General features: G+C 46.3%; 4 protein-coding genes, 1 long non-coding RNA gene, 1 other non-coding gene, 1 pseudogene and 1 gene segment (V, D, J or C); 3 read left to right on the top strand and 5 right to left on the bottom strand.

Moving 5' to 3' along the window:
- Nucleotides 1-857: 857 nt before the first annotated feature.
- On the bottom strand, nucleotides 858-7,036 carry LOC144483757 (uncharacterized). The gene is made up of 3 exons (XM_078202301.1): nucleotides 6,917-7,036; nucleotides 4,276-4,364; nucleotides 858-2,873 (listed from the first exon to the last, which is right to left on the bottom strand). The coding sequence occupies exon 3, from the start codon at nucleotides 2,767-2,769 to the stop codon at nucleotides 1,900-1,902; it is 870 nt and encodes a 289-aa protein (XP_078058427.1). The 5' UTR covers nucleotides 2,770-2,873; nucleotides 4,276-4,364; nucleotides 6,917-7,036; the 3' UTR covers nucleotides 858-1,899.
- A 2,044-nt stretch (nucleotides 7,037-9,080) lies between these two features.
- Nucleotides 9,081-9,152, bottom strand: trnac-gca (transfer RNA cysteine (anticodon GCA)). The gene has a single exon. It is a non-coding gene; the product is annotated as a tRNA-Cys (tRNA).
- A 2,130-nt stretch (nucleotides 9,153-11,282) lies between these two features.
- LOC144483751 (uncharacterized) lies at nucleotides 11,283-17,065 on the top strand. Its single transcript, XM_078202295.1, has 2 exons — nucleotides 11,283-12,855; nucleotides 15,639-17,065. The coding sequence occupies exon 1, from the start codon at nucleotides 11,753-11,755 to the stop codon at nucleotides 12,845-12,847; it is 1,095 nt and encodes a 364-aa protein (XP_078058421.1). The 5' UTR covers nucleotides 11,283-11,752; the 3' UTR covers nucleotides 12,848-12,855; nucleotides 15,639-17,065.
- Nucleotides 17,066-23,943: 6,878 nt separating this feature from the next.
- Nucleotides 23,944-35,813, bottom strand: LOC144483781 (uncharacterized). The gene is given in 2 exon segments (XM_078202328.1): nucleotides 23,944-26,458; nucleotides 34,810-35,813. Coding segments are annotated over 2 exon segments (1,785 nt in total). The 5' UTR covers nucleotides 35,745-35,813; the 3' UTR covers nucleotides 23,944-25,608.
- Nucleotides 35,814-41,228: 5,415 nt separating this feature from the next.
- LOC144483782 (uncharacterized) lies at nucleotides 41,229-55,509 on the bottom strand. The gene is made up of 3 exons (XR_013496041.1): nucleotides 55,283-55,509; nucleotides 54,194-54,305; nucleotides 41,229-42,163 (listed from the first exon to the last, which is right to left on the bottom strand). It is a non-coding gene; the product is annotated as an uncharacterized LOC144483782 (long non-coding RNA).
- Nucleotides 45,440-53,544, top strand: LOC144483760 (uncharacterized). The gene is made up of 3 exons (XM_078202305.1): nucleotides 45,440-45,520; nucleotides 46,823-46,927; nucleotides 51,141-53,544. The coding sequence occupies exon 3, from the start codon at nucleotides 51,485-51,487 to the stop codon at nucleotides 52,331-52,333; it is 849 nt and encodes a 282-aa protein (XP_078058431.1). The 5' UTR covers nucleotides 45,440-45,520; nucleotides 46,823-46,927; nucleotides 51,141-51,484; the 3' UTR covers nucleotides 52,334-53,544.
- A 6,693-nt stretch (nucleotides 55,510-62,202) lies between the features above and the next one.
- Nucleotides 62,203-62,851, bottom strand: LOC144483773 (large ribosomal subunit protein uL13 pseudogene; annotated as a pseudogene).
- On the top strand, nucleotides 62,846-63,238 carry LOC144483741 (T cell receptor alpha variable 9-1-like). The segment is given in 1 exon segment: nucleotides 62,846-63,238. A coding segment is annotated over 1 exon segment (393 nt).
- The last annotated feature ends 8,182 nt before the right edge of the window (nucleotides 63,239-71,420 follow it).

The raw sequence follows: 71,420 nt of genomic DNA, 5'->3' as shown, positions 1-71,420 counted from the left end.
AACTTAGTAAATTCTGTAAAGCTTGTAACAATATTTGCACCCAGTATGGTCCTGTAGCTAGTTGTAAATGAAAGTCCCTTTTAGATCAGCTCTCCCAACTAAATCCAACAATTGTAATTGACTTTAAGTCTTACATTTAAGTTGAGGTGAACCCACGTCTTTCAGAAAATCTCTGCCAACTTTGGCACAAGCCCCCAGCTGTTAGCCAGGAATTCTTTGCAGGATTAACTTGGGAACAGTGTGCGTTTATCATTTCTGGAACCTAGGTCAATGCGGGGGGGTCTGTCTGGTTTTATCATTGACTCTTCTGTAGCAATTTGACACAACTGAATAGCTTGCTCAGGATAGCGAGCTCTGAATCTAGGGTATTACCTCTGTTCTGCAGACAAGTAACTATACTCTGTCTATTATTGCAGTGCTGTAATAAAGTCAGTTAAAGACAATCTGGTGTTGGGAGTTTGATTATCTGATGTATGAAACCACAAGATTCAATATTTAGAGTCAACAAGATGAACAAGGAAACACATCAGGGCCCAAAACCCAAGCTGGATATTCACAGGAGAAAGTCTGTTACCCAACATCTTGAGTGGACAGAACAGAGAAAGGTCCCAACTGTAAGAAACCCTCCAAACATTTGTAAATATATTTCACATGTTGACAGGTCCCAACTCCCAGTTTCCATTAAATTGAAATCAATGAAAGATCTGAGACAGACGGTTGGGTTGAAAGCAGTGCAGGGCCCACATGTAGAGAAACCAAATCCAGGGACCACTTACACCAAGACACCAAATCCAGGCAGCATTTGCACTTTGGAGTTGATTTATCAGGTAGAAGTTGTTTGCAATAAATCCCCAATTTTAAATTAAATCTACAAGATTTAACTATCTGGCCAGAATGAACATTCTAATTGGTAAATTCAGATGATTTATTAACCATTAAGAAGGTAAAAAGGTAACAAGTTAGAAAGATAAAAAGCAAAGTTTGAATCAGTGATTGACAGGAGGAGGAGAAAGCTCATCTTTAACAATGAAACAGACTTCTCACAACTTTCCTCGGTTGATCAGGCCAAAGACATGAAATGATCATCAGACAAGGACATGTTAACAGATTGGCGACTCAAAACCTTTATTTTAACCCCTTCAACTCACATTTGCTTAACTCAAATTAGCCACAGTATTGAACTATATTTGATTAACTTAATTGTCTGATTGGCCCCTGACACCTACTGGCATCTCCTGATGTCTGAGTACAAAGGTCTACTGAATAAATGAGACATCTTGAGTCAGGTCCCATTCATTCCCCAACTTAACGTAACTTGTCAAAGCCATAAATGTTTTGTGAGCTCTACCTTATCTTTCTAGATTGGCTGGAAAACATAATTTGACAGTTCTCATGACTTATGACCAGTGTACGTAAAATCATATTACTTATTATAAAAAAACATTACAAACTTTGTGTTACAGGTTATATTACCAGTCTGACAAGTACATCTATTGATTAAGTGCTGATTCTTCAATTGTCTCAGAATGAAGGTTCTTTACTTCACTGATATGAGGATGTCAACCCGAGGGTCCCGTCTGCTCTCTCAGGCAGAGGTGAAAGATCACACGGCTTCTATTTGGAAGGAGAGGAGGGAGCTCACCCTGGTGAGACCAATGTTACCCCTCACCCAATCTCACTGAAAACAGGTCACTGCCCCTCATCACATTGCTGCTTGTGGAGGCTGACTGCGCACAGAGATGTCCTGACGTTGTGAAAGGTGCTATATGAATGCAAATTCTGTCGACTCCAGCCCAGTTACTGTACTTTGCAGCAACATCATCAACACTTTCCCAATGTCATGATGAATAGGGTTCAGTCCTGAATCTGATGAACAACAGCAGAATCAGAGCAGAGCAGTCATCTGTGAACTCGCTGGTGTTTCACCAGATTGGATGATTCGGTAAATCTCTTCCCGCACTCGGAGCAGGTGAATGGCCTCTCCCCAGTGTGAATGCGCTGGTGTGTCAGCAGGTGGGATGATCGTGCAAATCCCTTTCCACACTCGGAGCAGGTGAACGGCCTCATCTCAGTGTGAATTTGTTGGTGTGTCAGCAGGTTGGAGGACTGACTGAATCCCTTCCCACACTTGGAGCAGATGAATGGCTTCTCCCCAGTGTGAACTCGCTGATGTGCAGTGAGATGAGATGATCGCCTGAACCCAGTCCCACAGTGAGAGCACTGGAACGGTCTCTCCTCAGTGTGAACAAGCTGATGGGACATCAGTTCACCAGAACTTTTAAAGCACTTCCCACACTCTGGACATTGAAAAGGTCTCTTGTCAGTGTGAACTCGTTGGTGTGTCTGAAGGTGGGTTGCTGTCCTGAAACTCTTCCCACACTGTGAGCAGCTGAACAGTGTGTACTCGGTGTGAATGCGCTGGTGCTCCCTCAGTCCGTGTGGGCTTTTAAAGCTCTTCTCACACTTGGAGCATTGAAACTCTCTCTTGTCAGTGTGAACTTGCTGGTGTTTCAGCAGGTGGGATGAGCGAGTGAATCCGTTTCCACACACCGAGCAGGTGAACGGCCTCTCCCCGGTGTGGAGTCGCTCATGCAGCTGAAGGCAGATGAACTGAGCGAATCTCTTCCCACATACGGAACAAATGAACGGCCTCTCCCCGGTGTGTCTGCGTCGATGAATTTCCAGCTCAGATGGGGATCTGAATCCCTTCCCACAATCCACACATTTCCACCGCTTCTCCCTGGTGTGAACAGTGCTTTTTGCTTCCATGTTCAAAGGCCGATGATATTCAAGTCCTGATGAATCGAGTGACTCTGTCAGATTTTGATGTGATGTTTGGTTTGACTTTCCTGATCGTGAACCTTTCAAATATTCTGTAAAATGAATTTAAGACAGAATCAAGGAAATATAAAAGAGAACCCAGAAAAACACAAAGGCAGGTTGTGAAATTGAGCAAAATTAATCTTGTAATTTGTGGGGCCAGCGCTAGGAAAAAGTGACCCTGAAAACTGCTGGTTTCTCATAAAAACCCAACTGGTTCACTAATGTTCTTTAGAGAAGGGAACCTGCCACCCAGTCGAGGCTTACACAAGACTCTGGCTTCCATGGGAGGAGAGAGAGATGTGAAGGAGAGGGTAAAAGAGATGAACTTCATAGATCTGCAACTGAATTTGAATTTTGAAAGAATCTCCCAAACCCATAACTCCACCCACTGGAAAGATAAGAGCAGCTGGCGCCTAGGAAAACCATCGCCTCCAAGACACACACCAGTGAGTTCAGACTGGGGAGAGACCACACTCCTGCTCCACATGTGAGAAAGATACAATCGATCATCTAATCGGCTGACACACCGGCAAGTTCAGCAGTGATTACTGGGATTGGATTCTGCTGTTGCTGCTGCTGTTAATCCAAGACTGAACTCTGTTCATTCTGATAGTTTGAACATAAGAAATAGGAGCAGGAGTAGGCCATCTAGCCCCTCGAGCCTGCCCCGCCATTCAATAAGATCATGGCTGATCTGAAGTGGATCAGTTCCACTTACCTGCCTGATACCTGTTGGGTTTGTTTCTGTTGATGTTTACAATCTCTGGATGTTTAATATTCTGGAACTTGGCTTGTTTTACCTTGTGACCCTTACTCTTCCAATAAAGTATCTTTCTTTGGTCTATAGCAAATAGTGATTTACTTGTAATTTTTTTCAACTGAATCAGAGCAGAGGAATAACCTCTCCCCAGTGTGAATTTGCTGGTGCACTGTGAGGTGAGATAATCGCCTGAACTCAGTCCCAAAGTGAGAGCACCTGAACGGTCTCTCGTCAGTGTGGACACGTCGATAGGATATCACTTCCCTGGAACTTTTACAGCTCTTCTCGTAATCTGGGTAATTAACAAAATCACTCAAGTGTGAACAGGTTTGTGTGTCATATGGTGGGATGACTGAATGAATCCCTTTCCATCTCTGGAGCATTTGAACAATCTCCCCCCAGTGTGACTATGTCAGTGAGCCAACAGGTTGGATGATGGAATGAAATCAGTCCAATACTCAGAGCCGGTGAACGGCCTCTCCCCGGTGCCCGATGAGCTTACAGCTCAGACGGGTAACTGAATCCCTCATCACTGTCCTCACTCTTCAATGGTTCCTCCCCAGGATGTTTATATTTGTAGCCCCTGAGGCCAGATGATCAACTGAAGCTGCGTCCACACAGAGAACAGTTTCATCTCCTGTGAACAATGCTTTTTCCTTCAATGTTTAAAATCCGAATGGTAATCAAGTTACCGTTAACTGGGCAGCTCCGTCAGATCCTGATGTGATGTTTGTTCGAAGATTCCTGACTGCAACTCCTCCACTTCTAAAACTCTGTGACACTGAATTTAAAAGAAAAAAAATGTGAGAGAGAACCCACAAAAACACAAAGGCAGGTTGTGAAATTGAGCGGAATGAATCTGGTCATTTGTGGGGCCGGCACCAGGAAAAAGTGACCATGAAAATTCTGGAGTGTCATAAAAACCCAAGTGATTCACGGATGTCCTGCAGGGAAGGGATTGAATGTCACCCATTCAATAGGATCATGGCTGATCTGACATTCCTCATGTCCACTTTCTTGCCCTTTTCCCGTAACCCTTGATTTCCTTATTGATCAAAAATATACACAAGGGCTTTGCCCCCACAGCTCTCTGTGGCAAGGAGTTGCAAAGACTCTCAACCCTCTGGGAGAAGAAATTGCTCCTGATCTCAGTCTTAAATTGGCATCTTTTATTCTGAGACTGTGCCCTCTGGTCCCAGACTCTCCCATGAGAGGAAACATCCGCTCAGCATTTACCTTGTCAACTCCCTTAAGAATCCGATATGCTTCAATGAGATCACCTCTCATTCTTCTCAATTCTAATGAGGAGAGGCCCAACCTGTTTAACCTTTCCTCATAAAACAATCCCTCCATAACAGGGATAATCCAAGTGAATCTACTGTGAACTGCCTCCAATGAAATAATATTTTTCCTTAAATAAGGAGACCAAAACTGCTCACAGTCCTCCAGATATGGTCTCGTCAGTACCTTGTACAGTTGCAGCAAGACTTCCCTACTCATATACTCCAACCACGATGGCACTGTGGTTAGCACTGCTGCTTCACAGCGCCAGAGACCCGGGTTCAATTCCTGGCTTGGGTCACTGTCTGTGCAGAGTTTCTACATTCTCCCTGTGTCTGCGTGGGTTTCCTCCGGGTGCTCCGGTTTCCTCCCACAGTCCAAAGATGTGCGGGTTAGGTTGATTGGCCATGCTAAATTCTCCCAGTGTACCTGAACAGGCGCCGGAGTGTGGCGACTCGGGGATTTTCACAGTAACATCATTGCACTGTTAATGTAAGCCTACTTGTGACAAATAAATAAACTTTACTTTAAATAAGGGCCAACATTCTATTAGGCTTCCTGATTACCAACTGCACCTGTGTGCTAGGTTTCTGTGTTTTGTGCAGAAGTCCCCCAAGTCCTGTTGTGTTGCAGCTTTACAGTTTTTTCCCCATTTAAATAATACTCCCCGATCTCCCTTCCAAAATGAACTGTTTCACATTTTCCCACATTATCATAGAGTCCCTACAGTGCAGAAGGAGGCCATTCAACCCATGAGTCGCACCAATTCTCTCACATAGTATCTTACCCAGAGCCTCTCTCCCACCCTATCCCCATACCCTCACACATTTACCATGGCTAATCCATCTAACCTACATGTCTTGGGACACTAAGGGGAAATGGCCAACCCACTTAATCTGCACATCTCTGGACTGTGGGTGGAAACCAGAGCACCTGGAGGAAACCCACACAGAGGAAAGCTGCTGGATTATCATAAAAACCCAAGTGGTATGCTGATGTCTGTCAAGAAAGGAAATCTGGCGCCTGGTCTAGATAAGAATCTGGGCACTGAGTGGAGACAGAGAGAAGTAGGAGAGGCCAGGGGTGAAGGAGAGGGATTTTATACATCTAGAACTCAATGAGAACGTTGACAGAATCTCCCAAACCCTCAACCTCCACCACCTAGAAGGACCAAGGTAGCAGGTAGATGTGAACACCATCACCTCCGAGTTTCTCCCCCCACAACTCGCACACAATCCTGACTTGTCTGACATCCAGTACTAAAAGAACTGAAACTTCGTTCATATAAACACTGGGAAGACTGAACCCATTGTCTTCAGGCCCCACTACAAACTCCACTCCCTCACCAGCAACTCTATCTTCCTGGTAACTGTCTGAGGCTGAACCAAACTGTTCACAACCAGGGTGAAATATTTCACCCCAAGATGAGCTTCCAACCACATATCCACATCATCATCAAAACCGCCTATTCCCATCTCAGTGATATCGTCCGATTCCACCCCAGTCTCAGTTCATCTGGAACCCTCATCCATTCCAATGTGACGTGGAACTCAAGGGAATGGAACTGACCAAATTGCTCCACAGAGAGTTCAGTAAGTCTCACAACACTAGGTTAAAGTCCAACAGGTTTATTTGGAATCACGAGCTTTTGGAGCACTGCTCCTTCCTCAGGTCACTCACCTGATGGACTTTAACCTGGTGTTGTGAGACTTCTTACTATGTCCAACCCAGTCCAATGCCAGCATCTCCACATCATGGCTACCACGGAGAGTTAGCATGGATTTAAGTTGCCAAATGCATTTCCTTCTATGTTGTAATCTCTGCATCACTGGAAATTGATAAAGCAGCCACACTGCTGTATATTTCAAGACAAAAAATATGGGATCATAAATAACATATCTCTCTCCCATACAAATTTACTGTTGATTTAAATGTTAGCCCTCTTCTGGGAAAACTGAATTGTGAACATTGGGTAAGAGGCTCCCCTATTAGCCAGATAAACTGAGGGAACTAAAAGATGTCAATGTCTTTGAGAGAGAAACAAAAATATACCTGGGCCTAGTCCTGTTCCTGAATCCGGTCTTCATCTGTAACCTTTCCAGAGTCTGCAGCCTCCCTGGATTCACTTCCTTTCCCTTCAGTTGCTGCAAGTCCCCAATTTCCCCCAGAATGAGAAAAGAAATGGAAAGGGGGGGGGGGGGGGGGGGTGGAGGGAAGAAAGCGTTTTCCTCCCAGATGTTGCCCTCTTTTTAGGTCAAACCAAATAAACAAACTCAGATTAAATCAGGACAAAGTAAAAGGGGCAGCTCCCCAAAAAGGAGGGGGAACAGCCCGAACAGAAATCAAAGTCCAAAGGAAACTTAAAAACATCAAATTAAAATGTGATTATTAGGGTCAATAACGCACCAACCCCTGCGGTGCCCAGCGGGCGCGGAAGGCTTCAACCGCGCCCGTGGACACCGCATGCTCCCTCTCCAGGGACACCTGACCGCGAACGTAGCCGCGGTAGAGGGGAAGACAGTCAGGATGGACGGCCCCCTCGATCGCCCGCTGCCTGGACCGGTAAATGGCGCGTTTCGCCAGGCCCAGGAGCAGGTTCACAAGGAGGTCGCCATCCCGACCCTCCCCTCTCCGCACCGGGTGTCCGTAGATCAGGAGCGTGGGACTGAAGTGCAGACAAAACATCAACAAAAGGTTCTTCAGGAAAACATAAAGGGAGTTGCAGCCTAAGACACACAACATAGACATGGTCCACGGACTCCACAAGGCCGCAGAAAGGGCAGTCTTCGGAGCCCGTGAACCAGTGAATCCTACGGTTGTGCGGAACTGCTGCATGCATCACCCTCCACCCCAGGTCCCCGACGTAATTGGGGGAGATCCCTCCATAGAGGGACCTCCAGCGGGGACCTCCGCCGCCCGGCGGCAACAAGGCCCGCCAAGGTGTATCCGGGCGACAGGCGAGGAGGCAGTAGTGGAGGGTGTGCAGCAGCAGCCCGCACAGGAAACGCCTCCGCGCAGTAGAAAAAGGCACGGAGGACATTTCCGCGAGGCGGCTCAGGCTGTGGGGCACCTCACCCAGGGGGGGAGGGGGGCTGAAGCTTTGGGCCAATGTGGAATTCCGCCCGAACAGGGGAACGCTCGGGCGGGATCCCACCGCACGCCTGCGCCGTCTCGAGTTTGCGTGCAGTTTCGGGGCCGAGCACGACCGTCCTAAGGTCTAGGATGGCTTTGGCCGCGTGCCGGACGGACGACCCCGCGTGCTCAGCCAGCACACGGGGACTCATCCAGCCCGCCCCTCCGCCATCGAGCACGTCCCCGATTCTGGTCACCCCGGTGTCCGCAGCCCTCCTCTCCGCCAGCCACCTGAAGTTATACGGCTGGAGGAGTCGTTTCCTGACGGGGGAGAGCTGCGTCGCGAGGCGACCTTGTTCCAGACAGTGAGGAGGTCCTGGTAAAAGACGGGCAACTCCTCCGCCATCGAAGCACGCCCCAGTTCGATATGCAGGAGCTGCACGTCATAATTGAGGCCGTGCCTCTGGCGGAAGAAATACGTCACCATGGCACACCATTGTGGAGGGGGCTCAACGTAAAGGTACCTCTGCAGGGCCTGGAGGCGGAAGGCCGCTATCTGAGTGCGGAGCCACACCAGACCTTGTCCGCCCTCCTCAAGCGGGAGATGCAGAACCGCAGCAGGGACCCAGTGCAGTCGATTGTCCCAGAAGAACCGCAGGAGGGTTCTCTGGATATCGGCGACAAAGCCAGGGGGAGGGGTCAAAGGGACCAGCCGGTACCACAGCATGGAGGCGACCAGCTGGTTTATGACGCGAACTCGCCGTAGGACGGCACTTGGAGCAGTCCTGTCCAGCGACTCAGGCGGGCGGAGACTTTGGCCTCCAGCTCCCGCCAGTTCACCGGCCAGGATTCCTCGGCTGGGCAGAGATGGGCCCCCAAGTAGAGGAGGTTGGTCCTGCTCCAGGTGAAAGGCCTGAGCTCCTCCGGAAGGGGGTCCGTCTCCCAAGGACCGACAAGGAGTCCGGAGCACTTGGCCCAGTTGATCCTGGCAGAGGACGCAGCGGAGTACATCGCCTGGCATTCTCGCACCCTCCGCAGGTCAGCCAGGTCCTATTATTACTCATTGCTGCAATTACAGACACTGTACTGTGTAAGGGTGGGTTTTATGACTTTGATTCTTTCTCGCTAAGATGAAGATTAGATAGGGGAGCGCCCAGATTTGAACTGGGGACCTCTTGATCTGCAATCAAATGCTCTACCACTGAGCTATACCCCCTCATGCCAGAGGAGGAGGTTTTGGTCTGAAGCTCATTGGACAACATCCGTATTTTGACGTCACAATGCAGCCCTGCCTGAATCAGCCAGTAGGAATCAGTCTCTTCCGCGATGACGTACAGGGGTTCCAGTGCTCAGGCCCGGGCGCGCGGACACGGGAGCCCCGCCCCCACCCATTGTTCCCCTCCCCCTCCACCACCTCGAGCCAAGGTTTCCAGGCAACCGACTGATGGCTCCGGCCAGAGCGAGAAGTAACTCGTTGATCGCCCCCTGCCCACGGCCCGGGACTGCGCATGTCCAAGGGAGTGGGGAAGCTGCGCATGTGCGAGGGAGTGCCCACCCCCTGACCCTCATGTTGAGGTATTGACCAATGGGAAGAGTTGGAGGACCGGAAGGACTCTGGTCCTCCAGCCAATCACAGCCCCCCATTGTCTGAATGCGGAAGTGGACAATGAGCTTGTTCAGCTGCTCATTAAGGCCCAGCAAAGCTGCTGCTCTCTCTCTTTGAATGAAGATTGAGCTTCAGACAGACTCAAACTTCCTTCTGTCTTCAACATCTGTCAGTAAAACAGTTTCTTTTCTCCCCCTTTCCATTTATTTTCTCATTCTGGGAGAAATTGTTGACTTGCAGCAACTGATCACGAGAAATAGAAGCATGAGCGGCCACCAGGCCCTTGAAGCCTGTCCCGCCATTCAATCTGATCATAGCTGACTGATGCCGGTTTCATCTCCTTTACTGTGCCATTTCCCCATAGCCCTCTATTCCCCGATCTATCAAATATGTATCCACCTCCACTTTAAATACTTCTAACGATCCAGCCTCCACCACCCTTTGGGGCGGGGAATTCCAGAGCTTCATCATCCTCTGTGAGAAGAAATTTCTGCACACCTCAGTTTTAAATGACTGACCCTTTATTTTGTTTGAAAATATCTCACCATCTACCCTGTCAAGCCCCCTCAGGATCTGAAATGTTTCAATAACTCCTTTGTCTTCAAAACTTCAAGGAACACAGACCTTGACAATTTACTCCCTCGTGACAGGACAAACCTCCTATCCCAGGAAGTAGCCTGGTGAATTTCCTTTGGACTCTGTCCAATATTACTATATCCTTGTTTAGATAAGGGGATCAAAACTGTATGCATTATCCCGGGTGAGGCATCACCAACACACTATACAGTTGCAACAAAACCTCCCTGTTTTTAAACTCCAACCCCTTTGCAATAAAAGCCAAAATGCCATTTTCCTTCTTAACTCGTGTGGGACCTGCCTGCTCGCTTTTTGTGATTCATAGAGAGAAACAGACTCAAACTTCCTCCTGTCTCCAGCATCTGTGAGTAAAACACTTTCTTTTCTCCCTCTTTCCATTTGTTTTCTCATTCTGGACTTCAGTTTTTAACTTCCAGGTCAGTAGTGGCTGCCTAAATAAAAATCCTCCTCACATTCTTCATGTATCTGTAACCAAGTAATACAGTGTATTACACGCATCATCTGCTCATTTATATCCAAATGTAAAACTGTAATGTGGCTGTGAGCTTGAAGATTTTCAGCTCTCTGTGTCCAGGACAGGAAGCAGTGAGCATGGATCTGTCAATCAGCCTCAATCAGCACCCTCAGGGGAATTTTTTAAAATTATTCATTCATGAGACATGGGCATCGCTGGCTGGCCAGCATTTATTGCCCACCCCTAGTTGCCCTTGAGAAAGTGGTGGTGAGCCGCCATCTTGAATCGCTGCAGTCTATATTCTGTGGGTTAACCCACAATGCCATTAGGCAGGGAATTCCAGGATTTTGACCCAGTGACTGAGAAGGAATGGCGATATATTTCCAAGTCAGGATAGTGAGTGGCTTGGAGGGGAACTTGCAGGTGGTGGTGTTCCCATGTATCTGCTGCCCTTGTCCTTCGAGATGGAAATGGTCCTGGGTTTGGAAGATGCTGTCTAAGCATCTTTGGTGAATTGGGAGGGTGAATATTAGATACAACAGAGTGAGAATGGAGGGAGAGTGTGTGAGATGGAGATTCACAGCTTTTGGAGAATGAATGAGGAAAGAATGTTCCATAGAAACTAGAATTGTCTGTTCTGAATTTCTACCCTGGACTGACAGTAATTACTTTTGTAAACTCTTTTACAGGATGTTAGAATGGAAGAATTTTCAACAAGAAACCTCAAACCAAATGTCATATCAAGATCTGACATTTGCAGTTGATTCATTTGCAAAGTGAATATCAATGGCCTCTGAATCTAGAAGGTGAACATCTTTGTTTGTTCTGTTTGCTTCAGAAGGCTTTAAACACCAGTGTGACTGGAAAAGGACCGAGACACACACCCTCGCCGAGTGCGAGTGTTCCAGTGAACTGACTGTGGAAAGAGTTATAACCAGTTCAAGGACAACATCTGGGAGGAAATCAATGTTTCCCCCTTTCCATTTCTTTTCTCATTCTGGGGGAAATTGGGGACTTGCAGCAACTGAAGGGAAAGGAAGTGAATCCAGGGAGGCTGCAGATGAAACAAAAACCACACGGTTACCAGCAGAAGGAAACTGTAACACTCTGAGGCTTCAACTGATTGTCTGACCTGGAGAGACACAAGGACACCCACATCATGGCGAAACAATGGAAATGTGGGGACTGTGGGAAGGGGTTTAAGTACCCATCCAGACTGGAAACTCATCAGCACAGTCACACTGGGTTGAGGCCATTCACCTGCTCTCAGTGTGGGAAGGGATTCAGTGATTCATCCAGCCTGCGGATACACCAGCGAGTTCACACCAAGGAGAGACCGTTCACTTGCACAATGTGTGGGAAGGGATTCACTCAGTTGTCCAATCTGCAGACACACCAGCGTGTTCATTCTGGGGAGAGGCCATTCACCTGCTCTCAGTGTGGGAAGGGATTCACTCAGTTATCCCACTTGCAGAGACACCAGCGAGTTCACACAGGTGAGAAACCGTTCACCTGCTCCAAATGTGGGAAATGTTTCACGCGGTCATCCAGCCTGTGGACACACCAGCAGGTTCACACTGGGGTCAGGCCATTCAACGGCACCAAGTGTGGGAATGAGTACACTCAGTCATCCCACCTGCTGACGCACAAAGTCACTCAAACCAATGAGAGACCCTTTAAATGCTCTGACTGTGGGAGTGGTTTCAAAAGGTCTCAGGAACTGATGTCCCACCAGCGCATTCACACTGAGGAGAGACCGTTCAGCTGCTATCACTGCTCAAAGAGATTCAAAACATCATCAAACCTACGGGTGCACCAGCGAATTCATACTGGGGAGAAACCATTCACCTGTTCTCACTGTGGGAAGGGGTTCAGTGATTCATCCACCTTGCAGACACACCAACGAGTTCACACTGGGCAGAGGCCATTCACCTGCTTTGTGTGTGGACAGCGTTTCGCTCAGTCATCCGCCCTGCTGAGACACAAAGTCACTCACACCAATGAGAGACCCTTTAGATGCGCCGATTGTGGGCGTGGATTCAAAAGCTCCCAGGTACTGATGATTCACCAGCGCATTCATACTGAAGAGAGACCATACAGCTGCTCTCACTGCACAAAGAGGTTTAGAACATCATCCGCCCTGCGGACACACCAGCGAGTTCACACTGGGGAGAGACCATTCACCTGCTCTGACTGTGGGAAGGGATTCACTCAGTCATCTGCCCTGCTGAGACACCAGCGAGTTCACAAGTGATGACAGAGGTTGGATTCTGTTGTTATTGCTGCTGTTAATCATATCCAGGACTGAACCATGTTCATTCTGATAGTTGGTGAAGTGGGAGGGTCGGAAGGTTTCTTTCTGCTGGACTGGCCGGTCTCACTACTTTGCTCTCAGTAGGTTGATGCTCTTTGAGTTAGGGATTGGTGAGAGGGTGAGTGAGATCAAATGACAAAAAATGTCCTGGAACAAAAGGGAGAGGTAATGGTTGTTGTAAAGAAACAAAGCATTGGTCCAGAGTAAGTGTTAGTGGCAGAATAAAGGACATCTCCGTCTGGAAGCAAAAAAACATGAAAACAAGATGCAGGCCGCCGCTTGGCAAAAAAAGAGAGTAGATTGATGCAATGTTTGTAAACTGAGTGAGAGGAGTTCTTTCACAGAAAATGAATCCCTCACAGATTTCTCATGTGTCTCTTTTTCCTCAGTTGATTGTGGTGCAAGGGTCAACACTTGGCGTGCCTGGGTGGACACGGTTAAGTAATAGCCAGACCCCTAAAAGAAACGGCATGTAAGCAAGTTGATAAGAACCATGCAGGTTCAAAATCAAACTCCACAGAGACGGGCAGTGATAGAATGTCACCAGGGAAAGAGGAACAGAGTGCCATGGAGTTTGATTGGGGAGCTCAGGGCTCTATCAAGATGTTGATAGCAGAACAATACCCCAGATTGTAGATAGTAAATCATCGAATCCCTACAGTCCAGAAGGAGGCCATTTGGCCCATCAAGTCTGCACCGACTCTCTCTTACAGAGACCTTCCCCAGGCTCTTTGTCCCATCCTATGCCCATAACCTCACACATTTAACACAGCTCATCCATCCAACCTACACATCCTGGGACATGAAGATGGAATTTAGCATTGCAAATCCACCAAACCTGCACATCTTTGGTCTGTGGTTGGAAACTGGAGCACCCGGAGGAAGCCCATGCGGACAAGGAGAACGTGCAAACTCCGCACAGTGACTCAAGTCCGGAATTGAACCCAGGTCCCTGACGCTGTGAGGCAGCAGTGCTTGCCACTGTGCCACCCTATAGTTGAGGTCAAAACATTGACTGATTTCAAGAAGAAATTAGATATAGCTCTCGGGGTAAGAGGATCAAGGAATATGGGAGGAAGAGGGAATCAGGATATTGAATTCGATGATCAGCCATGATCAAGATGAATGGTGGAGCAGACTGGAAGGGCCGAATGGCCTACTCCTGCTTCTAGTTTCTATGTATCTCTCCACTGGGCCAGCATTCCATCCAGTGGCACAGTGGTTCGCACTGCTGCCTCAAAAAAGCAAATACAACAATGGCTTTGGCATCTGCTACAATGTGACTGACAGTTTGACAACGGAGTCAAGGGCATCAGGAGCAACTGATCCACTGGGAGGTGGAGAAGAATGTGACGATGATTGCGAGCGTGTCCTTGATAGATTTTCTAGAGATTCAGAAAGGAAGCAGCAAGTTGGAAAAAGTCCAGAATAAATTAATTTCCAGTTACATTGGAAACCTGTTGCCTCACAGCTGAGTACAAAATATAAAGAGTTGAGGGAACTGGTGGATAAGCTGCAGAATGGAGCTGATTGCTGGCAGGAGAGCACGTCTGACCTGGACAATCAGTTACATTGGGAACAGGGGGCAGATGATAGGGTGAGTGGAGCTCAGAAAAATCTACTGCTGTTCGGCCAAACTCTGGAACAAGATATTGATTTACAGTCAGAAAATATCAGATCAAGTGAAGAGTTAGAAAATGCCGTGGGGATTTTGAGGAAGTTAATTCAGCCACAAAGAGACACCTCCCTGAGACAGACCACTCCCTGTGTTTAGGTAAAATCAAACAACCTGAGACACAAATCAGTCACCAGTGAGCAGATGTTGTTCTTTTCTCCAAAAAAAACAGGTCACTGAAAGTGGCAATGCAGGTGGAGAATGTAGTCAAGAAGACATATGGCATGCTTGCCTTCATCGGCCGGGGTATTGAATTTAAAAATTGGCAAGTCATGTTGCAGCTTTATAGAACCTTAGTTAGGCCGCACTTGGAATATAGTGTTCAATTCTGGTCGTCACACTCCCAGAAGAATGTGTAGGCTTGGAGAGGGTGCAGAAAAGATTTACCAGGATGTTGCCTGGTATGGAGGGCATTAGCGATGAGGAGAGATTGGAGAAACTTGGTTTGTTCTCACTGGAACAACGGAGGTTGAGGGGAGACCTGATAGAAGTCTACAAGATTATGAGAGGCATAGACAGAGTGGATAGTCAGAAGCTTTTTCCCAGGGTGGAAGAGTCAATTACTAGGGGGAAAAGGTTTAAGGTGAGAGGGGCAAGGTGTAAAGGAGATGTATGAGGCAGATTTTTTACACAGAAAGTAGTGGGTGCGTGGAAATCGTTGCCGGGGGAGGTAGTGGAAGCAGATACGGTAGTGACTTTTAAGGGGCATCTTGACAAATACATGAATAGGATGGGAGGGATATGGTCCCCGGAAGGGTCGGAGGTTTTAGTTAAGTCGGGCAGCATGGTTGGTGCAGGCTTGGAGGGCCGAAGGGCCTGTTCCTGTGCTGTAATTCTCTTTGTTTTTTATTCGTTTGTTCTCAATCTGCACCATCAGGAGAATTGGGAGGGTAAATATTAGATACAGTAGAATGAGAATCGAGGGAGTGTCTGTGGGATGGAGACTTACAGCTTTTGGGGAATGAGAGAGGAAAAATATTCATAGATACTAGAATTGTCTGTTCTAAATTTCTATCCTGTATTGCTCGTGGTGAATTTTGTAAACTCCTTTTACAGGCGATCAGAAGGTGAGGATTTACAGACAGAAATCTCAAACAAAGCGTCACATCAACATCTGACAGAGTCACTCAAGCCACCAGGACCTGAATATCATCGGGGCCTTTGAAACTAGAAGGAGAAATGTTTCTCAGTTCTGTCTGTTAGAGAAGATTATAAACATCAGTATGACTGGAAAAGTACCGAGACACATACATACAACCGAGTCAGTGTTCCAGTGCACTGAGTGTGGAAAGAGCTTTAACCAGTTACACAGCCTGAAAATACATCGCAGCATTCACAGCGGGAGAGACTGTACCCGTGTTCTGTGTGAGATTTAACCCGAGAGTCATAAGGACACCATGGAGAAACCGTGGTAATGTGGGAACTGTGGGAAGGCATGCAGGGTCCCATCCGCACTGGAAACTCATCGACGCATTCACACGGGGGAGAGGCCGTTCACATGCACTGAGTGTGGGAAGGGTTTCACTTGGTTATCCAATCTGCAGACACACCAACGCATTCACACTGAGGAGATAATATTCAGCCACTCTCATGCACAAAGAGGTTCAGAGAGTCTTCGACCCTCTGGCACACCAGCGAGTTCACACTGGGGAGAACCCATTCCCATGTTCTCAGTGTGGGAAGGGTTTTGCTCAGTTATCCAGCCTGCTGAACCACAAAGTCACTCACACCAATGAAAGACCCTTTAAATGCTCTGACTGTGGGAGCAGCTTCAAAAGCTCTCAGGTATTGATGATCCACCAGCGCATTCACACTGAGGAGAGACCGTTTAGCTGCTCTCACTGCACAAAGACATTTAGAAGATCATCCACACTGCAGGCACACCAGCGGGTTCACAGCAGAGTGAGGGCATTCACCTGCTCTGTGTGTGGGAAGGGATTCGCTCAGTTATCCAATTTGCGCAGTCACCAGCGAGTTCACGAATGATGACAGGGGTTGGGTTCTGTTGTTATTGCTGCTGTTAATCACATCCAGGACTGAACCATGTTCATTCTGACAGTTGATGAAGTGGGAGAGTGGGAGAGTTTCTGCTGGACTGGCCGGTCTCATGAATTTGCTTCCAGTGGGCTGATGCTCTTTGAGCCTGGGAGAGCACACTTCCACTGAAATGATCCACAAAAGCTGTTTGTCCAGCTTGTGTTGGGCGTCTCCAGAACATTGCAGCAGGTCAAGGACAGAAATGTGAGCGTGAGAGCAAGGTGGTGAATTCTAATGGCAAGCAAGCGGAAGGTCAGGGTCATGCTTGTGGGCTGAGCGAAGGTGTTCCACAAAGAGGGCAGGGAACAGGCGACAGATGAATCAAAGAGAAACCATTTGGGTCCAGAACATGGTGAACATCCTTTTACTCTGGTTGTCTTTGATGCTCAAGTCATTTTCTGTTTGTTTTTAACCATGTTCTGTTTCATTAATAAACTTTTATCAGTAAAAATATTTGACTTTCTGGACTTTTCCTGATGAGATTGATGCACTTTAGGGAAAGTGGGTGAGAGGGGTTGGCAGGCTCTTTAACAGAAAGTGAGTCCCTCTAAGGTAATTGGCAAAGGAGCCAGAGAGGGAGATGAGATTTTATTTTATTGTTTGACACAGCGAGTTGTTCTGATCTGCCTGAAAGCAGATTCAATAGAATCTTTCCAAAGGGTAAAGACTTGAAAGGGAATAATTTTCAGGGCTGTGGGAAAAGAACAGAGCAGTTGGATGAATCAGAGAGTTCTTTCAAAGAGATAGTAGGGGCATGATGGGCTGAATGGACCCCTCCTGCAGCCTGTCAATCTCAGCCTCCTGCTTTTGTGCAGGTTAAAAGGGACAGATTTCATTGCAGCCTCTTCCCTGTATATGTATTTAAATAGATGGGTTACTCTTTAGCTCTGAGTGACCGATATAACAATTGGTTGGAGGCCCATTTCCCACTCAGTCCTCCAGCACCTTCCTGTCTCTGTATTAGTGCGACACCCATGGCAGTTTCTCAATTGGGGTGCAGGCTGTTATTCTCAGCTAAATTCAGCCCTCAACTCCATCGCCTGGCTGTCATGGACACGTGCAACAGAGAGACAGAAAGGTGCCCCAGGCTCAAATGGGAAGTTGAAACTTGTGGCTCTAAACCAACACTTCAACATTTGTCATCAAATCCATGTTATTTATACTGAAGTTTTTATTGTTAGATTTAGACACTGGAGGCAAAGGCTGGGGGTTTTTAAAGGGTAACTTTCACTTTCGAACTTCGTGTTGTCTATAATATCAGCCGTGGTTCAGTGGGTACCATTCTCACCTCTGAGTCAGAAGGTTCTTGGTTCAAATCCCAGTCCAGGGACCTGAGGCAAAAATCAAATCCAACATTCCTCATCCAGGACTGAGGGAGCGCTGCACTGTGGGAGTGCCGCACGGAGGGAGCGCCGCACGGAGGGAGCGCCGCACTGAGGGAGCGCCGCACTGAGGGAGCGCCGCACTGAGGGAGTACTGCACTGAGGGAGTACTGCACTGAGGGAGCATGGCACTGAGGGAGTACTGCACTGAGGGAGCGTGGCACAGAGGGAGCGCTGCACTGAGGGAGTACTGCACTGAGGGAGCGCCGCACAGAGGGAGCGCTGCACTGAGGGAGCGCTGCACTGAGGGAGTACTGCACTGAGGGAGCGTGGCACTGAGGGAGCGCTGCACTGAGGGAGCGCTGCACTGAGGGAGTACTGCACTGAGGGAGCGCCGCACTGAGGGAGCGCCGCACTGAGGGAGCGCTGCACTGAGGGAGCGCCGCACTGAGGGAGTACTGCACTGAGGGAGCGTTGCACTGAGGGAGTGCTACACTGTCAGAACAGCCTTCTTTCAAATAAGATGTTAAACTGAGGCCCTGTCTGCCCCTCTCAGGTGGATGTAAAGGATCCCACAGCCACTATTTGGAAGAAGAGCAGGGGAGTTATCCCCGGTGTCCCGGTCAATATTTATCCCTCAATCAACATCACTGAAAGCACATCATCTGCTCATTATCACATTGCTGTTTGTGGGATCTTGCTGTGTGCAAATTGGCTGCTGCGTTTCCTACATTACAACAGGGATTACACTTTAAAAGTACTTCATTGGCTGGAAAGCATTTTGGGACATCTTGTGGTTGTGAAAGGCGCTATAGAAATGCAAGTGTTTAAATTGAAGATTTCTGTTCTCTGATCTTGTTATCTGGAACTGAGTTGATTTCAGCCACTCCCAACTTACCATTGAATAAATTCACTTTGGTTCAGACAAGACTTTAACCAATTAAGACAAAGGCAGAATTCTCTGGATAGTAAATTTAAAAAGAAGTTTACTCAATGAAAAGATTTTGTGAACAACTTCAAGACATTGACTTTTACAGCTTCGTGTGGGTGATCAGTCCGTAGAAGCGTAACCCTCTCTGGTTCCTTCTCTGACAGGAATTTCCTTGGAACTCAGCCTCGGGAGTTTTCAGTATTTGGCTCGCAAGGAAGACCTTCAGAACCTCTACTTTTATCCACAAGGTGACCATTACCTCACGTCAGAGTTGGGCCTGTTGCAACATGACAATTGGTCAATTTGATCACGAGATTAATTTAATTGGTATCTAATTACTTGGACCACCCTTGCTCATTATCTTAGACAGGAATACAAGAGAACTGGTTCATACTATCCCTTTATCTGATTCGATACAATCCCTTATTCACACAGTTTCAAATGTTGAGGCTAATCTGATCTTGAAGGTCTCTCTCGCCAGTACATTTATCCTCATTGCACATTCTTTACATACACAGCAATTAAACTTTTAAATTTTTACAGCAAATAAAACTCAATCTTTTACGATAACTACTGATTTGTTATTCATTGATTAACTATAACTCAATTAAGGCTCACTACTTACTCATCTGTTCATGACCAGTAGCTAATAAATACAGTAAGACAATGTGGTTGACTCTCAACTGCCCTCTGAACAAGGGCATCTAGGGATGGGCAATAAATGTTGGCCAGCCAGCGACGCCCATGTCCCACAACTGAATACGGTTAATACAAGATAAACTGGTTTGAAAAGACACTTGCTGCAAGCCAATAGCTTTCCTTCTTACTTGAACTGAACAATCAACCTTATTCTTGAGCCAGATTTGACAGAATATAATTCCTCTAGCTAATCAAATTAATAGAATAAATTATTCATTTATACAATTCTTGCTAGCTATGCAGCTTCCACAAGCAATTAGGTGAATACAACATTCATTTTTAAAATAAAGCTCCAGTCACATGTTAGCATATAACATGACTTCCTGGACCTTGTTGCTTATAATGTGCAAAGAACCAGCATGGGCACAATGGGTCAAACTGTCTCCTTTTGTGCTCTCAGTCCCTCTTTTGCATTTGAAGAAAGTGGTAAATATCTGGAACTCACTTCCTACAAGTGGGGGAGAAGCAGAGATGATGGAATGTTTCCAAAAGGAGATTGGACGGGCATTTCAGGGAAATAAATCCACAGGCATACGCAGTGAGAACAGGGAAACGGTTTGGTCTGCAGAGAGTCGGCATGGACTCAATGGGATGAATGGCCCCATTCCCAATCCTAATGCCTGTCTGATCTAAAGAGAGAAATTTCAGCTGTTCCAGTCCCTCCAACTCACTGAAGTCCCTCATCACTGGAGTCATTCTCGTAAAGCTCCTCTGCAACCTGTCTTAAGAATTTCACATCTTTCCTAAAGTGTGAGGCCCATATACAGGGTTCCATTCTAGAGAGATAGAATTGAAAAGCAGGGAGGTTCTGTTCAACTTGTTTGGAGCCAGGGTTAGACTGCACTGGGAGCACTGTCAACATTTGTGATCGTCATTGATGAAATGGAAATAGAGGCACTGGAGAAGGAGCAACAAAAATTCACAAGAATAATCCCAGAACTGAGAGCATTTAACCCTCAGGAAAGGCTGGGGCTGCTTTTCTCTAGAAAAGAGAAGACTGAAGGGTGACCTGATACGTTCATAAAGGGGTTCAATAATCCAATCATGATTTCTAGGGCGGCACAGTGGTTAGCACTGTTACCTCACAGCGCCAAGGACCTGGGTTCGATTCCCAGCTTGGGTCACTGTCTGTGCGGAGTTTGCATGTTCTCCCTGTGTCTGCGTGGGTTTCCTCCGGGTGCTCCGGTTTCCTCCACAGTCCAAAAAGACGAACAGGTTAGGTGCATTGGGGCATGCTAAATTCTCCCTCAGGTGTACCCAAACAGGCGCCTCAGTGTGGCAATGACACAGACCAATTGGGCCGACTGGCCCGGCCCTGTGCTGTAGACTCAATGGAACAGAGACAAATGTATTTATTGTACATCGATCTGTAGTGGGAGGAAAAACACTATTTACTATCCAGGGTTAAATGAATGTCCTTTATCAGCTTTTGTGGATCATTTCAGTGGAAATATCCTGCTGTACTCTCTGATGGTCCTCATCACATTAGAACATAGAATGAATCACCTCACATTTATCCGGGTTAAACTCCATTTGCCATTTTTCAGCCCAGCTTTGCATCCTATCTATGTCGCCTTGCAGCCTACAACAGCCCTCCACCTCATCCACTGCAAATCCACCAACATTCTGCAAATCCACCAACCTTTGTGTCATCCGCAAACTTTCTAATCAATCCAGTTCCATTTTCCTCCAAATCATTGATATATATTACAAACAGAAAGGTCCCAGCACTCATCCCTGAGGAACGTCACTTGTCACAGCCCTCCATTCAGAAATGCACCCTTCCACTGCTACCCTCTGTCTTCTATGATCGAGCCAGTTCTGTATCCACCTTGCCAGTTCACCTCTGATCCCATGCAACTTTACCTTCTGCACCAGTCTGCCACGAGGGACCTTGTTAAAGGCCTTACTGATGTCCATGTAGACAACATCCACTACCCTACCCTCATCAATCATCTTCGTCACTTGCTCGAAAAACTCGATCAAATTAGTCAGACATGACCTCCCCTTCACAAAACCATGTTGCCTCTCGCTAATACGTCCACTTATTTCCAAGTTGGAGAAAATCCTGTCTCGAAGAATCCTCTCCAATAATTGCCCTACCACTGACATAAGGTTCACCGGCCTGTAATTACCTGAATTATTCTTGCTACCCTTCTTAAACAAAGGAACAACATTGGCTATTCTCTAATCCTCTGGGATTTCCCCTGTAGTCATGATGTGGAGATGCCGGCGTTGGACTGGGGTAAACACAGTAAGAAGTTTAACAACACCAGGTTAAAGTCCAACAGGTTTATTTGGTAGCAAAAGCCACACCAAACCTGTAGTGGGAGGAAAAACACTATTTACTATCCAGGGTTAAATGAATGTCCTTCATCAGCTTTTGTGGATAATTTCAACGGAAATATCCTGCTGTACTCTCTGATGGTCCTCATCACATTAGAACATAGAATGAATCACCTCACATTTATCCGGGTTAAACTCCATTTGCCAAGTAGACTTATATTAACACTGCAGTGAAGTTACTGTGAAAATCCCCTCATTGCCACACTGAGTGTGGCTTTTGCTACCAAATAAACCTGTTGGACTTTAACCTGGTGTTGTTAAACTTCTTACTGGATTTCCCCTGTAGCCAGTGAGGATACAAAGATTTCTCTCAAGGCTCCAGCAATTTCCTCCCTTGCCTCTCTCAGTACTTTGGGGTATAAGAACATAAGAACTCGGAGCAGGAATAGGCCATTTGGCCCCTCGAGCCTGCTCTGCCATTCAATAAGATCGTGGCCGATCTTTTTGTGGACTCAGTTCCACTTACCCGCCCGCTCACCATAACCCTTAATTCCTTTACTGTTCAAAAATGTATCTATCCTTGCCTTAAAAACATTCAATGAGGTAGCCTCAACTGCTTCACTGGGCAGGGAATTCTACAGATTCACAACCCTTTGTGTGAAGAAGTTCCTCCTCAACTCAGTCCTAAATCTGCTCCCCCTTATTTTGAGGCTGTGCCCTCTAGTTCGAGTTTCACCCGCCAGTGGAAACAACTTCCCTGCTTCTACCTTATCTATTCCCTTCATAATCTTATATGTTTCTATAAGATCTCCCCTCATTCTTCTGAATTCCAATGAGTATAGCCCCAGTCTACTTCGTCTCTCCTCATAAGCCAACCCTCTCAACTCCGGAATCAACCTCATGAATCTCCTCTGCACCCCCTCCAGTGCCAGTCTATCCTTTCTCAAGTAAGGAGACCAAAACTGTACACAGTACTCCAGGTGTGGCCTCACCAGCACCTTATACAGCTGCAACATAATCTCGCTGTTTTTAAACTCCATCCCTCTAGCAATGAAGAACAAACTTCTATTTGTCTTCTTAATTACCTGCTGCACCTGCAAACCAACTCCTTGAGATTCCTGCATAAGGACACCCAGGTCCCTCTGCACAGCAGCATGCTGCAATTTTTTACCATTTAAATAAGAGTCCATTTTGATGTTATTCCTGCCAAAATGGATGACCTCACATTTACCAACATTGTACTCCATCTGCCAGACCCTTGCCCACTCACTTAGACTATCTATATCCCTTTGCAGACTTTCAGCATCCTCTGTATACTTTGCTCTTCCACCCATCTTAGTGTCATCTGCGAATTTTGACACACTACACTTGGTCCCCAACTCCAAATCATCTATGTAAATCGTGAACAATTGTGGTCCCAATACTGATACCCCATTAGGCCCTGAGGACTTGTCTACCTTAATGTTTCTCAAAAACCCCAATATCTCCTCCTATTTGATCTCAATATGACTCAAACTATCTACATATCCTTTCCCAGGTTCATCATCCACCAACTCCTTCTCTTTGGTGAATACTGACACAAAGTACTCAATTAATACCTCGCCCATTTCCTCTGGCTCCATACAGAGATTCCCTCCCCTGTCCTTGAGTGGGCCAACCCTGTCCCTGGCTACCCTCTTGCTCTTTATATATTCCACACTTGCTTCATGTGTTCCCAGCCTTGACAAGTGCTTCCCTTTTCTCTTTGACGAGACTCACAATATCTCTCGTTATCCAAGGTTCCCTAAACTTGCCATATTTATCCTTCACATGGCTGCAGGGTGACCAGGGGTGGGAATTGAATGTCTCAGGGTATTCAATATTTGGGAAGGACAGGGATAAAGGAAAAGGTGGTGGAATGGCACTGCTGGTTAAAGAGGAAATTAACACAGTAGTGAGCAAGGATATTAGCTCTGACAACGTGGAGCCTGTATGGGTAGAGTTGGGAAATATCAAGTGGGAATTCTCTGAGGTTTCCCCTGGGGTGCTCTGTACTTGTTGAACCTCACGCAACCAATACATAAACTGCGGAAGACAGTATATAGTTAAGGAATGAAAATGAATTTATTTGCTAATGCATGCATCAGGAGAGAGACACACAGTCAATGAGGGTTCACTGTCCTCTCAGAGCTAATATTGCAAGGTAAAATTATTATATTATTCTGAACATTTCAATATCCCACCTAGTCTCGTCATTCAGACTGGAGGGCCCAATCACAACATTCAACATTATTACCTGAGCCAATAACATTCTACCGGTCAACAGGAATAAGAGATTATTAGTTTATTGCCCATGGGGTTCCTTCCCCTTTACCTGGGAAACCCAACCCACGACATCACCAGTAACCAAGGCCATAACTAATACCTGCAAATTTTAATGATAAAATGGCAAATGCGGGCAATTGGGATTAGCTAAGGGGTTTTTAAAAAAGGGTAGCATGGACAAGTTGGGCTGATGAGCCTGTTTCCATGCTGTAAACCTCGATGACTCCATAGTCCAGTCCCATAATGCCTCACATTCAAACTACAGTCCATCAATGATAATGGAATATGTGGCTGTATGTAGCTGCCTCGGCCGTGGTCAACCCCAACACTGCCTTCCTGAACTGCTACAATGCCTGAGGTGTAGGTACACCTACAGTGCTCTTAGGGAGGGATTTCCAGCTACACATTCCAGACTTTCACTAGAATGTAAGTGGGTTCCAGATTGATATATTCCATTCAACCACTCCCAAGGTGAGTTATTCCAATTCCTTTATTGTCCAGGACAATATATTCACAATATCTTTAAAACAGAAATTAAACATTCCCATTTGATTTCAGATATTAACATATTCTGTTGGATTGATCTTTATTGTCAATGTCAGGCTGGGGTTGTTCCCCTTGGAGCAAAGAATGTTGAGGGGAGATTTGATAGAGGTGGACAAGATTCTGACAGGTTTAGATAAGGTGGACAAAGAAAAGCTGTTCCCATTAGCTGATGGGATAAGGATGACAAGCAAATTTAAAGTTTTGGGTGGGATCATAGAATCAGAGAAACCCTACAGTGCAGAAAGAGGCCACTTGGCCCATCGAGTCTGCACCGACCACAATCCCACCCAGGACCTACCCCCATATCCCTACACATTTACCCGCTAATCCCTCTAACCTATGCATCTCAGGACTCGAAGGGGCAATTTTTAGCATGGCCAATCAACCTAACCCGCACATCTTTGGACTGTGGGAGGAAACCAGAGCACCTGGAATAAACCCACGCAGACACGAGGAGAATGTGCAAACTCCACACAGGCCCAAGCCGGGAATTGAACCCAGGTCCCTGGAGCTGTGAAGCAGCAGTGCTAACCACTGTGCTATCGTGCTGCCCATGTGAGGAAGAATATTTTGATGCAGCGAATGGTAATGATCTGGAACTCGCTGCCGACGAGGGTGGAGGAAGTGGAGACAATAAACAATTACAAAGGAAATTGAATGGGCATTTGGGGGTTTCAAACAGAAATGCTGACTAAATATCTCTGAAATTCCTAACACCCGGTCACTCTGTGATCCTTGTGAAATCTGAAACCAGGTATTCGTAACAAGACTCAAAGAGCATCAGCCCACTGGAGGCAAAGTTGTGAGACCGACCAGTCCAGCAGAAAGAAACCCTCCGACCCTCCCCATTGACCAATATAACTGAGAGCAGAAACAATAACAACAGAATCGACCACTGGAATCACTCGTGAACTCGTTGGTGTCTCAACAGCTTGGATGAATCTCTGAATCTCTTCTCACACACAGAGCAGGTGAACGGTTTCTCTCCAGTGTGAACTCGCTGGTGCCTCCGCAGGTGGGATGACTGAGTGAATCCCTCCCCACACTGAGAGCAGGTGAATGGCCTCTCACCAGTGTGGACTCGCTGGTGTTTGCGCAGGGTGGATGAATCACTGAACCGCTTTCCACACTGAGAGCAGGTAAACGGCCTCTCCCCAGTGTGAACTCGCTGGTGTGTCCGCAGGTTGGATGACCGAGTGAATCCCTCCCCACACTGAGAGCAGGTGAATGGCCTCTCCCCAGTGTGAACTCGCTGGTGCCTCCGCAGGTTGGATGACCGAGTGAATCCCTCCCCACACACAGAGCAGGTGAATGGCCTCTCCCCAGTGTGAACTCGCTGGTGTGTCCACAGGCTGGATGAATCACTGAATCCCTCCCCACACTGAGAGCAGGTGAAGGGTCTCTCCCCAGTGTGAACTCGCTGGTGTGTCCGCAGGTTGGATAACTGAGTGAATCCCTTCTCACACTGAGAGCAGGTGAATGGTCTCTCCCCAGTATGAACACGCTGGTGTCTCTGCAAGGTGGATGACTGAGTGAATCCCTCCCCACACTGAGAGCAGGTGAACGGCCTCTCCCCAGTGTGAACTCGCTGGTGTGTCCGCAGAGTGGTTAACAGACTGAATTCCTTCTCACACTGAGAGCAGGTGAACGGTCTCTCTCCAGTGTGAACTCGCTGGTGTTTCTGCAGGGTGGCTAACAGAGCGAATCCCTTCCCACACTGAGAGCAGGTGAACGGCCTCTCCCCAGTGTGACTGCGCCGATGAGCTTCCAGCTCATTTGGGTATCTGTATCTCTTCCCACAATCCGCACATTTCCATGGTTTCTCCATGGTGCAGGTGTCCTTTCCTCTCTCTTGGGTGGACAATGAGTTGAAGCCTCGTCCACACACAGGACACTGGTACAGTCTTTCCTCACTGTGAATGGTGTGATATTTATTCAGGCTGTGTAACTGGTTAAAGCTCTTTAGTCAGTGCACTGGAACACTCTCACTCGAGTGTGGCCATGTGTTGGTGCTTTTCCAGTCACACTGATGTTTGAATTTTTTTTCAAATCAACAGACTGGGCAATCATTTCTCCTTCTAGATTCAAAGGCCGATGATATTCAGCTCCCATGGAATATGACTGTCAGATCGAGACGTGACATTTGAGATTTCAGCCTGTGGTTCCTCTTTCAATATCCTGTAAAATGAGTTAGAAATAGAAATAGAAATTCAGAACAGACAATTCTAGTTTCTATGGAACATTCTTTCCGTTCTCATTCCCCAAAAGCTGTAAATCTCCATTCCACACACTCTCCCTCCATTCTCACTCTGCTGTATCTAATATTCACCCTCCCAATTCTCCTGAAGGTGCTGATTGAGGCTGATTGACAGATCCATGCTCACTGCTTCCTGTCCACCACACACAAATCATAAGAAACAGGAGCTGCAGTTGGCCATTCAGCCCATCGAACTGCCTCAACCATTCATTGAGAATTGGCTGATCGACCTCACACTATTTCCATAGCGCCACTATTTCCCAAACTATCATGGAAGTTAGTAAGATAGAGGGTTATGGGTAAGCCTCGTAGCTAGGGACATGTGCGGCGTAACTTGTGAGCCGAAGGGCCTGTTTGTGCTGTAGCTTTTCTATGTTCTATGTTCTATCCCCCAGGTTGCTCAATGCCTCAAAAGTTACCAATCTCTCTCTTGAAAATATTTGATGACTGAAGCTCCACAGTCCTCTGGAGTGCAGAATTCAAAAACTTCACCACATCCTTGAGTGAGGAAATCCCTCCTCATCTTAACTTTCACTCCATTTTCCCACTTGTTCTTCATAATGCTTGACTCCTTTATCAATGTAATATCACCTAACTCATCCTCGAATATCTTCAATAACCCTCAGCTTCCACTGATCCCTGTGGAAGAAAAATCCAAAGACTAATGATTCTAATAAGCAAGAGATGAATAACTGGAAATATATAATATATATACTATTCAGGCTGATTGACAGATCCATGCTCACTGCTTCCTGTCCTGGATGTGGAGATGCCGGCGTTGGACTCGGGTAAACACAGGAAGAAGTCTCACAACACCAGGTTAAAGTCCAACAGGTTTATTTGGCAGCACAAGCCACTAGCTTTCGGAGCGCTGCCCCTTCATCAGGTGAGTGGGATTTCAGTTCACAAACAGGGCATATAAAGACACAAACTCAATTTACAAAATAATGGTTGGAATGCGAGTTTTTACAGGTAATCAAGTCTGAAAGGTACAGACAATGTGAGTGGAGAGAGGGTGAAGCACAGGTTAAAGAGATGTGTATTGTCTCCAGCCAGGACAGTTAGTGAGATTTTGCAAGCCCAGGCAAGTCGTGGGGGTTACAAATAGCATGACACGAACCCAAGATCCAAGTTGAGGCCGTCCTCATGTGTGCGGAACTTGGCTGTCAGTCTCTGCTCAGCGACTCTGCGCTGTCGTGTGTCGTGAAGGCTGCCTTGGAGAACGCTTACCCGAAGGTCAGAAGCCGAATGCCCGTGACCGCTGAAGTGTTCCCAACAGGAAAAGAACACTCTTGTCTGGTGATTGTTGAGCGGTGTTCATTCATCCGCTGTCATAGCGTCTGCATGGTCTCCCCAATGTACCATGCCTTGGGACATCCTTTCCTGCAGCGTATCAGGTAGACAACGTTGGCCGAGTTGCAAGTGTATGTACCGTGTACCTAGTGGATGGTGTTCTCACGTGAGATGATAGCATCTGTGTCGATGATCCGGCACGTGTTGCAGAGGTTGCTGTGGCAGGGTTGTGTGGTGTCATGGTCACTGTTCTCCTGAAGGCTGGGTAGTTTGTTGCAGACAATAGTCTTTTTGAGGTTGTGCGGTTGTTTGAAGCCAAGTAGTGGGGGTGTGGGGATGGCCTTGGCGAGATGTTGGTCTTCATCAATGACATGTTGAAGGCTCCGGAGAAGATGTCGTAGCTTCTTCGCTCCGGGGAAGTACTGGACGACAAAGGGTACTCTGTCCTCCTGTCCAGTGTTTGTCTTCTGAGGAGGTCAGTTTTTCGCCGTGGCGCATCGGAACTGTCGATCGATGAGTCGAGCGCCATATCCTGTTCTTATGAGGGCATCTTTCAGCGTCTGGAGGTGTCTGTTGCGATCCTCCTCATCTGAGCAGATCCTGTGTATACGGAGGGCTTGTCCGTAGGGGATGGCTTCTTTAACGTGTTTAGTGTGGAAGCTGGAGAAGTGGAGCATCGTGAGATTATCCGTGGGCTTGCGGTACAGTGAAGTGCTGAGGTGACCGTCCTTGATGAAAATGTGTGTGCCCAAGAATGCAACCGATTCCGGAGAGTAGTCCATGGTGAGTCTGATGGTGGGATGGAACTTGTTGATGTCATCATATCGTTGTTTCAGTGATTGTTCACCATAAGTCCAAAGGAAGAAAATGTCATCGATGTATCTAGTGTACAGCTTCGACTGAAGGTCCTGTGCAGTGAAGAGGTCTTGTTCGAACCTGTGCATGAAGATGTTGGCATATTGAGGTGTGAATTTGGTCCCCAAGGCTATTCCGTGTGTCTGGATAAAGAACTGGTTGTTGAAGGTGAAGACATTGTGGTCAGGATGAAGTGGATGATTGTAAAATTGCATCTGGAGATTGGCAGTTGTTGGCGCTGAGCACTGAGGCAGTTGCACCAATGCCATCGTCGTGGGGGATGCTGGTGTCGAGTGCCGAGACATCCATTGTGATGAGGAGTGCTGCTGGTTCAACTGCTCCATGTGTGCTGTTTCTGAAGGAAGTCCGTAGTGTCACGACAGAAGCTGGGGTTCTTTGTACAATGGGTTTCAGGATGCCCTCGACGTAGCCGGAGAGTTTCTCGCACAGGGTCCCATTGCCCGATACGATGGGACGGCCAGGTGTGTTTGCCTTGTGTATCTTCGGGAGGTAGTAGAGATCGCCAACGCGGGGAGTACGTGGGATGAGAGCACGGAGGGTGCTCTGAAGGTCCGGATCAAATGTCTTGATCTGTCTGTTGAGTTGACAGGTGTATTCTTTGGTCGGATCTGCAGGTAACTGTCTGTAGTTTTCCTCATTGTTCAGTTGTCAGGACACTTTGCAGTAATTCGTTCTGTTCAGCATGATGATTGCCCCTCCTTTGTCTGCTGGTTTGATGACAATGGTGCGCTTGATCTTGAGAGCGCAGATGGCGTTGCGCTGTGCTTGGGTGATGTTCGGGGCTGTCTTGTGAGTGTGACTGATGAATCTGGTATTGACACACCTCCTGACGGCTTGGGCATACATGTCAAGTTGAGGGCAGCGGCCTTCCGGAGGAGTCCAATTCGACTCTTTCCTCTTCGGTTGCTGTACCGTGGATCTCTCTATCGGCTGTTCCAGTTCATTGACTATCTCATTATGTTCGCTGTTGGCCTCTTGGGGTTTGTGGAAGAACTCCTGCAGCCTCATTCGCCTGATGAATTCCTCTGTGTCTGCTGCGAGACTGATGGGGTCTATTTTGGTGGTGGGGCAGAAATTGAGAACTTCGATTTCATCTGGTTGAAGTGTGTCCGACAAGTTGACAATGGACTTCCCTGCAGTGGTACTGTTTTCTACTGTGGTACCGGGGGAGGCTTGATTGCTGCTGGTGGTGATGCCGAGTTTCTCAAGTTTCCTGTTCTACCAAATGTGGCATTGTGACGATGGCTTTGTGCGACCAAATAAACCTGTTGGACTTTAATCTGGTGTTGTGAGACTTCTTCCTGTTGTGGGCACAGAGAGCTGAAAATCTTCAAGCTGACAGTCACGTTACAGTTTTACATTTGGATATAAATGAGCAGACTGATGGTGTGTGTAATACACTGTATTACCTGGTTACAGGTACATAAAGAATGTGAGGAGAATCTTTACTGAGGCAGCGAGTGGTGACCCAGAAGTTAAAAATTGAAGTGCAAAATGAGAAAAGAAATGAAAAGGGGGAGAAAAGAAAGTGTTTTACTCACAGATGTAGGAGACAGGAGGAAGGCTGAGTCTGTCTGAAGCTTAATCTTCATTCAGAGGGAGAGGAGCAGCAGCAACAATGGACGAAGCTCCATGCGGCCATTGACACAAGGCCCGGACTCTGATTGGCTGGAGGACCATCGCCCATCCGGTCCTCCTGGCAACCACTGGTCAATATGCCGCATGTAGACAATGAGGGGGCGGAGCCCAGACCGACGTGGGAGTGGGCGGGGCTTTGACCGCCAGCCGCGCTGAGCTGGTGTCCAATCCGCAGTGTGCTGCTTCTGTAACCAGTGATATTGCTGCCAATGGGACAGTGTGTGCTGGGAACGCCCCTCTGAGTCATTGTGACGGCACAATGGAGCATTGCCTCAATCAGCCAATAGCAATCACTCTGCTCCGCGGTGACGTCTCCGGGTTCAGGCGCGCGGACCCGGGAGCCGCGGACCCGGGAGCCCCGCCCCCACCCATTGTTCCCCAGTCTGTACATTCCACACATTGTTAGTTCAGTCATTGAGACAATTTCAATTCCACTCCGTTATTTTCCAGTTCTGTTCCTGTCCCGCCTGGGGTCACATCTACTCGGTCTTTCCGACTCCTGAAGGAGCACTGTGAGTTCTGGGTTACTAGTCCATAAAAGATGTAAAAGATTCTCCAGCTCTCTTTACCCCCATCCAACTTGTGGACAGTTCTTACTCAGTATTATTTCTCCCAAGCCCTTCATTGTCCCAATCCATTATATGATCCATTTTACTTTAATTTTCCTCACTTTGCGAGCATGTGTATTGTGTTTAATTGGACCCTGATTGTTTTGAACTCAGTTTCTCTGGAGTGTGTGTCAGTGCCTTGATGATGTCACAATGTTGTCTCAATGCCCTGGCCACATTAGCCATTTCATCTCCTGCTGTGTCTCAAGTAGCTGTGTGTGTTTGGGACCCGCTCTTCACTCCATCTCACCATGAATTTAGGCTTGCTATTTTTCACATGTAACAAATCACATCTGCACACTCACTCCATTATCGTAAATTCATGTCACACATTCTTAACTCTCAGATGTATTGATGAAAAGATCAAAGTGAGTGTCTGTCTTTCTTATCTCCGGTAGTCATGATGTGGACAATACACATCTTTTTAGCCTGTCTTGACGCTCTCTCCACTCACATTGTTTTGTTTCTTAAAGACCTGATTAGTTGTAAGTATTCGCATTCCAACCATTATTCATGTAAATTGAGTCTGTGTCTTTATAAGCTCTGTTTGTGAACAGAATTCCCACTCACCTGAAGAAGGGCCTTAGAGCTCCGAAAGCTTGTGTGGCTTTTGCTACCAAATAAACCTGTTGGACTTTAACCTGGTGTTGTTAAACTTCTTACTGTGTTTCTTATCTCCCCCTGTTATGGTGCTGATATTTCATGTCGTGGCCGGGCTTTCAAATGTGGATTTCTTTAAAACAAAGTTCATGGATGTAGAAACGTTTCAGAGACCAAGTATTACGCTGGCTTTCACTGATTTACAACTCAGCTAATACAAAGAGCTCACAGAGACAGTAATTCTGTTGAATACGTGCTTTATTGCCCAGGCCTGGTCCAGGAGCGTCAGAGAATAATTTGGGGCAGCCAAACTATTCTAAATTCCATTGCTTCCAATATTACAATTATACAACTTTCAAAAATCATTTCCCCACCCACTTTGCTCACCCAGCCAGACATCAGCCAATCATTATTCGTCTACATTATTTACCTTGGCCAATAACATGTCACTCTCTGGCAGCATGAGAATACATAGGTTCATAAATTCAAAAGTGCTTTTCCACTGTGTCCGAGCAACTCCTTATCGGAAAACTCTCCTAGCAATTTTTTATCGGGAAACGGTATGCTCTTATTCATTAAATTGTCTGGGAAGCTTGTACTGTCTGGAACCAACGCTGATAAGAGTTTTTTTTTTGCTTCACTCAGTACCTATATTGTTTTCAAAGAATGTAGTTCTTCTTACCTTGCCATATACCATCATGCCTTAGAGTGTCATTAGCCAAGGTGTATGATTTCAATACAGAATATATGTTTTCAAAAATACATGTTTAAATTCACTAACAATGGTTATATGTATTTCTATGCAAACAGTACCTTTGTAACTCCAAGTACTTTGTGATTCTTCTCTAATATATTCACTCTAAATTAACCTATTCTGATCTATTAGTCTTTTTAGTCCCAGGTTGTCCTGAACCCCCTCTAACAATGGACAAGGATGTAAATATCTCCCAGAGAAAGTGATCAACTTATTCATCCCATCGACACATTCCAGACTTTCACTGGAATGAACCAGGATTCCACATTGATATATTCCATTCAACCTCACCCACAGTGAACATTCCAATTTCTTTGTTCTCCAGGACAATATATTCACAATATCTTTAAAACAGAAATTAAACATTCCCATTTGATTTCAGACAGTAACATATTCTGTTAGTTTGTTCTTTATTGTCAATGTCAGGCTGGGGTTGTTCCCCTTGGAGCAAAGGAGGTTGAGGGGAGATTTGATAGAGGTGGACAAGATTCTGACAGGTTTAGATAAGGTCGACAAAGAAAAGCTGTTCCCATTAGCTGATGGGACAAGGACGAGGGGGGACACAGATTTCTTGTTTTGGGTCAAAGATGCAAGGGGACGGGGGGGGGGGGGGGGGGGAGGGGGGGGAGGAGTGGGGGTGGGGGGAGTGGGGGAGATGTGAGGAAGAATATTCTGATGCAGCGAATGGTAATGACCTGAAACTCGCTGTCGATGAGGGTGGAGGAAGTGGAGACAATAAACAATTAAAAAGGAAATTGGATGGGCATTTGGGATGTTCCAAACAGAATGAAGAACAAAGAAAATTACAGCACAGAAACAAGCCCTTTGGCCCTCCAAGCCTGCAGCAACCATGCTGCCCGTCTAAACTAAAACCCCCTACCTTTCCGGGACCATATCCCTCTATTCCTATGCTATTCATATATTTGTCAAGACACATCTTAAAAGTCACTGCCGTATCTGCTTCCACTACCTTCCCCGGCAACGGGTTCCAGGCACCCACCACCCTCTGTGTAAAAAACCTGCCTTGTACATCTCCTTTAAACCTTGCCCCTCGCACCGTAAACCTATGCCTCTTGTAATTGACTCTTCCACCCTGGGAAAAAGCGTCTGACTATCCACTCTGTCCATGCCCCTCATAATCTTGTAGACTTCTATCAGGTCGCCCCCCTCAACCTCCGTCGTTCCAGTGAGAACAAACCAAGTTTCTCCAACCTCTCCTCATAGCTAATGCTCTCCACACCAGGCAACATCCTGATAAATATTTTCTGTACCCTCTCCAAAGCCTCTACATCCTTCTGGTAGTGTGGTGACCAGAATTGAACATTAGATTCCAAGTGCGGTCTAACTAAGGTTCTATAAAGCTGCAACATGACTTACCAATTTTTAAACTCAATGCCCCGGCCGATGAAGGCAAGCATGCCGTATGCCTTCTTGATTATCTTCTCCACCTGCATTGCCACTTTCAATAACCTGTGCACCTGTACACCCAGATCCCTCTGCCTATGAATACTCTTAAGGGTTCTGCATTTACTGTATATTTCCCATCTGTATTAGACCTTCCAAAATGCATTACCTCTCATTTGTCCGGATTAAACTTCATCTGCCATCTCTCCGCCCAAGTCTCCAACTGATCTATATCCTGCTGTATCCTCTGCCGGTCCCCATCGCTATCCGCAATTCCACCAACCTTTGTGTCATCCACAAACTTACCAATCAAACCAGTTACATTTTCCTCCAAATCATTTATATATATATTACAAACATCAAAAGTCCCAGCACTGAACCCTGAGGAATGTCACTTGTCACAGCCCTCCATTCAGAAATGTACCTTTGCACTGCCAACCTCTGTTTTCTTCTGACTAAATATCTCTAAACTTCCTAACACCCTGTCACTCTGTGACATTTGAAACCAGGTATTCGCAAAAAGACTCAAAGAGCATCAACCCACTGGAGGCTGAGACCAGCCAGTCCAGCACAAAGAAACCCTCTGACCCTTCCCATTGACCAACTGTGAGAATGAACAAAATGCAATCCTGGATGCAGCTGAGAGCAGAAATCATAACAGCAGAATCCAACCCCTGTCATCACTCATGAACTTGCTGGTGTCTCAGCAGCTGGGATGAAACGCTGAAACCCTTCCCACACTGAGAGCACGTGAATGGCCTCTCCCCAGTGTGAACTCGCTGGTGTGTCCACAGGTTGGATAACTGAGTGAATCCCGTTCCACACTGAGAGCAGGTGAATGGCCTCTCCCCAGTGTGAACTCGCTGGTGCATCTGCAGACTCGATAACCGAGTGAATCCCCCCCCACACTGAGAGCAGGTGAATGGTTTCTCCCCAGTGTGAACTCGCTGGTGTGTCCGCAGGATGGATAACCAAGTGAATCCCTTCCCACACTGAGAGCAGGTGAATGGTTTCTCCCCAGTGTGAACTCGCTGGTGTGTCTGCAGATTGGATAAATCAGTGAATCCCTTCCCACACTGAGAGCAGGTGAACGGCCTCTCTCCAGTGTGAACTCGTTTGTGTGTCCGCAGGTTGGATGACTGAGTGAATCCCTTCCCACACTGAGAACAGGTGAATGGCCTCTCCCCAGTGTGAATGCGTTGGTGTCTCTGCAGGTGGGATGACCGAGTGAATCCCTTCCCACACTGAGCGCAGGTGAATGGCCTCTCCCCAGTGTGAACTCGCTGGTGTGTCTGCAGGTGGGATAAATCAGTGAATCCCTTCTCACACTGAGAGCAGGTGAACGGTCTCTCCCCAGTGTGAACTCGTTCATGTGTCCGCAGGTGGGATGACTGAGTGAATCCCTTCCCACACTGAGAGCAGGTGAACGGCTTCTCCCCTGTGTGACATAGCTGGTGTGATTGCAGGTGGGATGACTGAGTGAATCCCTTCCCACACTGAGAGCAGATGAACGGCCTCTCCCCAGTGTGGCTGCGCCGATGAGCTTCCAGCTGAGATGGGGTTCTGCATCCCTTCCCACAGTCCGCACATTTCCACGGTTTCTCCATGGTGCAGGTGTCCTTACCTCTCTCTTGGGTGGACAATCTGTTGAAATTTCGTCCACACACACAACAAGATTACAGTCTCTACCCGCTGTGTATGTTGCGATATTTATTCAGACTGTGTAACTGGTTAAAGCTCTTTAGTCAGTGCATTGGAACACTCTCACTCGAGTGTGGCAGTGTGTTGATGCTTTTTCACTCACACTGACATTTCAAATCTTTTCAAATCGACAGACTGGACAATCATTTCTCCTTCTGGATTCAAAGTCCGATGATATTGAGATCCCAAGGAATATGACTCTGTCAGATCGAGACGTGACGTTTCAGATTTCAGCCTGTGATTCCTCTTTCAATATCCTGTAAAATGAGTTTACAAAAGTCATCAGTGTCAGTACAGGATAGAAATTCAGAACAGACAATTTCTATGGAACATTCTTTCCTCTCTCATTCCCCAAAAGCTGTAAATCTCCATCCCACACACTCTCTCCCCATTCTCAGCAGGTCTTGCAGCATCTGTATGGAGAGAAAAGAACTGATGTTTCAGAGCTTTGACAAAGGGTCATCCAGACAAGAAACATCAGCTCTTTTCTCTCCTTACAGATGCTGCCAGACCTGCTGAGATTTTCCAGCATTTTCTCTCTTGGTTTCCGATTCCAGCATCCGCAGTAATTTGCTTTTATAAGGCTGCAGATACCTCCTCCCAAGTAACATGCGTGTGCCCAACACATCACTACTTGTTTCCCTTATTTCTTTAGCACCCATGGTGCTCTCCGCAGTAAACACAGAGGAGAAGTATTCATTAAAAATCTCACCCATCTCCTGTGGCTCCACACACAGATGGCCATACTGATTTTTAAGGGGATCTCTTCTATCTCTAGCCACCTTTTTACTCTTAATATAGCTATAGAACCTCTTGGAATTTTCATTAATCTTACCTACCAGATCCATATCATACCCTCTTTCTGTCCTCCTGATTTCCCTCTTCAGTATTTTCTTACACTTTTTCCAGTCAGAGTGATTCACTTGTCCCCGATTGCCTAAACCCAATGTATGCTTCCTTCTTTTACCTGACCAGAGCCTCAATGTCCCTTTTCTGACAGAGATCCCTAAATTTACCATTCTTTCCCTTCATCTTAACAGGAATATACTGCCCCTGGACTCTTGATATCACACTTTCAAAACCTCCCAATTGCCAGTCATTCCTTTCCCTTCAAACAAACTCACCTAATCGACATCTGCTAGATCCTGCCTAATGCCCACAAAAGTGGCCCTGCTCCAGTTTAGGGCCATGACCTGTGGACCTGTCCTATTTTTTTCCAGAACTATTTTGAAACTATTGGTGCTCCCAATAGTGCTCCCTGACTGACACTTCAGTCACTTGCTCCAGCTCATTTCTTAACTGTCTAATAGAAAGTAAGTCCAGAAATTGCTAATGAAAAATAAGGAGCTGGGAGATGAATTGAACAAGTATTTTGCCTTGGTGTTCACAATAGAGGATACAGTTAAAACTCAGAAACAGCTGTAAATCAGAATAGTAATTAATTAATAATAATGAATAATAAAATACAGTGTAGAAGGAGGCCATTCAGCCCATCGAGCCTGCACCGACAACAATCCCTTCCAGGCCCTATCCACATATTTACCTGTTAATCCCCCTGATACCAAGTGGCAATTTATCATGGCCAATCCGTCTAACTGGCACATCTTTGGACTGTGGAAGGAAACCGGAACACCCGGAGGAAACCCACACAGACACGGGGAGAATGTGGAAACTCTGCACAGACAGCGACCCGAGGCTGGAATTGAACCCGGGTCCCTGGCGCTGTTAGGCAGCTGCACTAACCACTGTGCCACCGGGCCACATGTCAGTGACATCGCCCAACTCCAGCCCAGTCTCAGCTCATCTGGAACCCTCACCCATTCCATTGTGACGTCACACACTCACCCATTCCATTGTGATGTCACACTCTCACCCATTCCATTGTGACGTCACACCCTCACCCATTCCATTGTGACATCAGGGCTTCCCTCTCCGATCAAAGGGGGGGACCGGGAAGTTCATTTCCGGGGTTTGGGTTTGAACAACATGTTTACAAAGTCTCTCCACCCACTCGCCACATTTATCATTCCCCGCACGCCGCCCTGTACCTCGTATTGATCTCGCTTCCAAACTAAAACCGTCCATCTGCCCGTCGCCATTACCCGCACTGCGCATGCTTCAGGCCCCGCCCCTCATTCACTCCGATTGGTTGGAGGACCAGCCACTCCTGCTCGGTCCTCCAGTCCCGCCCCCTCCTCCTATTGGTCCGGAGCTGCCGTCAATCAGTGCCCGGGCATTGTGATGTGGAGCATGCGCAGTGTCATTGTTGTCCTTGGCGCTTGTTTGTCCCGGAGAAGCGGAGTCAGCGTTAGGCGGTGGCTGGGAGGATTTGGAAACACTTTGTGGATCCGCAAACCCTTCAGAATCATTGTCAGCTCCCTGGTTTGCAGCTGCGGGGCTTCTCCCTCCCTCCCGGGAACAGGCCCAGGTTAACGGCCCCATCCTGGCTCAGCCACTGGAGGATGGTTCACATCAGAGGATGGGGGAGGGGGACAATAAATAAGAGGTTACACTTTGGCCTCAAATCAATGAGGACTCTGATCTCTGGGAAGGAAGGAAACCCTGGGAGGTGGGCGGGGAGGATTCACAAACACCCGCTGGAGGCCCCAACACCCCCAGTAAAAAGCTGCAGCTCCCGGGTTTGCAGCTTTTTCCCGGGAGGGAGTTGGAGAAGTTTTGTGGAGACAATTCCCGGTTGGTTCAGTTCGTGGTTCCTGGAGCTCAGAAACCCCGAGTTAGAATCCTGAACCCCACAGTGAGTGGTTGTTTTATTAAATACTTTTTATTTATTCATCATCTGTTGAAGAAAATATTAATTTGTTTTGAAAAATCATTTTATAGCATTTGTGAAAATACCCATTAAAACAGCAATTCTCTCAATGTATCTCATAGAATCCCTGCAGTGCTGAAGGAGGTTATTCGGCCCATCGAGTCTGCACCGACAACAATCCCACCTCGGCCCTGTTCCCGTAACCCCACATATGTAACCTGCTAATCCCTCGAACCTACTCATCCCAGGACACTAAGAGGCAATTTAGCATGGCCAATGCACCTAACTGGCACATCTTTGGACGATGGGAGGAAACCGGAGCATCTGGAGAAAACGCACGCCGACATGGGAAGAACGGGCAGACTCCACACGGACAGTGACCCAAGTTGGGAATCGAACCCAGGTCCCTGGAGCTGTGAGGCAGCAGTGCGAACCACTGTGCTGCCTTCATTGCTGATGAGAATTTTAATTTACTGACTTGGGAATTAGTTCTCGGGAATAGTCATTCTGAAAATGACCATGAGAATGTGTTTTTAATTTACCACATAATGCCAGATTTCAGTTTGCATTTCAAAATTGAATTGAGAATGTCTGGGAGCAAATGGTGAAATGAGGTTTGAGACACCAGCTGCAATTATTTTCTGTGACTGATGATACCTTTGTGTCTGTGCAGGAGGTAATTCCCCTGCTGTTGTGGCACAAATAAAATGGAGCCTTTCCTCTGAACAGGCCCATGTTAATGGTCACTGTGGTGTTTCATTGGTGAGCAGAGCACATGTGCCCATTGTGGTAACAACAGAGTCAGTGGGGCTGCACGTCCCCTGACTTGGAAGGAAAATAATTGACTCCTTGATTGTACTCTCAATCTGCACATGGTCTGGAGGACTGAATCCAGCTGGAGGGAGAGGGAACTGAGCTCAGAGTGGAGATGGGGCAATGAGTTTGATTTCAGCTCAGGGACAAGAGAGAGTGTGTGGGATGGGGATTACAGCTCAAGATAAATAAGATGGAGAAATGTTTCGTGGAAACTGAAATTGTCAGTTCTGAAGTAGTTTTTTAAAACTCTTTTTGCAGGGAACTAGAAGAGGAGGATTCACAGACATTCGATTCATCATGACCTGCTTTTGACAGTGATTGCTTATGATTGCTTTTGACAGTGGAGGGAGAAATAGTTCCCTGTTTTGTCAGTGGAAGAAATTTTCAAAATTCAATGTGACAGAAAAAGAACTGAGACACACACACACACACCCAAGTGAGAGCGCTCCAGTGAACTGACTGTGGATAGAGCTTTAACCAGTTACACAGCCTGAAAAACACCACACCATTCACAGTGGGGAGAAACCATACATGTGGTCTGTATGTGGATGAGGCTTCAACTAATCAACCAACCTGGAGAGACAGAAGGACACCAACACCATGGACAAACCGTGGAAATGTTAGGATTGTGGTAAAGGGTTCAATTATCCATCCCGGTTGGAAATCCATCGATACGGTCACATTGGGGCTGGGAAAATGGAGAAACCATGGAAATGTGATGATTGTGGGAAAGGATTCAATTATCCGTACTTGCTGGAAAACCATAGACACAGTCACACTGGAGAGAGGCCATTCATCTGTTCTGTGTGTGGGAAAGGATTCACTACCTCATCCCACCTGCTGTTACACCAGCGAATTCACACTGAGGAGAGGCCGTTCAGCTGCTCCACCTGTGGAAAGGGGTTCTCATGTTCATCCAACCTCAGTGCACATCAGCGAGTTCACACTGGGGAGAGATCGTTCACCTGCTCCTTGTGTGGGAAGGATTTTGCTGGGCCATCCGGTCTTTGGTCACACCAGCGAATTCACACAGGAGAGAAGCCATTCACCTGTTCTGTGTGTGGTAAGAGATTCACTCTGTCATCTAACCTGCTGTCACACCAGCGAGTTCACACAGAGGAGAGACCGTTCAGCTGCACTTCCTGCGGAAAGAGGTTCAGGTCTTCATCCAACCTCAGTGCACACAAGCGAGTTCACACTGGGGAAAGGCCGTTCACCTGTTCCACGTGTGGGAGGGAATTCACCAATTCATCCGGCCTCCTGTCACATCAGCGAATTCACACTGAGGAGAAGCCATTTATTTGCACAGACTGTGGAAAGAGTTTCAGGCAGTTATCAATCCTCACTGCTCATCAACGGACTCACACTGGGGAGAGACCATTCACTTGCTCCATGTGTGGGAAGGGATTCACTCAGTCTGGCAGCCTGCATTTACATGAGCTCAGCCACACTGGGGAGAGGCCATTCACCTGCTCTGTGTGTGGGAAGGGATACACTCGGTCATCCCACTTGCTGACACATCTGCAAGTTCACAATTGTCAGCAGGAGTTGGATTTTGCTATTACTGCAGCTGTTAATCACATCCAAGATTGATAGTCTGACGATATTTGGTTTGTTTTTGCTGACATTAACAATCGCTACAACTGGCTGAAGTTTAATATTCTGAAATGTCACTGATTTTCAGGGCTGCTGTGTCCTTTTTTGACAGCACCATATGTGATTTTTTTAATTCAGGAACTCTCAACAGGACCCGGCACTGCACTGGCAAAGATATTCATAGTAAGAGATTGAACAACACCAGGTTAAAGTCCAACAGGTTTATTTGGTAGCAAATACCGTTAGCTTTCGGAGCGCTGCTCCTTCGTCAGATGGAGTGGAAATCTGCTCTCAAGCAGGGCACAAAGACACGGAAATCAAGTTACAGAATACTGAGTAGAATGCGAATCTCTACAGCCAACCAGGTCTTAAAGATACAGACAATGTGAGTGGAGGGAGCATTAAGCACAGGTTAAAGAGATGGAGGGAGCATTAAGCACAGGTTAAAGAGATGTGTATTGTCTCCAGACAGGACAGCCAGTGAGATTTTGCAAGTCCAGGCAAGCTGTGGGGGTTACTGATAGTGTGAGATAAACCCAAGTTCCTGGTTTAGGCCGTCCTCATGTGCGGAACTTGGCTATCAGTTTCTGCTCAGCGACTCTGCGTTGTCGTGTGTCGTGAAGGCCGCCTTGGAGAACGCTTACCCGAAGATCAGAGGCTGAATGCCCGTGACCGCTGAAGTGCTCCTCCACAGGAAGAGAACAGTCTTGCCTGGTGATTGTCGAGCGGTGTTCATTCATCCGTTGTCATTGCGTCTGCATGGTGCTGGCAGCTAATTAGTGGAAAGTATCACTCGTGTAACCACGACATAGTCGCAGAATGAAACAGATTAGTGTTCCCTCTGTATTGTGCAGCCTTGTGATTGTGCTAAAGGCCATCACTTTCAGATCTGAAAAGTGCCTGGGTCAAGGTCAAATTACCCCAGAAAGGGACATTTTCTCTCTAATCTGAAGCAACAGGTGAAGCAAATCATTTCACACTGAAACACATCTTCAATGTTGCGGTAGTTTGTTCCGTTACATACTTGGTGGTCACGTGACTCTGGTTGCAGCATTCCTGAGCCTCATTGGAGGGATTCCTCACATGAGCCGAGTTTGAGGAGAGTATCTCTGGCCTCCAGTGATGCAGCCGCTGAATCTATTCCTGGAAAAAACACATTTGGAATATTGTGATAATGCTGTCTGAATCCATCAGGACAATTTTGTATTCAAGTGTGGGGGGGATAATGTTCACTGTTTTATATTCGGGTCTGGGGGGGATAATGTTCACTGTTTTATATTCAGGTCTGGGGGGGGATAATGTTCACTGTTTTATATTCGGGTCTGCGGGGGGGTAATGTTCACTGTTTTATATTCGGGTCTGGGGGATAATGTTCACAGTTTTATATTCGGGTCTGGGGGGGATAATGTTCATTGTTTTATATTCGGGTCTGGGGGGGATAATGTTCTCAGTTTTACATTCAGGTCTGGGGATAATGTTCACTGTTTTACATTCAGGTCTGGGGGATAATGTTCACTGTTTTATATTCGGGTCTGGGGGATAATGTTCATTGTTATATATTGGGGTCTGGGGGGGATAATGTTCACTGTTTTATATTCGGGTCTGGGGGATAATGTTCACTGTTATATATTGGGGTCTGGGGGGATAATGTTCATTGTTGTATATTTGGGTCTGGGGGGATAATGTTCACTGTTTTATATTCGGGTCTGGGGGATAATGTTCACTGTTTTATATTCGGGTCTGGGGGGGATAATGTTCACTGTTTTATATTCGGGTCTGGGGGGGATAATGTTCACTGTTTTATATTCGGGTCTGGGGGATAATGTTCACTGTTTTATATTCGGGTCTGGGGGGGGATATTGTTCACTGTTTTATATTCGGGTCTGGGGGAGATAATGTTCACTGTTTTATATTCGGGTCTGGGGGGATAATGTTCACTGTTTTATATTCGGGTCTGGGGGGGATAATGTTCACTGTTTTATATTCGGGTCTGGGGGAGATAATGTTCACTGTTTTATATTCGGGTCTGGGGGATAATGTTCACTGTTTTATATTCGGGTCTGGGGGGATAATGTTCACTGTTTTATATTCAGGTCTGGGGGGGATAATGTTCACTGTTTTATATTCGGGTCTGGGGGGGATAATGTTCACTGTTTTATATTCGGGTCTGGGGGGGATAATGTTCACTGTTTTATATTCGGGTCTGGGGGATAATGTTCACTGTTTTATATTCGGGTCTGGGGGGGATAATGTTCACTGTTTTATATTCGGGTCTGGGGGGGATAATGTTCACTGTTTTATATTCGGGTCGGGGGGGGGTAATGTTCACTGTTTTACATTCGGGACTGGGGGGATAATGTTCATTGTTTTATATTTGGGTCTGGGGGGGATAATGTTCACTGTTTTATATTCGGGTCTGGGGGGGATAATGTTCACTGTTTTATATTCGGGTCTGGGGGATAATGTTCACTGTTTTATATTTGGGTCTGGGGGATAATGTTCACTGTTTTACATTCGGGTCTGGGGGATAATGTTCACTGTTTTATATTCTGGTCTGGGGGAGATAATGTTCACTGTTTTATATTCGGGTCTGGGGGGGATAATGTTCACTGTTTTATATTCGGGTCGAGGGGATAATGTTCATTGTTTTATATTCGGGTCTGGGGGCGGGGGAGATAATGTTCACTGTTTTATATTTGGGTCTGGGGGGGGATAATGTTCACTGTTTTATATTCAGGTCTGGGGGAGATAATGTTCACTGTTTTATATTTGGGTCTGGGGGGGGATAATGTTCACTGTTTTATATTCAGGTCCGGGGGGGATAATGTTCACTGTTTTATATTCGGGTCTGGGGGAGATAATGTTCACTGTTTTATATTTGGGTCTGGGGGATAATGTTCACTGTTTTATATTCGGGTCTGGGGGATAATGTTCACTGTTTTATATTCGGGTTTGGGGGGGATAATGTTCACTGTTTTATATTCGGGTCTGGGGGGATAATGTTCACTGTTTTATATTCGGGTCTGGGAGATAATGTTCACTGTTTTATATTCGGGTCTGGGGGATAATGTTCACTGTTTTATATTCGGGTCTGGGGGATAATGTTCACTGTTTTATATTCGGGTCTGGGGGGATAATGTTCACTGTTTTATATTCGGGTCTGGGGGGGATAATGTTCATTGTTTTATATTCGGGTCTGGGGGGGATAATGTTCACTGTTTTATATTCGGGTCTGGGGGGGATAATGTTCACTGTTTTATATTTGGGTCTGGGAGATAATGTTCACTGTTTTATATTCGGGTCTGGGGGGGATAATGTTCACTGTTTTATATTCGGGTCTGGGGGGGATAATGTTCACTGTTTTATATTTGGGTCTGGGGGGGATAATGTTCACTGTTTTATATTCGGGTCTGGGGGATAATGTTCATTGTCTGGGGTTTGTTCGCTCGGGTTGATTCTGCCGACGGTGCATTCTCAGTTGTCAGAGCTCTCATTAAAAGCCCTAATTTCCAGTCAGTGACTGAGTTGTCTCTGATGGGATGGAGAATCAGAGTGGGGGTAATGTGCTTCATGGACAGCGATGGGTTGGAATGAGTATAAAATAAACTCGCACTACACCAGGTAATTGTGAGAACATTAAAACCATCACAAAAATCATAGCATCATGTTGGAAAACAGAATACTTCGGCTCAATGTTTGATCAATTTTGTTTGATTCAATATTTTGAGTGGCTTGTTGAATTGCTGGTTATTTGTAACGGCAACTCAGCACCATCATTTTGACCATAAACTCGGCCCCGGTGACTGCTGCATTTTTCCAGCACCTTCTGTTTTAATTTTAAGTGGAACCTTAATATCTGCTTAGTACACAGGCCAATTTATCTTTCCAGGGGTGAGTGTGTCTGAGAGGTATGCAATTGGAAAACATTTTCTATTCATCTCCTATATTGCTGCAGTATATATACACTGTTCTCGCTCTGCCAGCAGGGCTGTGGGATTAATTGGATAGATCTTAAGACAGCCCGACTGGGCAGGATGAGCCAAATGGTTTCCATCTGTGATGTATCATTCCATAAAACAGAATATTCAGCATCAGGAGAAAGAAAGTGAAAGAAACCAGTCTCTGTGGGATTTACCCAACCAGTGTGAGCACCTTCAGGAGAGCAAAGAGAGAGGAGGAAACCAGTGGGAAAAGGTTTTTAAAACTCGGGGTATTCCCACAGGAGAACACTGGTTTAAATCAATTTTAGAAATAGAGAATGGCAGCGCACAACTTCCGAGGAATGCATTTTTAAAAATTATTTGATCTTAATTGCACAAGATAATTTTCTATTATTGTCTTTGACAATGACGCCGTTAATTCCCAGGTGCCCCTGCGGGTATGAAAGTGTCCTATTCATTCCACAGGAGCCCATTGCGCAGGCGCAGTGCTATATCTGGAGCGTGCGCAGTGTCACTTTGCTCGGAGCCCTGTGAGTGCGGGAGACGCTCTTTTCAGTGGGTGAGTCGGTGGGGCTGCGGGAGAAATGGAGTCGGGGTCGGGGTAGGGGGGGAGCTCTGGCTTCACCAACATCCGCTGTAGGCCGCACGGCCCGAATAAGACACTGCAGGCCCGTGGTTTACAGCTCCCAGGCTTTTATCCCGGGAACAGGCCCCGGTGAACGGCCACCATCTTGTTTTAGCGGAGACGGAGCGCATGCGCTGCTGTCGGTGACGGGTCACAATGGGCGTGGTTTCAGGGGCTGGTTCAGAACCTCTGTCTTCAGAGGGACAATAGGGAGCAGGGCGCATGCGCAGCTATCCAAGAACATCGGAATAAGAATTCGGAACAGGAGCCCGTCATTCGGCCCATCGAGCCTGCTGCATCATTCAATAAGATCATGTCTACTTTGCTACCCCACCCCGTCCATACCCTTGACTTTCTTGTGGATCAAAACCTCAGCTTTGAATATATTCAATGACCTGCCTCCAATCCTCACTGGTGAAGACAGAGTTCCAAAGATCAACAACCCGCTGAGAGAAAAGATCTCTCTTCATCTTAAATTTGAGATCCTTTATTCTTACTTGATTCCCACACCAGAGGAAACATCCTCTCAGCATCTACCTTGTCAAGCACCTTATATCATATGAATCATAGAATCCCTACAGTGCAGAAGGAGGCCATTCGGCCCATCGAGTCTGTACCGATCACAATCCCACCCAGGCCCCATCCCCACAACCCCATGCATTTACCCTGCTAATCCCCCTGACACTAGGGTCAATTTAGCATGGCCAATCCACCTAACCCGCACATCTTTGGACTGTGGGAGGAAACCAGAGCACCCGGAGGAAACCCATGCAGACATGGGGAGAATGTGCAAACTCCACACAGACAGTGACCCAAGGCCGGAATTGAACCTGGGACCCTGGCACTGTGAGGCAGCAGTGCTAGCCACCGTGTCGCCCTTAAATTCCCAGATGTTTCATTAAGATTACTTCTCAGTCTTCAAAACTCCAAAGAGTACAGGTCCAAGCTGCTCAACCTGAAAGATAAAGCACCTCATTTCAGGAATCAACCAACTGGATCTTCCCTGAACTGCCTCCACTGCAATTTTGTCCCAGCTAAAGTAATTCTGTGCCAGGTTAAAGGAGGAGTGAATGTTTTGAATTTCTGTCCTGGACAGATGCTGATGGATTTTGGAAACTCCTTTTACAGGGGGTTAGAAGGGAAAGATTTACACACAGCAAATTCAGACCAAAAGAAATGTTTGTCTGTCTTGAATTTCTAACCTTGAATTACACCTATAACTTTCCTCATTTACAGGGACAAGATTTGAAGATTGCAACATTTTTCCCGGACACCAATCTCTCTGAGATCTTTTCAGCTGCAGCAGATTTTAAAATGTGAAAACAGTGAAATTGTTTTGAGGTGAGTGTTAGTGAGCTGTAATTTAAATTTAGAGCATGCTCTGATTCCATGGATCTCGGGCTATTATGACTCCTTTACCATGGATGGGGAGGTAATGGTGCAGTGATAGTGTCATTGGATTAATAATACAGGGATCCAGGGCAATGCACTGTGAACCCTGGGTTCGAATCTCACGTTGGCAAATGTTGAAATTTGAATTCAGTAAAAATCTAGAATTAGAAGTCCATTGATGACAATTGTTGTAAAAATCCATCTGATTTAATAATGTCCTTTAAAGAAGGAAATTACCACATCCCCCAGCAATGCAAACCACTCAGTTCAAGGGCAATGAGTTATGGGCAATAGATGGTGACGCAGCCAACACATAGAGTCATAGAGCAATACAGCACGGAAACAGGCCCTTGGGCCCAACTGATCCATGCCAACCATGGTGCCCTCCCAGCTTGTCCCAATTGCCCATGTTTGGCTCATATCCCTCTCATCCTTTCCAATTCATGTACATAAGAACATAAGAAATAGGAGCAGGAGTAGGCCATCTAGCCCCTCGAGCCTGCCCCGCCATTCAATAAGATCATGGCTGATTTGAAGTGGATCAGCTCCACGTACCCGCCTGATCCCCATAACCCCTAATTCCCTTACCGATCAGGAGTCCATCTATCCATGATTTAAACATATTCAACGAGGTATCCACCACTTCAGTGGGCAGAGAATTCCAGAGATTCACCACCCTCTGAGAGAAGAAGTTCCTCCTCAACTCTGTCCTAAACTGACCCCCCTTTATTTTGAGGCTGTGCCCTCTAGTTCTAGTTTCCTTTCTAAGTGGAAAGAATCTCTCCATCTCTACCCTATCCAGCCCCTTCATTATCTTATAGGTCTCAATAAGATCCCCCCTCAGCCTTCTAAATTCCAACGAATATCAACCCAATCTGCTCAGTCTCTCCTCATAATCAACACCCCTCATCTCTAGTATCATCCTGGTGAACCTTCTCTGCACTCCCTCCAAGGCCAATATATCCTTCCACGAATAAGGGGACCAATACTGCACACAGTATTCCAGCTGTGGCCTCACCAATGCCCTGTACAGATGCAGCAAGACATCTCTGCTTTTATATTCTATCCCCCTCGCGATATAGGCCAACATCCCATTTGCCTTCTTGATCACCTGTTGCACCTGCAGACTGGGTCTTTGGGTCTCATGCACAAGGACCCCCAGGTCCCTTTGCACAGCAGCATGTTGTAATTTCTTTCCATTTAGATAATAATCCAATTTGCTATTATTTCTTCCAAAGTGAATAACCTCCCATTTGTTAACATTATACTCCATCTGCCAGATCCTCGCCCACTCACTCAGCCTGTCCAAATCTCTCTGCAGACCTTCTACGCCCTCCAAATGATTCACTTTTCCACTTATCTTTGTGTCGTCTGCAAACTTTGTTACCCTACACTCAGTCCCCTCCTCCAGATCGTCTATATAAATGGTAAATAGTTGAGGCCCCAGTACCGATCCCTACGGCACGCCACTCGTTACCATGCACTTCTCCAAATGCTTTTTAAATGTTTAAACCTGCTGTTTGAACCTGCCTCAACCACTTTCTCTGGCAGCTCATTCCATGTACACATCACCCTCTGCATGAAGACGTTGCCCCTCTGGTCCCTTTTAATCTTTCCCCTCTCACCTTAAACCTATGCCCTCGAGTTTTCAATTCCCCGACCCTGGCAAAAAGACAATGTGGGTTCATCCAATCTATGCCCCTCATTATTTAATACACCTCAATATGGTCACCCCCATATTCTCCTACGTTCGAAGGAATAAAGCCCTCACCTGTTCAACCTCTCGCGATCACTCAGGCCCATTAGTCCCGGCAACATCCTCATAAATCTTCTTTTCACTCTTTCCAGTTTATCAATGTTTTTCCTATAACAGGGTTACAAAAACTGTACACAATACTCCAAGTGCAGCCTCACCAACGACTTATACAACTATAACATAATGTCCCAACTCCTATACTCAGTGCCCTGACTGATGAAGGCCAGTGTGCTAAATGCCTTCTTCACCACTCTGTCTACCTGTGCCGCCACTTTCAACAAACTATGTCCTTGTACTCCTGGGTTCCTCTGTTCCTCAACACTCCCCAGGGCCTTACCATTTACTGTGTAAGTCCTACCCTGGTTTGACTTTCCAAAATGCAACACTCACACTTAAGACCATAAGACATAGGAGCAGAATTAGGCCACTTGTCCCGTCAGGTCTGCTCCGCCAACCAATCATGGCTGATATTTTTTTCATCCCCATTCTCCTGCCTTCTTCCCATCACCCCTGATCCCCTTATTAATCAAGAACCTATCTATCTCTGTCTTAAAGATAGTCAGTGACCTGGCCTCCACAGCCTTCTGCAGCAAAGAGTTCCACAAATCCACCACTCTCTGGCTGAAGAAATTCCTCCTTATCTCTGTTTTAAAGGATCGTCCCTTTAGCCTGAGGTTGTGCCTCTGTACTCTGTATTATCTGTACTGAAATCCATTTGCCAATCATCAGCCCACTTCCCTAACCGATCAACTGATCAAGATCTCCCTGTAATTTTTGATAACCTTCTTCACTATCAGCAATACCTCCTAATTTAGTATCGTCTGCAAACTTGCCAACCATGCTTTTTATGAATTTTTAAACGGCCATTCATTTCTCTGTTTGACCTCTGCCCTCCCTGATCAGCTCTCTGCCATTGTCTACCTTCCTCTGCCTCTAATAATGGGTGTATTTTAACTATTATTTCCGCAAGCTATGTCTTGATGAGGTTTTTCCCACTTCACAACTCTGTTCACTGCTGATTTACCATTTTAGAAAGGAATTGTTTCTCTTCCACTGGAGATCATTTCCCTTCCACTTCTGAGCTTATATTGACCAACAAAATCTGATACATTTTTATTCCCTGTAATTCATTCTGCCCACCCTGAAACGTTAATCTTCTTTCTGTCTAAAAGGACGGTCTCTTTCCTCATGTTCACAATTAAAGGGCAGGAGATGGCTGACATTTAAGGGGACAGTAAATTAATATAGGACAGAGATATGTCCAGTGTTATTATATGGTACCCAGATTAGATAATTATGTTGCTGTATAAAATATATTTATTATTATTTCTTGCATTGTAATATAATCCTGTAGCGACGTTATACATTTCCAGTCATAAAGTCATTACAGCACAGAAAGAATCCATTTGGTAACTCGAGTCCATGCTGACTCTCTGTATAACATTCCAGTCCCATTCCCACTCTATATCCCATTCTCCTGAAAGTTTATTTCCTTCAAGTGCCCATCCACTTTCCTTTTTAAATAGGATCCATAGATATGGATGGAGATTTACAACTTTTTGGGAATGAAGTAGGAAAGAATGTTCCATAGAAACTAGAATTGTCTGCTCTGAATTTCTATCCTATACTGACTGTGATGACTTTTGCAAACTTATTTCACAGGATTTTGAATGAGGAATCACAGGCAGAAATCTCAACCGTTCTGAATATCTTGTAATATGGAACTGTAGCTACGTTATATATTTCCAGACGTCTCTGCCCTCAGAGGGCTGTTGGTCTTTTGGATTTCTGTTCCACAGGGACCAGTGGAGGCTGAGGATCATTGAATATATTCCAGTTAGACAGATCTTTGACTGACAAGGGTGTCAAGGGTTATGGGGAACAGACAAGAAGATGGAGAAAAAGCTAATATGTGAGGGGATTTCTTCACTCAAGGATGTGGTAAAGCTTTGGAATTCTCAACCCCTGAGGACAGTGAAGCCTCAGTCATCAACTATTTTCAAGAGAGAGATTGATTGGTTTCTAGATATTGAAGATATCAAGGGATATGGGTTTAGTGTGGGGAGAATGATGCTGAGGTAGATGAACAAATTATCTCATTGAATAGTTTAAAAGGCTCGATGGGCCAAATGGCCAACTGCAGCTCCTATTTGTTATGGTCTCTGTGTCCAGGACAGGAAGCAGTGAGCATGGATCTGTCAATCAGCCTCAATCAGCACCTTCAGGAGAATTGGGAGGGTGAATATTAGATACAGCAGAGTGAGAATGGAGAGAGAGTGTGTGGGATGGAGATTCACAGCTTTTTGGGACTGAAATAGGAAAGAATGTTCCATAGAAACGAGAATTGTCTGTTCTGAATTTCTATCCTGTACTGACACTGATGACTTTTGTAAACTTGTTTTACAGGATATTGAAAGAGGAATCACAGACCGAAATCTCAAACGTCACGTCAGATCTGACAGAGTCATATTCCATGGGAGTTGAATATCATCGGCCTTTGAATCTAGAAGGAGAAATGATTGTCCGGTCTCTTGATTTGAAAAGATTTGAAATGTCACTGTGACTGGAAAAGCACCAACACACTGCCACACTCGAGTGAGAGTGTTCCAATGCACTGACTAAAGAGCTTTAACCAGTTACACAGCCTGAATAAATATCACACCATTCACAGCGGGGAGAGACTGTACACGTGTTCTGTGTGAGGCTTCAACTGATTGTCCACCCAAGAGAGAGGCAAGGACACCTGCACCATGGAGAAACCATGGAAATGTGGGGACTGTGGGAAGAGATACAGATACCCATCAGAGCTGGAAGCTCATCGGCGCAGCCACACTGGGGAGAGACCATTCACCTGCTCTCTGTGTGGGGAGGGATTCACTCAGTCATCCAGCCTGCAGTCACACCAGCGAGTTCACACTGGGGAGAGACCATTCACATGTTCTCAGTGTGGGAAGGGATTCACTCGGTCATCCGACCTGCGGGCACACGAGCGAGTTCACACTGGGGAGAGGCCGTTCACCTGCTCTCAGTGTGGGGAGGGATTCAGTCATTTATCCACCTTGCGCACACACCGGCGATTTCACACTGGGGAGAGGCCGTTCACCTGCACTGTGTGTGGGAAGGGATTCACTCGGTCATCCGACCTGCGGACACACCAGCGAGTTCACACTGGGGAGAGACCATTCACCTGCTCTCAGTGTGGGGAGGGATTCATTTGGTCATCTGACCTGCGGGCACATGCATGCGTTCATACTGGGGAGAGGCCGTTCACCTGCTCTCAGTGTGGGAAGGGATTCACTCGGTCATCCCACCTGCAGAGACACCGGCGCGTTCACACTGGGGAGAGGCAGTTCATCTGTTCTCAGTGTGGGAAGGGATTCTGTGATTCATCCAGCCTGCTGAGACACCAGCGAGTTCACACTGGGGAGAGGCCATTCACCTGCTCTCAGTGTGAGAAGAGATTCACTCGATTATCCAACCTGCGGACACACCAGCGAGTTCACACTGGGGAGAAGCCGTTCACCTGCTCTGTGTGTGAGAAGAGATTCAGTCTTTCATCCGCCCTGCTGAGACACCAACGGGTTCACGAGTTATTCTAGGGGTTGGATTCTGCTGTTATTGTTTCTGCTTTCAATTACATCCAGGACATTTTGTTCAGTCTCACAGTTGGTGAAGTGGGAGGGTCGGAGGGTTTCTTTCTGCTGGACTGGCCGGTCTCATGACTTTACTTCCAGTGGACTGATGCTCTTTGAGTCTTGTTGCGAATACCCGGTTTCAAATTTCACAAGGATCACAGAGTGACAGGGTGTTAGGAAGTTAAGAGTCATTATTTCTGTTTGAAACCCCCTCAAATGTCCATCCAATTTCCTTTGTAATTGTTTATTGACTCCACTTCCTCCACCCTCGTAGGCAGCGAGTTCCAGGTCATTACCATTCACTGCATCAAAATATTCTTCCTCACATCCCCCCTGCATCTCTGGCCCAAAACCATAAATCCCCTCGTCCTTGTCCCATCAGCTAATGGGAACAGCTTTTCTTTGTCCACCTTATCTAAACCTGTCAGAATCTTGTCCACCTCTATCTAATCTCCCCTCAACCTCCTTTGCTCCAAGGGGAACAACCCCAGCCTGACATCGACAATAAAGAACAAACTAACAGAATATGTTAATACCTGAAATCAAATGGGAATGTTTAATTTCTGTTTTAAAGATATTGTGAATATATTGTCCTGGACAATAAAGGAATTGGAATAACTCACCTTGGGTGTGGTTGAATGGAATATATCAATCTGATATTCACCTACAGTCCAGTGAAAGTCTGGAATGTGTAGCTGGAAATCCCTCCCCAACAGCACTATGAGCGTACTTACACCTCAGGCATTGTATCAGTTCAGGGAGGCAGTGTTGGGGTTGACCATGGCCGAGGCAGCTACATACAGCCACATATTCTGTTATAATTGAAGGACTGCAGATTGAATGTGAGGCATTATGGGACTGGACTATCGTGACCACATTCCTGTGACTGCTCAGTTTCTACAATCACCGACCATTAAACCTGCTTAGCAGGGCCCCAACAGAGGACCTGGTGAGAATATTTACTCAGAATGAGTTAGATGATGATGATGATTTCTGTTTGTCAATTTTAAATTTTTTAAAAATTTCATTGGTCTGTTTCCTGTCTGTTTTTTTTCTGTCTGTTTCCATGCTGTAAACCTCTATGCCTGTTTGCCCTGGATCAAACTGACACCCAGGAACTCTCAAATGCTGCAGCTTGAATGTGTACTAATAAACTATTTATTTTATCCAATGATAATTTATTTTTGTTTTTAAGTAGTTTATTAACCTTACCACCTGTTGCTATACTATTTTGATCCTTAGGAACAGAATAAATCTTAGTCACTTAGCAGATACTCACCAAAAATCTAGCTTCTTCTCCTGTGGAAGAGTAAGATCACTTCCTAAAGGCTGAGAAAGTTAGAAAGCAAAACAGCACCTCTTTTCCTTCCTTCCCTGACTCCCTTAATTACCCAACTCTCAGCACTCTATTCTAAGCTGCACTCAAGTGATGCCGGTTCAGAGCTGTTTCTGAGCTGTAGATTCAATACAATACTCACTTGCTGACATGGACATCAAGGCCTGTATGGGTCTCCAGGCCATCATGCACACCATCATGATAAGGAGGATGGAGCTGGTGTTGCCAGCCATGTACATGATGAACAGATTCATGGGCAGCTGTTTCAATGGGCCCAAGGCGATGAAAACAGAAAGTGAGCAGGGTATCAGTAAAGGGGGCCGGTTAGGGGAGGCCATATGCTGATCTTATACCCAGGCCTGGAAGTAAGGATGATGATTAACCCTTTATCACACAGGCTGCTGTGGTTCACCAAGGTGCTTTATCACCATGGACAAACCAGGGGCGTTGTCAGTCACACACTAAAGGCACATTCAAATCCAACTTACTTTCTCAACCAGGATCCGGTCTGTTTCTTGGACGCAGATGTCCGGTAGCTGTTTGTCTGAATATGCGACTGGGTACATGGAGTCTCTCTGGCTATACTGTTGACCACGGCTCCTATGAGAAACAGAAAACACAAATTGGTCACCCTTTCAGGACCTTCTTTAAAGAGGGAGTCTCTCTGTTGAGGACCCCAACGTGGTGACAATAGTGCCAGCATGAACTAAAGCTTGGGCAAACCTCGGACACACACTGCCGTTGTGTCCACTGAACTGCCACGGGAATGGAGGATGGCAGAAGTGGATGAGTGTCAATTGATAAAAAGGGTGCCAATCCACTTGCCCTCCATTTAGGGACCATCATAGATCATAGAACCCTACAGTGCAGAAAGAGGCCATTCGGCCCATCGAGTCTGCACCGACCACAATCCCACCCAGGCCCTACCCCCATATCCCTACATATTTTACCCACTAATCCCTCTAACCTACTCATCTCAGGACACTAAGGGGCAATTTTAGCACAGCCAATCAACCTAACCCGCACATCTTTGGACTGTGGGAGGAAACCGGAGCACCCGGAGGAAACCCACGCAGACACGAGGAGAATGTGCAAACTCCACACAGACAGTGACCCGAGTGGGAATCGAACCCAGGTCCCTGGAGCTGTGAAGCCGCAGTGCTAACCACTGTGCTACCGTGCCGCCCTGGTTTTTGACAAAGTGACAAATCACCAGATGTACCAAATTGTATCTTGAAAACAAACACTGCGGGACATTGAGAGAGATCCAGTTCAGCACCCGGCCCTGGAAACGAGCAGTCGTTCCTCCAACCACCACCGCAGTTGGCACCTGATCAGGTGAAGGGGCCGAAACCAAAAGGGCATCTCAGGGTCATGACCTGGAGAACAGATGCCAAGTGGGGTCTGAGTGGTTTCTGGGGGATTTGAGGGGCTGCTTTGTGGTGAGGAGTTCGGTGAGGGGTAAAAGAGGCGTGAAAAACCCGGGGTTGGGAAGTTTTGGGTTGGTGCTATGTCCCCGGGTCAGTGTGCGGTGGCGTCCCCTCAGGAGAGGCGGGCCGGCCCGGCTTGCCGCTTACTCGAGACCCCGGCTCCCCCGGGCGGCCTCCGCACCTGCTGGTGCCGCTCAGGGTCCGCTTGTGCCAGCGCGCGCGGTTGACAAGTCCCACCCCTGCAGCCATGGCAACGCCGCCGATCGTTAACCGTCCCCCGCTTTCAAATCTGATTCCGATCAAGAGAAGAAGCCGCGCGCTTCCGTCAACAAAACACTCCCGCTGCAATGCGCATGTGCAAGCCCAACCGCCTGAGCGTTCTGCGGGCACCGCCTAAAGTCCCGCCCCACGTCGTCGCCATCTTTGTTAGGGGCGCACCTGTTCCGACTCTCCACCTTCTGTCCAAATGGAGCACATTTGCCCCGCACAAAGATGGACATCACTTAACGTCAGAGATATTTGCAATATTGAGTCCAGATGACCTTTTGTCAAAGCAAAAAGACATAGAAAGTGGGAGATATTTATACTGCAGGGTGAGGGGATGAAAGATGAGCTGTAGCCACAGAAACCAGGGGAAAAGACTGCGAATGGCCGTCACATTCTCTCTTTGGACAGCCATTACAGCACCAGGGACTCAGGTTTGTTTCTCGGCTTGGGGTGACTGTGCGGAGTCCGCACGTTCTCCAGGTGTTCCTGTTTCCTCCCACACATCACCTTTTTCTTCTCATGAAAATCCAGTATTTCCGATCGCCCTGAATGAATTTTGAGGTTCAGGTCAGAGCGAATAAATAAAAGCAAAAAACTGTGGATGCTGGAATCTGAAACAAAACTGAAAATGAACCACTGTGGTAAATGCATCATTCTCAATCTATTTTACTAGGTATTTGTTTCATTATTCAACATTTAACATCGATACATTTATTTATTATGCATCTCCTGATTCTGAATTGAATATCTCTGACATATGCAGCATTGAATTGCAAATATGACTGACCAACAAAACAGATCGAGTCACTGGTTAATGCACACCCCATGATGCTCATTTGAGATTGACCACAGTCAGTTTATAAACAAAATCAAATATCTTTAATGGGAAGAGATTTAAGAATGACCAGTTAGTTTATTCTGGGTGTGAAATATTCTGGTGCCTAAATCCCATTCATCTATAGGAAAGTCCAGTAGATCCGCACTGAGCCTCGATTTCCTCATCACCATGAATGGTTTTCCCTATATCTTTATTATGAAAACCGATTTTAAAAAGATGTTTCTGTGCAATGTGCACCAATTCCTCTAGTTCAGTTACAGTATCACTTGTGTCTGTCTTTATGAGCACACACTACTATTAGATATGTTTCAGATGGTGATTAACCATGTTGGTCTACATCTATAAACCCATGCATCGAACAAGTTGCTAATATATGCACGGTGTCAAAATACCAACATCTCTTTCCTGCAACTAAATCTAAAAATGCAGCATTTTTGATTTTCCTGAAAGCATTTGAGACCGAGGTCAAAACAAACATAATATGGCAACATCGAGAATTGGATAATGTTCAGCAAATAACCAAAATCATGCATACTTCCTGAAATGCTAAAGTTTCTGTCTGGTTTTGAACCAGGGACTTCTCACGCATTAGGCACACATGATAACCACTACACTACAGAAACTACCAGCAGTTCGGTGTAGCCAATCGACTTGTCTGCAAGGTTCAACTCTGCTGTGTTGCTGCAGGTTCTCATGGTTAGACTATCCACCAGTATCTATTACAAGCCCACCAACTCCCACAACTATCTTGACTGCAGTTCTTCACACCCCACATCCTGAAAGGACTCCATCCCATTCTCTTCATTCTTTTGCCTCCGCCGCATCTGTTCTGATGATGCCACTTTCCTAAATAGCGTTGCAGATATGTCTTTCTTCTTCAACAGTTGAGGTTTTCCACCCACTGTTGTTGACAGGGCTCTTGACCATGTCCGACCCATCCCCCGAGCCACTGCTCTCACTCCCTCCCCTCCCTCCCAGAACCAGGATAGGGTTCCCCTTGTCTTCACTTTTCACCTGACCAACCTCCGCATTCAAAGGATCATCCTCTGCCATTGCTGCCAATTCCAGGATGATGCCATACCCAACACATCTTCCCTTTAACCCCCCCTCCCCCCCCCCGCCACTCCACCACCAGCATTCCACAAGGATCGTCCTCTCTGGGATACCCTGGTCCACTCCTCCATCCCACCCAAACTCCTATCCCCTACCCATGGCACCTTCCCATGCAATAGTAGAAGGTGCAACACCTGCCACTTTACCTCCTCCTTGTTCACCTCCCGGGTCCTAAACACCCTTTCAGGTGAAGCAGTGCTTCACATGCACCTTCTTCAACCTGGTCTATTCAATTCGCTGCTCCCAATCCAGTCTACTCTACATCGGAGAGACCAAACACAAATTGGGTGACCGCTTTGTTGAACATCTTCAGTCTGTCTGCAAGCAGGACCCAGAGCTTCCTGTCACTTACCCCTTCAACACACCACCCTGCTCTCCTGCCCACATGTCCGTCCTTGGCCTTTTGCAATGTTCTAGTGAACCCCAATGCAAATTGGACGAACAGAACCTCATCTTCCGATTGGGCACTTTACAGCCTTCCAGACTGAACATTGAGTTCAACAACTTCAGACCATGATTCTCCCCTCCACCTTCACCCCATTTCCATTTATTTTATTTCATTTTGTTTCTTCTTTTCATCTCATTCATCCATTTTATCATAATTCTTTGTCACTTCCATTTTTCAACTTCTTCATTCCTGCTCTCCTTCTCGCCCGCACCCGCCCCCTCCCCCCCCCGCCCCCCCCCCCCCCCCCGGACCAACCGCACCCCCCCTCCTCCCCCCCACCAACCCCCCTCCATTCAGGGCAAACCATCTGTACCTCTGCTCTACCATTCTGATTAACACTTTTCACACCTCTCTCAGCCTTCTACATTCTCCTTTTCATTCCCTTTGTCCAATTACAGCAACCCCCTTCCACCCTCATAATATAAATCTTGTCTGATTTTCTTTGCCCTTAGCTCTGATGAAGGGTCATCCAAACTCGAAACGTTGGCTAGTTACTCAATATTTGTTTCGTTATTCAATATTAAATATGAATACATGCATTTAATACACACATCTTCATTCTGAGTTGACTATCTCGGGAATATGTAACATTGAATTGCAAACATGACTGACCAATAAAAGAAATCGAGTCACTGGGTAGTACACATCCCATGGTGCTTATTTGAGACAGTCAGCTTTTAAACAACATCAAATATCTTTAAAGGGAAAAGATTTAATAATGATCTGCTGGTTATACTTCATCCCTCTTTATTCTGCGTGTGAAACATTCTGGCGCCTAAATCCCGTTCATCTACAGAAAAGTCCAGCAGATCTACACTGAGTTTCGATTTACTCATCTGCCTGAGTGATTTTTTCCCATTTCTTTATTATGAAGAACAATTTTAAGAATATGCTTCCGGGAAATGTGTGCCATTTCCTCCAGTTCATTCACAGTTTCACTTGTGTCTGTCTTTATGAGCACACACTACTATTACACATGTTTCAGATGATGATTAACTATGTTAGTCTGCATTTGTAAAACCATTATATTCTGTTATGGACTGAACAAGTTGCTAATATGCGCACAGTGTCAAAATACACACATTTATTTCCTCATTGCGTCTTAAAATACAGCATTTCTGATTTTGCTGAAAGCATTTGTGGCCGAGTTCAGAGCAAAGATAACATGGTTACAACATGGAGAATCGGATAATGTTCAGCAACAACTGCCATGCAAAACTTCCCTCACGCTAAATGAAGAACTATAATTAGTGTTTCTGCCCGGGGACCTTTCGCGTGTGAGGCGAACGTGATAACCACTACACTACAGGGACAACTGATAGTATAACGCCTACAATGTGCAACTCCATTGTGTTGCTGCAGGTTTGAATGGTTATACTGAGAGCCCATGTCACTCAATACAAGACAAAAGCCGTTTCTTTCAACCTGATTTCTCAACTGTGGTGATATAAACAGGGCCTAGTTTTAAGGCTGATAAAATTGGATATCCTAAATTAAAGAATTGGGCAGATTGAAATCAAACACAGTCAAACCGCAGGCAGGCCAATTGTACAATACACAAATGTGTCTGGGCCTGACCCATCAACCACCCATCAAAGGTCGTTACACTCTACTTGAGACTTAGCAGGAGATCATGGCACCTCATTGAAATGCATCGGTCTATTGTTAGAAGCCCAGATCGGGCCAGACTTTCTGTCACCAAGAGATCCTGTAGAAACCTTACCTGATAACAAGTTTAACAACATGGAGATGGACACCTGGGGGCGGACCCTGGTGTCCTGTCAGGCAGACATCAAGAAACCCACTGGGTATTGGAACCCCCTCCTGGGACCTCATTGGCCAGAAGCCAGAGAAGTTTCTGGAAAGGCAAGCAGGCTGGGGATAAAGGGACACACTCAGAGGCACACAGCAGCGAAGACTCGACAGGGGAGACAGCCGTGACCATTCAGAAGACTGACCAGACAAGGAAGGGAGGAAGAAGCGGCCATCGAGACTCACCTTCGTGACAACAGACCAGAGGGACTCAGAGAATCGGGCCTGCAGTTTAACCAAGCCATCTTTACGGGTAGTATACTTGAATCTGGGGTATCCTCTTGTTTTATGTGGGTAATTTAAGGGTTAATAGTGTTATTTAATAAACTTGTTGAATCTTTACTTGTGTTTGTCCTTTGTCCACCTTGCAAATAAGGGCACCGGGGTAAAACCTTGGAGTAAGTAAACTGGTTGAAAGTATCTGAGATTAACAGGTACAACACAACTTATCTTGAACTTCAACATTTAAAAGTGGTCGTCCAGCAAATATCTGAGGAGCAATGGTTTCTGCTCAATCATTAATGCATCATTCTCATCTTCCTTCGAATAATTTTAACCAGTTCTACCCAGTACTTGTTTGCTGTTCAATGTTTTATATTAATATATTTTTATTAATTACATATCTCCTCATTCTGAATGAAATATCTCTGAAATATACAATATTGAATTGCAAACATGACTGACCAACAAAAGAAATCGAGTCACTGGGTAATACACATCCCGTGGTGCTTATTTGAGACAGTCAGCTTTTAAACAAAATCAGATATCTTTAAAGGGAAGAGATTTAAGAATGATTTGTTAGTTATACTTGATCCCTCTTTACTTTGTGTGTGAAATATTCTGGCGCATAAATCTCGTCCATCTGTAGGAAGTCCAGCAGATCCGCACTGATCCTCGATTTCCTCATCTGTCTGAGGGGCTTTTCCTAATTCTTTACTCTGAAGAAAGATGTTAAAAAGATGGTTCTGCGCAATGTGCGCCATTTCCTCTATTTCCGTTACAGTTTCACGTATGTCTGTCTTTATAAGCACACAATACTGTCAGACATGTTTCAGATGGTGATTAACTTTGTTAGTCTGCATCAATAAAGCCATTAAATTCTGTTGTGGACTGAACGAGTTGCTGACATGAGCACGGTGTCAAAACAGGAACATCTATTTCCTCTCATTGCGTCATAAAAATACAAGATCTCTGATTTTGCTGAAAGATTTTGAGGTCAGACCAAAGATAATATGACTTTAATATCGAGTGTCGGATAATGTTCAGTAACAAATTTAAATAATGTAAACTTCCCTCACTCTTAATGAACAAATATTAATAACATTCCGGCATAGCTTTGAACTGGGGACCCTTCGCGTGTGAGGTGAATGCAATCACCATTACACTACAGAAACTGCTGGCTTCTATAACACCCAATGGGACTCTCTTGACATGTTGCAACACTCATTGGGACTGCTGTAAACATATTGATCCAAGAATGATTGAAAATGGTTGACAATGGCAGGCAACAATAAGAGCCCCTTCGACCCACAATGCCCATTCCAATTATTTGATTACGAGCTACCAAACTGACGTGTCGGTGTGGGCTTGGTGGGCCGAAGGGCCTGTTCCTGTGCTGCAATGTCCTTTGTTCTCATTTCAATTTCCTCCTCTCATTCCATGAAGCTGATTTTTCTCCCTTTCAAGTCATTGTCCAATCCCCATTTGAAGAAGGAGTTTCTGCGGAATCCATGTACATACAGTTTGCTTTAAGTAACAACGTTTCCTTGACCCAATGGCATGAAGTATTGGATATAACTTCCCGATATAGCTTTCAATGTAGACATATATTTATTTATGTAGTTGATTTCATATCGAATTTACAGAGCGAATTTAATCGGATGAAGCATCTCCTCATTATTTCTGAATTATATATAATATAACTAATTAACTCCACAACTTTCCACAGAATGTGGAATATAACCGAAGAGAATGAATCACCTGTGCCCGAAGCAGTCTGCTTGTGTTGTCTCCTGTGTCCCGAACATTTGATCCAATAACATTGAGAATGGGTGGGGAATCTGTCTTACCTACGCTGACCTCACACGAGATCTACCTAAAGAAATATACTGACATTGAGTTGGAAGGAAAGAGAGTTAAACCGAGAAAGAGACAGAATGACTGATAATGTGACAGAGAGCAAGAGGATGAGAAAGACGCACTCAGCCTGGGCTACAATTTGATTGGAGAAAGCCAGCTGCACTTCGTCGTCAACTAACAGTGATTGGTCCAAAGCGAACGTCATCTCAGAGAGAATAGCCAATCGCAGCACTGAGAAACGCCCTCCAGTTTCCCAATAATGGCAGTTGCCTCTGATCTAAGTTGACTCTGTGATATCAGACTAGAAGCAGCAACATAGTTTAAACAGTGTCGCTGTTTACTGTCCAATCAGGAACCATGTGTTCCCTGTGTGCTTTACTGATAATAATGGTCATGCTGCCCGGTGAGTCTGAGCTCAAATCCTCAGTGTGTGTATCCATCGGTTATATTCACTCAGATTTCTCACACATTCTATATGTTATTACAGGAACCATTTTTTTCTGGAGCTTTTATTGTCAATGTCTCCGAGTGAATATATTAAACAAAAACACCATATTGTTTCAGAACTGCAGTGTACTTGGCAATTTTGCTTTCAACATTCTTCTCAGCTATTTTCTTCAGTTTTAAAACTTTCTTCTTTTTCTCATGGTAAAGCTTGGCTTTTTCTTTTCGCTTCTCTTCAAGCGTGGCTGTAACTGCCTGGTATTTCCAACCAACCTCATGAGCAAGGCGACCAAGGAGAGCAAACTTACGAGTTGGCTTCAAACGTACAATCTTCAGGGCTGCTGGCACAACCATACGTTTCCTCTTATCGAACGGAGGAGGGATCCCATCGAAGACCTTCAGTCTGTCCAAAGCAGCTTGACCTCTCTTTGTCTTATGGGGCAACATACCTCTTACAGTTCTCCAGAAGATCCGGCTTGGTGCTCTGAAGTGATATGGGCCACGAGAGGGGTTAGTATTCATCCTCTTGCGCAAAAAAGCAAGATACTTAAGTTTATTTCGGTAGAAGTTGCCAGAGATGTTAATCCCTTCACACCTCACCACCACCACTTTGTGGCCTATTAAGACCTGTTTAGCCACGATGGCAGCCAGCCGGCCCAGGAGATGGCCCCGGCCATCCAGGAGCAGCACCTTGTTGAAGCCGTCCGCCATGGCGAGCAAAGGCCAAGATTCAGTTTTCCAGGACCTGCCCGAATTCACAGTCCAGGAAGGACAGACGGTAATATTGAACTGCAATTACACAACAAAATACACTGGCGAGGCTCTCTTCTGGTACATTCAATATCCCGGGGAAGCTCCGAGATATTTCCTGAAGAAATACGGCAAGGGACAAGGGGATAAGTCTCCAGATTTTCCTGACCGGTTTTCGGCTGAATTGGACCAAGACAAGAGAACAGTTTCTTTAACAATCACCGGGGTCCATGTCTCTGACTCTGCCGTGTATTTCTGTGCGCTGAGCCTCACACTGCTACAGAGGCACAGTCAGCCCGTACAAAAACCGGCAAATGCACTCTCACCTCCTCTTACTGAATCAGATCTGTGAACTGGATTGTGGATTTATAATTGAACCCAAATCATATAAAGACCAGCTTGGCAGAATTCTTCCTTTCTGCGCTACACAATGAGTCATTATATATCAAAGCTCTCTTTATATCGGCGGCGAGGATTTTTTCATTTTCAGCGAGCAGCTCTTAATGGAAAACTCCAACCATGATAACACAACTGTTTCAACTATTACCCATTACATACACGTCCAATTTAAAGATTGACGCTGTTAATGAAGCCATATTGAGTTTAATACAACTCTAATTATTCTCTACCCCACAGAGCAGTGGTTATGCAGTCGCTGGATTTATTTAGAACAGATGTTAATAGATTTGTGGATATTAAGAGTAAAATGGGACTTCGGGTAGTGCAGGAAGGTGGTGAGAGATAGGCAGGTAGACAGAAGGGACATGTTCCAAAGGCAAAGTGGCCACTGCTGGTCTTTCATCGACCCAGCTCACTGACGTCACAAGCTGCGTGTTGATTGGATGAAATATGGGACAAAGGAGCAGTGAACCGATTGGTTGTCACCTGTCGCTCTGTCAGGAATAGACCAATCAGGTTGCCGGACCGGATGACACTCCACATCTCCTGAACTCTGACCTAAAACGATTGAGCTCAAACTCACTGAGTTCAGATCCAGCATCAGCTCTGTGAACATGTTGGGACCTTTTACTCATTCTTCACAGCTACTGGTCTCCTAACTGGTAGCTCCCAAGTTGCACAATTATCTGTTGTTAATGTTACTCACAGAGTATTTTTACTTTTAACCGTGTGCTTTCTGCATCTACAATATATTCTGTTAATTTGATAATCTTGGTTGTAATAAAATGATAACAAAATGTTCTCTATTTCTGAAATAGGATAGATATTCCTGCTGCAGACTCGGTCGCACAGGAGCCGGTTACAGCGACACAGTTCGAAGGCGACTCTGTGATCATCAATTTCAGCTATTCCACCACTGCTACTTTCTACTCATTGCAACTATACCGTGAGAATCGGGACAAAGCTCCCTCGCTCTTGAGCTAGATTCCACTTGTTGGGGAAGCTGTCAGAGCAGAGGGTATGGGAATTCGATTTTCTTCATCTTTAGACACTTGAAAAAATGAGGGGAATTTGACTATCCGTCAGCTGCGGCTGACTGACAGAGCGATGTATTTCTGGAGACTGAGATGTACAGTGACAGGAAGCTGAGGGACCCTCGTACAAAAACACTGCCGCAATGTGACAGGGTGTGTGGGATAGGGGCAGGGTGGGGAGAAACCTAGTCTTTCTAACCTATCAGCAGAATGTGCTGGTTTCAAATAAATGTCAATAAATTCCAAGCCGAGAGTAACAGATTTGGGGAAGTTTTCCGCTATTCCATTTACATCAAACACATTTCGGACATAATCCAAACTGTCTGAGAGAATTTACATAATTTTGTAAAATTTGCAATATAGACATGGGCATGGTCTGAGACCAGTCACAACCGGCAGCGTCTCTAATGGTTTACAAGGCAAGTAAAGTTGAAGGAAGGAGACAACCCGAGTGTAATAGAAACAGGCACCGGATCCAGTGAAATCAGGACAGACACATGGGCTCAGTGTAGTAATAGCTGAGACACTAGTTTGTGCCCTGTGAGAAGAGGCATGGTCTGGACAGTTGTTAGCCAAGGAATGGCCTTGTGTAATCGAAACAAGGAGATTATCTAATAAAATAATACATGAAACATAGTTTAATGCTACAATAGCAAAAAAGAGCATAAAGTATTATAAGTAGAGATAAAGTTCAGTACAGCACTTGCGTCTTGGAAGTGCAGCAGAGAGGGAGAGATTCGCGAGAGGAGTGCTGCGGGTAAGCGCTGTTATTTTTAACTTACTTTTTCGCGGGTTTTTTCTTTAAAAATATCTAAACCCGGAAGTGGTCGCGCAGGGAGGTCTGGGAGAGAGAGATTTTTTTTTCCCCAATAAATTGGAACAGAGAGGAATCCCGATACTCTACATTTGTAGAGTATCCCACCCTCCCTCCTCCTCTAACCTAAAAAAAAAGACCCAGTGAGAGCAGGACTTTGGAGAAAACAGGAGGAGGAAAGGTAAGTTTAAAATTTTCATTCACTTTTTTTTCCCCTGTGTGTTTAAAGGGGCAATTATGAGTGTGAGGCCAGTATGTTGTTCCCAATGTAGGATGTGGGAGGTCCTGGAGGCTCCTAGCCTCCCGGACGACCATATCTGTGCTGGGTGTGTTGAGCTGCGGTTCCTAAGGGACCATGTTAGGGAACTGGAATTGCAGCTCGAGGACCTTCGCCGGGTTAGGGATAGTGAGGAGGTCATTGACAGGAGCTATCGGCAGGTGGTCACACCGGGACCACGGGAGGAGGGTAACTGGGTAACAGTGAGGAAGGAGAAAGCTCAGTTGATGGTGAGCACCCCGGTGGATGTGCCCCTTAATAATAAGTACTCCTGTCTGAGTACTACTGGGGTGGACAGCCCACCTGGGGGAAGCAGCGGTGGCAGTGTCTCTGGAGCTGAGCCTGGCCCAGTAGTGCAAAAGGGTAAGGAAAGGAGGGTAGTGCTAATTGGGGACTCTACGGTGAGGGGGTCATATAGGCGTTTTTGCGGACACAGACGGGACTCTCGGATGGTGGTTTGCCTCCCTGGTGCAGGGGTCCGGGATGTCTCTGGTCGAGTCCCAGAAATCCTGAAGGGGGAGGGAGAGGAGCCGAAGGTCGTGATGCATATAGGTACTGCTGACATAGGTAGGAAGAGGGAAGGGGTCATGAAAAGAGAATATAGGGAGTTAGGTAGACAGCTGAGAAAGAGGAATGCAAAGGTAGTAATCTCGGGATTGCTGCCTGTGCCGCGGGAGAGTGAGAACAGGAATCGGTGGAGAATGAATGCGTGGCTGAGGGACTGGAGCAAGGGACAAGGATTTGGGTACTTGGATCATTGGGACCTCTTTAGGGGCAGGTGTGACCTGTTTAAAAAAGACGGGTGGCACTTGAATCCCAGGGGGACCAATATCCTGGCGGGAAGGTTGGCTAAGGCTACTGGAGAGACTTTAAACTAGAAAGGTTGGGGGGAGGGAATCGAAATGAGGGGACTGAGAGCGAGGAGGTTAGCTCGCAAATAGATAAGGAATGTAAACAGGGTAAGAGGGAGGTTAGACGAGTGATGGAGAAGGGAAGTGCTCAGGCTGAAGGTCTGAGATGTGTCTATTTTAATGCCAGGAGTGTAGTGAATAAAGTGGATGAGCTTAGAGCGTGGATTGCTGCTTCGAATTGTGATGTGGTGGCCATTACGGAGACTTGGATGTCTCAGGGACAGGACTGGGTGCTTCAGGTGCCGGGTTTTAGATGTTTCAGGAAGGACAGGGAGGGAGGCAAGAGAGGGGGGGGAGTGGCACTGTTGATCAGGGATAGTGTCACGGCTGTAGAGAAGGTGGACGCCGTGGAGGGATTGACTACGGAGTCTCTGTGGGTGGAGGTTAGGAACAGGAAGGGGTCGGTAACGTTGCTGGGTGTTTTCTATAGGCCGCCCAATAGTAACAGAGATGTTGAGGAGCAGATGGGGAAACAGATCCTGGAGAGATGTAGGAATAACAGAGTTGTCGTGATGGGAGATTTTAATTTCCCAAACATAGATTGGAATATCCCTAGGGCTAGGGGTTTGGATGGAGAGGAGTTTGTTAGGTGTGTCCAGGAGAGTTTCCTGACACAGTATGTGGATAAGCCTACTAGAGGAGAGGCTGTACTTGATCTGGTGCTGGCTAATGAACCTGGACAGGTGGAGGATCTCTCGGTGGGTGAGCATCTTGGGGATAGCGATCATAATTCTATCTCCTTCACGATAGCATTGGAAAGAGATAGGATCAGGCAGGCTAGGAAAGTGTTTCTCTGGAGTAAAGGGAAATACAGTGTCATCAGGGAGGAAATTAGACGGGTAAATTGGAAGGAGGCATTCTTGGGGAAAAGTACCGAAGGAAAGTGGAGGATTTTCAAGGAATGTTTGTCTGGAGCTCTGCATGACAACGTTCCGATGAGACAGGGGGGTGTTGGTAGGGTACGGGAACCGTGGTGCACGAAGGTTGTGATGAACCTGGTGAATAAGAAAAGAGAGGCGTACAGAAGGTTCAGAGAGCTAGGAGGTGTTCAGGATTTAGAGGAGTATACGGGATGTAGGAGGAGCTTAAGAAGGAAATTAGGAGAGCGAGAAGGGGTCATGAGAAGACCTTGGCGGGTAAGATTAAGGAGAATCCCAAGGCTTTCTACAAATATGTCAAGAGTAAAAGGATGAGATGTGAAGGCATAGGACCCTTAAAAGGTGAAGGGGGAAAAGTTTGTGCGGAACCGTTAGAAATGGCGGAGCTGCTTAATGAATACTTTACCTCGGTATTCACGGTGGAAAGGGATCTGGGTGGTTGTACTGCTGGTTTGCGGTGGACAGAAAGGATCGAGCATGTGGACATAAAGAAAGAGGATGTGTTGGAACTATTGAATGGCATCAAGGTTGGTAAGTCGCCGGGACCGGATGGGATGTACCCCAGGTTACTGTGGGAGGCAAGGGAGGAGATTGCGGAGCCTTTGGCGATGATCTTTGCATCGTCGATGGAGACGGGAGAGGTTCCGGAGGATTGGAGGATTGCAGATGTGGTCCCTATATTCAAGAAAGGGAACAGGGACAGCCCGGGAAATTACCGACCGGTGAGTCTAACCTCAGTGGTTGGTAAGTTGATGGAGAGGATCCTGAGAGACAGGATTTATGATCATCTAGAGAAGTTTAGTATGATCAAAAGTAGTCAGCACGGCTTTGTCAAGGGCAGGTCGTGCCTTACGAGCCTGGTTGAGTTCTTTGAAAATGTGACCAAACACATTGACGAAGGAAGAGCGGTGGATGTGGTCTATATGGACTTCAGCAAGGCGTTCGATAAGGTCCCCCATGCAAGACTTCTTGAGAAAGTGAGAGGGCATGGGATCCAAGGGGCTGTTGCCTTGTGGATCCAGAACTGGCTTGCCTGCAGAAGGCAGAGAGTGGCTGTGGAGGGGTCTTTCTCTGCATGGAGGTCAGTGACCAGTGGAGTGCCCCAGGGATCTGTTCTGGGACCCTTGCTGTTTGTCATTTTCATAAATGACCTGGATGAGGAAGTGGAGGGATGGGTTGGTAAGTTTGCTGACGACACCAAGGTAGGTGGTGTTGTGGATAGTTTGGAGGGATGTCAGAAGTTGCAGCGAGACATAGATAGAATGCAAGACTGGGCGGAGAAGTGGCAGATGGACTTCAACCCGGATAAGTGTGTGGTGATCCATTTTGGCAGATCCAATGGGATGAAGCAGCAGTATAATATGAAGGGTACCATTCTTAGCAGTGTAGAGGATCAGAAGGACCTTGGGGTCCGGGTCCATAGGACTCTTAAATCGGCCTCGCAAGTGGAGGATGCGGTCAAGAAGGCGTACGGCGTACTGGCCTTCATTAATCGAGGGATTGAGTTTAGGAGTCGGGAGATAATGCTGCAGCTTTATAGGACCCTGGTTAGACCCCACTTGGAGTACTGCGCGCAGTTCTGGTCACCTCATTACAGGAAAGATGTTGAAGCCATTGAAAGGGTGCAGAGGAGATTTACAAGGATGTTGCCTGGATTGGGGGGCATGCCTTATGAGGATAGGTTGAGGGAGCTTGGTCTCTTCTCCCTGGAGAGACGAAGGATGAGAGGTGACCTGATAGAGGTTTACAAGATGTTGAGAGGTCTGGATAGGGTAGACTCTCAGAGGCTATTTCCAAGGGCTGAAATGGTTGCTACGAGAGGACACAGGTTTAAGGTGCTGGGGGGTAGGTACAGAGGAGATGTCAGGGGTAAGTTTTTCACTCAGAGGGTGGTGGGTGAGTGGAATCGGCTGACGTCGGTGGTGGTGGAGGCAAACTCGTTGGGGTCTTTTAAGAGACTTCTGGATGAGTACATGGGATTTAATGGGATTGAGGGCTATAGATAGGCCTAGAGGTGGGGATGTGATCGGCGCAACTTGTGGGCCGAAGGGCCTGTTTGTGCTGTGGCTTTCTATGTTCTATGTTATACCGAACAACGCAATTATTTAGTGACAAGACAGCTTTGGTGTAATCTTTTGAATTTCTTGCAAAAGTAATTCCTGAACAATAATGTTCTGAACTGAACTGAACATCACGGGGAGAAAGTCTGAACTCTACCACAAGGTGGCAGCAAACGCTCAGAATCTGCTGACATCGCAGCGCAATGTTTGGTGAATATTTTCATGTTATTTCACACTGAAGGACAATTAACACGTTTCATTTCATTCTCATCATTTTCACCTGACGTAACCCGTCTCTATTGCGGATGATATTTTAAACCGAGTGTTACTTTCCTTTTAACACATTTCACTGCATCGACAGAGCTAGTTTCAGGAAAGCGGCAGGAGTTTGTGTTGTTAATGGTGGGCAGCTAATGTTGCAACCACGCAGTAAATGTAATAACCATGTAAAATCCCACCGTTTCTGGTGGGATTTCTGCTGATTGATCTTGGGGTGTGAGCGCGCAGGAAACTATTGATGTGCCAGTGTGTGTGACCGGCTGTTATAAACAGCCCTCAGCAAAAACGGGCTGTGACCCAGAAACATGTGGCCGTTTTTGTACGAGGGCTAAACGCGTTCCCATCACTGCGAGACTCTGTGCACGGTAATAGACCGCGGTGTCAGACAGCCGCACATCCGCGATTGTCAATCGGTACAACTTGTTTGACTGTTGGACTCTGTCAGAAAACCAGTTCTGAGCGAAATCTGCTTTGAAATCAGAACTGCCGCCAGTGTCCCTGCGGACTGCAAACTCGGGCTGTCTGCCTGGGTACTGACGGTACCAGAATCAATAATCGGTATTGTCGGTAAAGGTGCAGCTTAAAGTGACATATGTTTCCTCTGGCGGTGTGAGTGAGGAATCCCGCTGAGTAACAGAATCTCCATCGCTCTGATCTGGAACACATGGTTAAAAAAACGGAAATAATCAACTGAACTGAACTGAAAGTGACAATTAGTGGTCAGTATTACATTGAATAAAATGGAGTTCAGACCTTTGAAAAAAAACTTGCCACAAAATTGATCTCTGTCGGTATTACATCCGAAAGAGCGCAATTCGCCTGACTTCATCTCACTCAGAGTTTTCATCCATTTCTTTCTCCATCATCTCTATATTTGGCTTCCCTTGTGGTAATGATGTACAGATTATAAACACACGCTGTGTAGGGAGGCTTGTCCACAATGTCCTTTTGCATCTCTTTGAACCATTACATTTATCATATTCAATGATCCAGAAGTGAAAACAACTCTGCAGCACTAACCTATTAACCACCTTTCAATCTCATTTTGAAGACCTCTGTCAGCCTATCCCTCCAGCGTCGCTTTGCGAGATCAAATACCCTCAGCCAGCACAATTATTTCTGAAAGCTATTTCATGTCAATTGCGGTATCACCTTCGGAAAGATTTTTTCTCATTTACTCCTGTGCCCTAACATCTTTTCCTGACACTCCTCATGTGGTCGGAACAGCTTTCAATACAAGTGTTAAATAGACTATTTACTTTTCAAATCCAATTCTCTGAAATTAATCTTCATTTAGAATTTTAAATTTCTCACCGACACTGAAAGCTGCCCAGAATACAGCGAGAACGGGGATCCGCATCGCTGCTGCTGTGTCAGAAAGGTGCAGAATAGAGAATTGTAAAAGAGCAAATGTCACCTGCTGCAGGACAACACAGACTCAGAGCAGCCACATTTCTGATGTCACTTCCTGCAGGATATCACACGGATGGAGCTGTCGGAGTTGCCTCTCACCAATTTGATGTTTCTTAACCAGGGGTACGTGTTTATATAGGGGATCGCAAACGTTAACGCCATATCCCACTGATCATAGGTAAAGGTTTCTGAGTGCACACAGCTGGATATCCAAGATATATAAGCGGGAAAATCAACGCCAACTTCTTTGTGAGGCGGTTGAAGAAAATTTCACTTAGCATTGAATGACTTACAAACTTTAACAAAGTTGGTACGCGCCTACTGCCCCGCAGAATGGAATGAAAATTAAACTATCCTTCCCACAGAGAGGCAACGTTATATAATTTTCCAATTATACCATATTACTGAGTTCAGTTCCTTGTAGGTAAATCCTACCTGTGACAACACTGCCTAGAACTTGCCTGTGCTG

This window comes from Mustelus asterias, unplaced genomic scaffold (genome assembly GCF_964213995.1).
Source record: "Mustelus asterias unplaced genomic scaffold, sMusAst1.hap1.1 HAP1_SCAFFOLD_77, whole genome shotgun sequence".
NCBI lineage: Eukaryota > Metazoa > Chordata > Chondrichthyes > Carcharhiniformes > Triakidae > Mustelus > Mustelus asterias.
Note: the sequence above shows the minus strand (reverse complement) of the source record. Positions and strands in the feature narration are given on the sequence as shown.

Excerpts from the sequence above, each read along its gene's own strand:
- LOC144483760 (XM_078202305.1), top strand. The coding sequence starts at position 51,485 with ATGGAGAAACCATGGAAATGTGGGGACTGTGGGAAGAGATACAGATAC.
- LOC144483757 (XM_078202301.1), bottom strand. The coding sequence starts at position 2,769 with ATGGAAGCAAAAAGCACTGTTCACACCAGGGAGAAGCGGTGGAAATGT.
- LOC144483751 (XM_078202295.1), top strand. The coding sequence starts at position 11,753 with ATGGCGAAACAATGGAAATGTGGGGACTGTGGGAAGGGGTTTAAGTAC.